Genomic DNA, 72,089 nt, shown 5'->3' on the forward strand with positions numbered 1-72,089 from the left:
ACCATGCTGTTTGGACATTCGTAGTCTTCTTTGCGCTGTTGAGTAGATGTAGATTATATTTTGTCAGTTGTTCCTGGATTACTACCCGAGTCCCTTTCAAACGACGACGACGAGAAATGACTGCGTAGCGAGTTCTATAGGAGACAAATTTTACAACGATCGGGCGTGGTCGCTTTTGTCCCGGTTTCCCATTTTTCTCCGCTGGCGTCTTGTTGGGGTTACCCAACCGATGCGAGCGGTCAATGTCCTGGGTGAAGATCTCCAATCCCAGTTGGTCGCGAGCGATCTTACATATTACGTCATCTGTGACTTCATTGTCCTGCTCCTGCACACCAAAGAATTGTAAACAGTTTCTACGCGAATACTGCTCTAAATCCTCATTTGATAGACGCAGATTATTAATTGCTGCTTGTTGATCCTCTACAATTGTAGAGAGGCGAGTAATCTCTTTGGCTTGTTTTCTATGTTCTACTTCAGTATCCATTAATCTCTTCTCCTGATCATTCATGCGATCAAGAAGTTTTCCAAATTCTTCTTTCACTGCCTCATGTATGATCACATTGATGGATTTAAGTAGCTCTTTGTTTTCATTTTGGAAGCGTGAGAACATGTCGTTGATGAGCTTTTTGGTGACGTCATCTACTTGGTCATTTTGTGCCGCCATGTTGGAAAGCAAATTCCAATTGACTATCAGAAAATATATGTATGTTCTCAATGATTGTAAAAAAGAGAAAATGTTGGATTCATTAACACTTCGCTCAGTATGTGAATCTATAAGTTTGGAATAGAGTTCCAACAAAGTCCGATTTGTAGACGAGTATACTCAAAGTTAAAACTGCTATTTTAACGCAGTATTAGTTTAATAAGTCATTCAGGATCATTGATAGACTATATTCATAGTATTTCAAATAAATTCAAGACATATCCGAAATAAGACAAAAGTTAGTTCGTATGTAGTATAAGCATAACCGAGACGTATGTGTAGACACTCGCATTCAGAAAACAGAGCGGAGTATATATATTATACCGGTATATTCGGAACAATGATGCTTACAGTATATGAGTCCAGTTCCCGTTGACATCAACTAACCATACGTGGGACTAGGTGGATATGACAGCAACATTCACAGGTTCTCTAGCTGTCACTCATGCAAAAGTTAGTCCTTATTTCGTCTATTTCCCGAAGATCACAATCATCCAGTTTAGTCCATATTTGTAAAAAGCTCATATCAGGTACAAAATTTCATAATCGCTGAGCCAAAGCAGAACTTTTAGCCGACTTTAGTTAGAGAGTTCGCATAGTTCGCATAGTTGGTATAGTTGGTGAAAATGACGAATATTGTACAGGAGAAAGAGCGGAACGAGACGACTCTAAGACAGCAAGTTGAAGAATTAAAGAAAGGAAGAGAGGGAGACAGAGCGCGATTTGAAAAAGAAAAACGGTCAATAGAATTAAGCTGGAAGAAGGAGCATGACTATAAGGAAGGGCTTTTGGAGCAACTTAAGCGTGAGACCTGGAAGCTGAGAACCAAAATTCAACTAGAAAGTGAGATACGATCAGCAGAGCAGAAGAAGAACGCAGAGACACATCAGTGGAGTTTCATTCCCTGGGTGGCTTCTGGAAAACAAGCTCAGAGTGGTAAGACTTTATTTTCCAATCTCAATTTCCTTTAAAAGTTTTAAAAAACAAACATTATACTATATACTTCCAATCCAATTTGGTGCTACTTTTTGAAATATGTATAATGTATAATGTGAAGCTTATCAAATCCAATATGGTCTTTATAGCTTCCTATCCCAATTTTGTTATCTTTTTAAAGTTTGAAATTACTTAGAATACCGATACAGTGAACGATAGAGAACATTCCAAATTTGTATCTTAAATTATTTTTTGAATCCTTCTCATTCAAACTGACTTCATTCCTTCATGACAGGCACATCACCATCTGAGGATAATTCAACCGGAGGACTGGGGAGTGATACAATACAAGCAGGGTGAGATAAAATATATTTACTCTTTACATGGCATATTGAAAATAAACGCATTATTTCTCTTATAGTGATTGGTTAATTATGTGGATGAAGAGAGGAGAAAAAAAAGGAAAATTTTGGAGTTTGAGGGGGCTTTCATCGAAAGGGTGCGGTGCGGTGCGGCGCGGTGTGGTGTGCTCAACGCACCCATTCGATAAAAGAGGGGGGCCTTTTCTCGAAAGGGTGCGTTGAGAGCGGAGTTCCGTTTTAACACACCCTTTCGATGAAAGCGGGGGGGGGGGGGCTTTTCTCGAAAGGGTGCGTCGACTAGTCTTTCGCATCAGTCGTTTAAAATGAGGATCTCGGACAGAAGGTAATAGTTGCCAATTTAAGTATATCGAAAATGTATTAAATAAAATGGAATGGTCTTGATTACAGAGTGATCTCTTTCGTTATTACTATGTTGATGGGGGAGACAGAGAGAAGGAGGGAAAGGGAAGATAAAAGGAAAGAAAGAAGAATAAGAAGAGAAGAGGGAAACGGGGGAGGAAGGACTCTTGCCCCCCCCCCCCCCCGCCAAAAAATAAATCAGAGAGAGAGAGAAGGGAAAGGGAAAGGGAAAGAGAAGATAAAAGGAAAGAAAGAAGAAGAAGAAGGAAAGAGGGAAACGGGGGAAGGGCGAAAGGGAAAGAGAGAGAGAGAGAGAAGGGAAAGGGAAATGGAAAGAGAATATAAAAGGAAAGAAAGAAGAGGAAGAAGAATAAAAATAAAAGAGGGAAACGGGGGCGAAGGGCTTTTGCCTCCTCCCCCCCCCCCCCGCCAACAAATAAATAGGAGAGAGAGAGAGAGAGAGAGAGAAGGGAAAGGGAAAGAAAATATAAAAGGAAGAAAGAAGAAGAAGAAGGAAAGATGGATACGGAGGAAGGGCGAAAGGTTCTTACCTCCCCCCCCCCCCCCACCCCCTCCCGCCAAAAAAATAAATAAGAGAGAGAGAGAGAGAAGGGAAAGGGAAAGAGAAGATAAAGGGACAAAGAAGAGGAAAAAGAAGAAAAGAGGGACACGGGGGCGAAGGGCTCTTGCCCTCCCGCCCCCCCCCCCCCCCACCAAAAAAAAATAGATAAGAGAGAGAGAGAGAGAGAGAGAGAAAAGGGAAAGGGAAAGGGAAAGAGAATATAAAAGGAAAGAAAGAAGAATAAGAAGAAAAGAGGGAAATGGGGGCGAAGGGCTCTTGCCTCCTCCCCCCCCCCCCCCCCCCCCGCCAACAAATAAATAGGGGAGAGAGAGAGAGAGAGAGAGAGAAGGGAAAGGAAAAGAAAATATAATGGAAAGAAAGAAGAAGAAGGAAAGATGGATACGGGGGAAGGGCGAAAGGTTCTTACCTCCCCCCCCCCCCCTTCCCGCCAAAAAAAATAATAAGAGAGAGAGAGAGAGAGAGAAGGGAGAGGGAAAGAAAATCTAAAAGGAAAGAAAGAAGAGGAAACAGAATAAGAAAAGAGGGAAAGGGGGCGAAGGGCTCTTGCCAACAAAATAAATAAGAGAGAGAGAGAGAAGGGAAAGGGAAAGAGAAGATAAAAGGAAAGAAAGAAGAGGAAGAAGAAAAGAGGGAAACGGGGGCGAAGGGCTCTTGCCCTCCCCCCCCCCCCACCAAAAAATAAATAAGACAGAGAGAGAGAAGGAAAGGGAAAGAGAAGATAAAAGGAAAGAAAGAAGAGGAAGAAGAAGAAGAAAAGAGGGTAACGGGGGCGAAGGGCTCTTGCCTCCTGTTTTTCCTATTCTCCCTCTTTTTCGTTTTTCTCTTTCTTTCTTTTCTTTCTTCTCTTTTCTTTCCTTTCTTTTCTTTTTTTTTTTTTTTTTCTTTTCTTTTTCTTTTTTTCTTTTCTTTCCCTTTTACTCTCTTTTTTCCCCTCCCCCTTTTCTCTTTTTTCCCGACGGCAGCGCAATTTTACCGACAATATCCTGACAGGTGGGGGGGGGTGCCGCACCTTTGGAGACGCCCCTGCCTACGCCACTGTTGGCGACCACAAGGCTATCAATACAAATTAAGACATAATTAATGAAGATTCTTTTTTAATGTTGCAGAGAGATAAGTATTTTCTCTTTGAACTTGTTTAATGGACAATAAATAATATTAAAAACATGAATACTATAGCGGTATAATGATGAGAGATGATTTAAGTCATACTTTTTTTCAATGTGATTGGAGTGGACTTGAGGGGGGGGGGGGGGGGGTCCTCCCTTCTAAGATCTCGGCCGTTTCACAGCCGATCGCCGCGAAAATGCATATTTTATGGTAATTTATGCAAACAAGGTCAGAGAATTCACATTTTTACCCATAAATCATATATAATTCATATTCGAGCGTTTTTTTTTCACTTCATATATTCGTTAGAATAATAATACGACAACAAAGTTGGAAAAGCCAGTTTATCCCTATATGTTATCTCTTGTTTTGATAATTTGTATTTATGTATTATATTATTTTGTTATTTCATTTCATTTCTAACCACAATTCAACTATTTTTACCCAAAATCAAACACATTAACTTGAAACAAGACCAAATAACCAATGTTTTCTCTTTTTTTTAAAGAATAAATGGTATTTCCATATGTTTGGTACATAAATCACAAAAATGAGCGATTTTAGGGCTGACATGCAAAAACAAAAGGTCACGTAACTCCGCAATTATACGTCCGATTTTCAACAAAAAAATGTTTCAAAAGATGCGTAAGACTCGAAAGAAAAAAGTCATGAAAGAAAAACTTTATATCTGCCGCGGTTCCGGAGTAGTCGCGGAATTACTAAAGAGCACTAATCTTTTTTGGGGCCCTCAAAAATTTGAAAAATTGTACAAATCGTATTTGGCGGGGGGGGGGGGGAGGGCAAGAGCCCTTCGCCCCCGTTTCCCTCTTTTCTTCTTCCTCTTCTTTCTTTCCTTTTATCTTCTCTTTCCCTTTCCCTTCTCTCTCTCTCTTATTTATTTTGTTGGCAAGAGCCCTTCGCCCCCTTTCCCTCTTTTCTTATTCTGTTTCCTCTTCTTTCTTTCCTTTTAGATTTTCTTTCCCTCTCCCTTCTCTCTCTCTCTCTCTCTTATTAATTTTTTTGGCGGGAAGGGGGGGGGAGGTAAGAACCTTTCGCCCTTCCCCCGTATCCATCTTTCCTTCTTCTTCTTCTTTCTTTCCATTATTTTTTCTTTTCCTTTCCCTTCTCTCTCTCTCTCTCTCTCTCCTATTTTGTTGGCGGGGAGGGGGGGGGAGGAGGCAAGAGCCCTTCGCCCCCATTTCCCTCTTTTCTTCTTATTCCTCTTCTTTCCTTTTATATTCTCTTTCCCTTTCCCTTTCCCTTTTCTCTCTCTCTCTCTCTCTCTCTCTCTCTCTCTTATCTATTTTTTTTTTGGTGGGGGGGGAGGGCAAGAGCCCTTCGCCCCCGTGTCCCTCTTTTCTTCTTTTTCCTCTTCTTTCTGTCCTTTTATCTTCTCTTTCCCTCTCCCTTCTCTCTGTCTCTCTTATTTATTTTTTTGGCGGGAGGGGGTGGGGGGGGGGAGGTAAGAACCTTTCGCCCTTCCTCCGTATCCATCTTTCCTTCTTCTTCTTCTTTCTTTCCTTTTATATTTTCTTTCCCTTTCCCTTCTCTCTCTCTCTCTCTCTCTCTCTCCTGTTTATTTGTTGGCGGGGGGGGGGGGGAGGAGGCAAAAGCCCTTCGCCCCCGTTTCCCTCTTTTATTTTTATTCTTCTTCCTCTTCTTTCTTTCCTTTTATATTCTCTTTCCATTTCCCTTTCCCTTCTTTCTCTCTCTCTCTCTCCCTTTCGCCCTTCCCCCGTTTCCCTCTTTCCTTCTTCTTCTTCTTTCTCACCTTTTATCTTCTCTTTCCCTTTCCCTTCTCTCTCTCTCTGATTTTTTTTTTGGCGGGGGGGGGGAGGGCAAGAGTCCTTCCTCCCCCGTTTCCCTCTTCTCTTCTTATTCTTCTTTCTTTCCTTTTATCTTCCCTTTCCCTCCTTCTCTCTGTCTCCCCCATCAACATAGTAATAACGAAAGAGACCACTCTGTAATCAAGACCATTCCATTTTATTTAATACATTTTCGATATACTTAAATTGGCAACTATTACCTTCTGTCCGAGATCCTCATTTTAAACAACTGATGCGAAAGACTAGTCGACGCACCCTTTCGAGAAAAGCCCCCCCCCCCCCCCCGCTTTCATCGAAAGGGTGTGTTAAAACGGAACTCCGCTCTCAACGCACACTTTCGAGAAAAGGCCCCCCTCTTTTATTGAATGGGTGCGTTGAGCACACCACACCGCGCCGCACCGCACCGCACCCTTTCGATGAAAGCCGTTTGAGGGTTTGTTTAATTGACTATTGCGTTAAGGTTGTGCATTTACTTGCAAAATATTGACATGCTGTTTTAATATGCCAAGGGTGTCAGTAATGGGGGGGGGGGGGTGATATTTCTAAGTATGTTTGAACTAGTGGGTATTTTTGTGAGTTGGATTACCAGTTTGATATGTGTGTTTACATATTGTAATTTGGAAGCCATGTTGGCTTTATATGATGTATATGAAGTTGTTGTAGATGTTTTAGGGCTGGGCAGCCATGTACGTGTGTGTAACTTGGAGGGGAACGTATATATGACGAGAATTTCTATTTTTTTTTTTTTTTTTTTTTTTTTTTTTTTTTGCGATCTTATGGGACAGATCGTTTCAGTAGGGGAGTTTGTAATGATATGGATATTCTCGTGTTTACGTTTTCCTCAAAGGTTCATTGACGTACATGTACAAGGCAAATTCCTGGTAGATTTCGCTAGAACTATTTTTACAAACATACATGGTGAATTCCTTGTATGCTATTTTTAACACCTGTTCCGAGACGTTGCGCTCTTAATTTTGGCTCTACTTTTTCGGCTTGGCCGATTGGATTAGGTGTCGCTGGGCGTGTCGCCACAGTTGACTTAAATTTAATTAGGCAAATTTGGGAAATAGATTTGTATTACAATTGGAAGGGTTTTTCCTTGTTGCCGGGTCTGTTCACACTATCGAAATAGTATGAGAGAGGAAGTGAGGATTACAGGTATGTCATAGCCAGAAGCATGTGGGCTCGCTAGTGTGGACGGACATAGCAACATTTATCCCTTGTTATATTCATTGAATTAATTTCCAGGGTTGTTGGGTCTCCGGGTGATTTGCATCTCTTGTTTGAAAGATTAGAATGTAAGAGACACAGGTGGGTGCGTGAAAGAAGTATGTGAGGAATAGAGATGCGGATCATCCGGAGCGCCTTATATCCGGGGGGGGGGTAAATTCGCCAAGAAATAGTAGTAGCTGTCTGTCGCGAAGCGACAATGACCGCCTTCATTTTCACTTTACAGCTGTTCTCCATACAGCTCGCTGGCCTGCAGCAGTTGTCCAAGTCTTGGTTTCAATTTGCCTCCGCTTAAGGTTCCTCTTGATCGTGTCCTTGTAGCGAAGCCGTGGACGACCAATCCCTCTTTCGCCAGCGGGTAGTTGCGAGAATAGTACTTGCTTTGGTAACCTCTCAGAGGGCATCCTGATGACATGGCCTGTCCATCGTAGGTTCTTCCTGATGAGCAGGTCCTCCATAGAAGGAAGGTTTGCTCGCTCTAGTACCTCTTTGTTGGTCACCTTGTCCTTCCAACTGATTCTCATGATTGCTCGAAGGTGTCTCATCATGAACGCGTGAAGTTTCTTTACTTGACTTGTGTAGAGAGTCCAGCTTTCCGCACCGTATAAGAGAGTGGATAGGACGATAGCCCTGTAGATTTTGCACTTCACTCTTGTTGAGACATGATGGTTGTTCCATAACCTGGTTCGCAGTCTTCCAAAGGCACTGCTGGCCTTTGACATTCTTTTCACCAGCTCAGAGTCGATGCGTCCGTCTTTGGATATAGTGCTGCCGAGGTAAGTGAAGTCATCTACCTGGTTTAGGGCTGTCCCATCCACTAGGATCTCCTCCTCCTCTCGGTGGTCTGTACCTGGTTGGAATAGTACTTCAGTCTTTTTGATGTTTATTTGTAGACCAAACTTCTTTGATGCTGATGAAAATACATCTATAACATGTTGCATCTGCTCTGGTGTATGAGAAACAAGAGCACTGTCATCTGCAAAGAGGAGTTCCCTCACGAGAATCTGTGTAGACTTCGTCTTAGCTTTGAAGTGTGCGACATTGAATAGGTCGGCGTCTTGACGTGATTGTATGTAAACGCCTTCCTCAAAGTCCGCAAAGGCCTCCTCCAGCATCGCCGAGAGAAAGATGGAGAACAGCGTAGGGGCCAACACACATCCTTGTTTGACACCGTTACTTACAGGGAAGCTATGGGATGTTTCGCCTGCTTCCTTGACTTTAGCCATCATACCCGTATGTAAGGACTCTACCATTCCGGTGAACTTCTCGGGACATCCATACTTTCGTAGTAGTTCCCAAAGACCTGTCCTACCAACAGTGTCAAAGGCTTTCGTGAAATCGACAAAAACCACATAGAGGGATCGGTTGTGCTCAATGCACTTCTCCTGTAGTTGTCTGAGGCAGAAGATCATATCTACTGTGCTGCGGTTGTTCCTAAATCCGCATTGCGTCTCCGGCAATATATCTGGTGCTATGTGGGTATTCAATCTGTTCAGAAGGATCCTGGCAAAAACTTTCCCTGCTATTGACAATAGCGATATTCCTCTGTAGTTTCCACATTGAGTTCTATCTCCTTTTTTGAAGATGGCGACAATATTAGCATCCTTCCATTCCTGAGGTACGGAGCCTTCTGCCCATGCTTGTTGTATCAGCATTAGTAAACTGTTGGTTAGTGTGGCTCCTCCGTGCTTCCATATCTCGCTTGGTATCCCATCCACTCCGGGTGCCTTGCCATCACCCAAGGAGGCAATTGCCAGGTTTAGCTCTTTTCGTGTTGGAATATCATCGAGTGCAGTAACTACAGGTCGCTGGTTGATCCTATCACGCGCTGCAGGCTCGATATCTCCTGGCTGGTTGAGTAGTGTCTCAAAATGCTGCGACCATCGTTCAAGCACCCTTTTGTTGTCTGAAAAGGTTGTGTTACCGTCCAGGGACTTGAGATGAACTGTACTCCTAGTCTGGGGGCCCCAGACTTCTTTCAGTCCAGTGTAGAAGGACTTCATGTCATTATTGTCTGCGGAGCGCTGCAGGTCCTCTGCCTTTTTCTCCCACCAGGTGGTTTTCATTTTCCGTGTGTACCTCTGCAACACGAGAAATATTCCAACACGAGAAATATTTCTGACCAAGAAATATAGGACCTTTTAATACGGAAACTAATTATGGGTGGATTGATATTACGCAAAGCATCTGTGTGACACGCCTCAATTTTTGGGAGGACGAGGCGTGTCAGTTCGGGGGGATAAAAAACCGAGTTGCGTCTCTGGAGCGGGACCTCTTTTCCGTTACGATACCGACATGAGTTGCGAATTTGCTTCAATTGGGTTGCCCAGCCCCAAAAGATGAACTTCATGATTTATTAATTCTACGTTTATTTTAATAAATCTTCAACTCCAATCAAGAATTTGTTTTAATGACTTTGATTTATCTTCGTTTTCTACACTTCAAGAACCTAAGTGATACTTTAACATTTTCTGAGTCGGTACTAGGCGGGGCGGCTTTGGCCACCGGGCCGTCTCGCCGTGGATCGCTTCAATTGGTAGTACGCAATTAGGCAAAAATCACCATAACCATAAATGACCCCAATTACAAATCACCACAATTACATCCAAAAATTGTTTCGACAAAAACTAGAAATCCGACGGAGCGTACGCCGATACAACTCTGTCCCCCGGGGAGTGAGGTGCACCCCATCAATGATAAGATGGGGTGCGTGTGGGAGCAAACGATGCTCCCACAATCACACAAAGTCCCGGTGGAAGGAACCATCCGACATAAGTCGGTTGAATTCCTCCACACAGGAGTTGAATTCCCTTAGAGACAGAGTCGAACCGGCCCATCTCCGAATCCGTGGGAGCACGGGGAGGAGAAAGATCGCCGTGGGGAACAACCCCCGACGACCCAACTCATCCACGAACTCCCACAGACGCCGAGCCACGGTCACGGGCTCCGCATGACTCAAGTCGTTGTTACCCAAATCGATGACCAACACAGAGTGCGTGGAGCTGGCCTCCTCCAATATACGAAAATACCTTCTCGGGTTAGCCCGCATCCTGGAGAAGCTCAGCCCCCCCCCCCCCCCCCCCCCCTCTCCGTAACACTGCACAGAACGCTGCTCAGCAGCTACGATAAGTGACAACTCCCCAGCCCGCCGGCCCAGAGTCCGGCGGACAAAGCTATGACCGAATAAGAACATGACTCATAAAATCAGGACGGGTGCCCAGCCCTAAAACAGTAAAAGTTTGATAATTAAAATTATTAACTCTCCAATTTGATGTAAACGACTAATTACCGTGATAATTAACCGTCAATATTACGGTCCCTTCAATAAAAATACGAAATATCCGACTGTACATAGAATATCTCAAAATTTGTAGATAATCAGCGCAAAACTGATTTTGGTTAGAATGTCTACCCTTAGTTTGTCTTTGCGACCTTCTTGGGATGGCACCATCCTGATTCCCTGGAACATTAACATTATCATCTCCGGCTCGCCCTGCTACATCCTCCCCTACTGGATCTATACCTACTTTATCAAAATTAGGAACCAACATATACTCTCCCATGTATTTATCTTGCTGTTTACGAGGACATACTTTATCATGTACATGTACATCAGTGAAATTGGGATCAAACCTAAAATTATCCTCATTTAACTCTACCGCCTCTGTGTCAGAGGGCACTTCTCTTAACAATTTACGATTTATCACCTTTACTTCACCTCCATTAATGGGTCGAACATGATAGACATCTTGGTGGTCATTATGCCAGATGACTAAATATAACTTATCCAAATAGACATCCTCTAACTTATGCCTCTTATCAAATGCACATCTCTTCAAAAATACAGTTGAACCAATACTTAGATTTGAAATATTATCTGAAATTTTTGCATCTACTCGAGCCTTATTGCGGGATGCTAATTTCTGGGTCCTCTCTTTGACTACTTCCTGAGCCCTACTAACTAAATCTACTTGATTTTGCACAAAGTTCTGTTCCCACTCAACATCATCCAAACCCAAAAGGTGATCTAAGGGAATGCGCTCTTTTCTACCAAACATGAGAGCAAACGGGCTGACCCCAGTAGTTGTATGAGGGGTAGTGTTGTACATATATACCAAATGAGGCAATAATTCAGGCCATCTACGTCTATCACGTTGATCAAGAGACTTAATTAAACCAAAAAGGGTCCTATTAAAACGCTCGGCTTGACCATTACCCTGAGGGTGATATGGAGTGGTATGCGTCTTGGATATACCATAAAGCTTACATATTTCTTTGATCACATTACCCTCAAAATTACGTCCCTGATCACTATGGAGTCTATTTGGAATACCGTACTTAGTAAACCAGTGCTCTTGTAGAGCCTTAGCTACAGTAGAAGCATGCTGATCCTTGCATGGAATTGCTTGAGCTAACTTAGTATAAACATCTGTAATATCTAAAACATCTTCGAAACCACCTTTACCTTTATCTAACTTAACAAAATCTATTGCCACTATTTCAAGTGGGCTGAAAGCCAACAAATGCCTCATAGGCGTTCTGGACCGAGGTTGCATCTCTTTAGCCTTAGCACATTTCACACACTTCTTGACATAAGAACCAACTTCAGTATTCATATTTGGCCAAAAGGCCCTAGATCTTATTAATTCATAGGTCTTATTTCTACCTTGATGTCCCCATTCATCATGACATCCTACCAACACATTCTTACGTAAACATTGAGGAAGTAAAACTTGGAATATCTCCCCAAATACAGGGTCTAGCACTCTTCTTACTAACAAACCATCTTTCAATGAAAGGCGAGACCAATGAGTCAACCATGATTTAACATTATCAGGTTCTGAAGGATGTTTGAAGTATTCATCACCGGGTGCCCAGTTTTGGGACCACCGCTCCCATACAAACTTCAGTTCGGGGTCTTCTTTCAGTGGCGGATCCAGGGGGGGTTGGGGGGGTTGCAACCCCCCCCCCCCTTGGGCGGCCCCCCCCCCCCAAAAAAAAAAAAAAAAAAAAAGAAAAAGAAAAAAAGAAAGAAAAAAAGAAAGAAAAAAGAACGCACGCTGGAGAGAAACCCTTTCAAGTGCAAATATTGTGAGAAGATATTCAACTCATCAGGTAACTTAACCAAACACATGATAACTCTGGATATAACTGTGTATTTAACTGTTACTTGATTTAAAAAGACGTTATCATGCACTGCTTTTTATGGTCTCCATTGTGTTAATAGATGCCAGGAAAACATCACTTACGGGGTTCAAATAAACACCCCAAAAAAAATCGGCTCGCCGCTTCGCGGCTCGTGGACGATGCTCCGCATCGTCATTATTTTGGTCAACCCCCCCTTTAGCAAAAAGCTAGATCCGCCCCTGTCTTTCTGCATTTGGATTAACTGATCTTTTGTGTAAGATGGAAATATGCCAGAAGAGCTAGGCTCTGCAAACGACTGTTGGTCAGGATTGTCACTATGCACACGTACAGGGGAACTACAAGTATTTAATTGTACTTTAACAGATGAGGATTGAACACAATTAGCAATAACATCTTCGATATCCTCTTCCGATACATCTGTAAATATGGGATATCGACTTAATGCATCTGCACAACGATTCTGAATACCAGACTTAAATTTAACATCAAAATTGAATGGGGCTAATTGCGCAACCCATCTCATCTCAGTGGCTCCTAACTTAGCAGTCCGAAGATGAGCCAAAGGGTTATTATCAGTAAATATTGTAAAGGAAGTCCCTAATAAATGATCCCTAAACTTATCAAGAACTGCCCACTTAAGAGCCAACAATTCTAACTTAAAAGAACTATAGTCGGGGTATTGACTTTCTGCACCCCTTAATTGACGACTGGCATAAGCCACTGGGTGGGGCTTCCCATCCTCCCCTACTTGCATTAAGCAAGCGCCTAATCCCTTCAAGGATTTTAAAATCAGGATAGGAAAGTACTGGTGCTTCAATAAGCATTTGTTTTAGCAATTGAAATGCTTCATTTGCTTCTTCATTCCAAATTAAACTCCCCTTAACTAAAGGGGGAATTAACTTAAACAAAGGAGCTGCTATCTTCGCAAAATTATTTATTTATTTATTTATTTATTTATCCTGCTAATCCTTACTGCACCCCTCCTAGTTTGAACAGTATCCAATTCTCTAAGTAACTTTCTAGCAGACTCCCTCATATCTACAAAGGTTTTGGCTGAACCAGCTAACTGAAGGCGCCTAAGTTCTAATCGAATTGGCATACTACGGGCTCCTGCAACAAATTGAGCAATGATGGCTTCCTCTCGCAAACCTTCAAGGGATGATTTTTGTGTGGAGTTTGCTATTGCTATGGCTTTATCATATAAATGATTAAGGTCCCTACTATATTCCATTAACGATTCACCCTCCTTCTGATTGCGATCGTAAAAGGCCTGTTGCAGAGACTGTACAGTCTGTGTCTTACCAAAGTGGTTCTGCAAAATAGTAACTATTTGATTTGTATCTAGTGTTTCAGAATAACATCGTAACTCTTTACGTGCCGGCCCCTCCAAATGAGCCTTGATCACACTGACCTTTTGGGTCTCTGAAATTTGTGACTGTTCACAATATAGGTCAACCTCTTCTAACCAATCTTCTAATAACATACCACCCTGCCCTGAAAATCTATCCAACCTAGCGGTTGTCCTACCAGTAGGTGTGATCCGGATACCCTGTAGGGCTTCGGTAAAACCCGTTACCAAATGAGTGGTGCTAGAATGTCAATAGCAGTGGTAAAAAGACAAAACTTATGTTCTATAAATCCCAAATCATGTTTTGAAATTTCGTGACCACCTGTGATAATGTAAACGCAGAAGTGAATAAAAGATCGAAACTTGTTAATAAAGAAATGAAAATCTTAGCTACATTCCAGTCTACAGTGATTTGAGTTGAAAGTGAAGTCTTTGAATGAATTTAAATAAAATGTAATAATTCGAGCATGTTAAGCATGGTAATGAGATCGCTGTCTATTTGTGTCATTCAACTGCTATAGGTTGACTTTTACAATGAACACATACTGTAATGAAACAAATAGAAGATGATACTCTTGATTAGAGTTAACATAATCCTCTATAGTCTCATTACGGGAAGAACTTATTTTGACTTTTTTCCCTTTACCTAAGCAAAGATGTGTACTAATTTTAAAGTTGATTCGTCATACCTACGTTCTCTGACCGCCCCATGTTTGTCGTTTTTCCATTCTAGAGACGAGCCTCCAGATAATGAGTTTGCAGGCATATTACAGCAGATAGCTGACGACCTTTACGACGAAGCCAAGATCGACAGCCTTGGTGGTCAGCTGGGAATCTTACATGGTGATATACAGAGAGCGCTCATGACCAATATGAGGTTCGGCCGTGTTACCAGTGATGGAACTCGTCATATGCTGAAACAATGGAGAAGAGGTGTGTCGAGGGAAGATGAACGGATTGAGCTAACGAAGGCACTGCAAGCTGCCAAGTTGGTCAACCTTGCAGACCTTTATCTCAGCGAAGGTAACGTATATTTTCATTAAGAACAATTGTAGCTTCGTATTCGAGGACCCCATTCAACACTTCAGCAACATGCTGTTCTATTCGGTATACAATACGGCCCATGTGTTTAGAGTCAGATTGACGGTATTTTCTCAATCAAATTCGTTTTCCACATTTTTACACTGTTAATATAAACACTAAGGTGACGCAATGCAGAGAGAAGGTGAGTTTTGGTTTAAAAAAAAATGAATTCTCACGGAATCAAACGAAACTTGCACTGAATGTTCAAGACTACAAAACAATGTAATTTGCCAAACAATTTTTGTCGAAAATGTGTACTGGCTGAGTATTGAGCATAGAGAGATTAGGAAATCAAGGTTGGTAGCCCCGACACCATTTGTGTAGTGCCATATACATCTTACTGTGTACAGTGCCTGTTACTTTACCAAGACTGTGCCAAATTTATTATGATTTTGATGACTCCAGAACTTTGCAGTACATGCTACATGTTTCATTGTTTCTGATCTATTCCACCCCTTTTCTTTTACAATGCAATAGGATGACCAGAGCTCAACTTTATTTTTAAAAAGAGCTTTCAGTTATCATTTTCCTCGCGAATAAAAAGCCAAACAGATGCTTACTACCATATTCAAGTTCTCAGCTACTACCTGGAGAACATAAAAATAAAAGAAATTTGAAATTCATTGCGATAAGTTTTACACAATCATAATAATTCAATTTGATGTGTTTTGAGAAATAAACCAATCATCTGTTTTCTGTCTTACTGCCGGTTAGGTGTAGTAAAAGAACAGATCGATGCTGAATATGATAAAGAAGGTGTCAATGATGAGCAGCTCTCTACTAGAGATGGGGCCTCTCTAGAAGAGGACCAGACCAAAGTACAGACCGACACCCAGGTACTTCAGGAAGCTACACCAAGCAATGACCACACTTCTCGAGATGGACAAACGGGAGATATGGCTTCCAAAACCCAGGGTGACTGGACGGATAGAAGTAGGAGTCAACATCCTGACAAATCACCGGGGAGCAGTACAAAGAAATTGGATGCATCTGAAGTGACTTCTGAAGACGTGTCTGTCACATATTAAGTGCAAACAAACTAACAAAGTAGTTGAATTCCATAAACCATAGTCTGGTGTTTATTCCCCGCACTGGGTATCAAGTCACGCGTATCGCATATCCATCGCGCACATGCGATCTGACCTCCTGAGGTCACAGGTGTCACATTTGCATAATCTGATACATATTCATTATCATGACATCCCTCCTTTGCCAGAATGAAACTTTATCCTGGTCTATTTTTATACTATAGTTTCACTGAAAATTCTTGTAATATTTCTTTTGTTCTTGTGTTTCAGCCATATGTGAATTACTGAAATAAACATGCTTTGGTGCATTTGCTTTTGTTTCTTCCTTTTTTTTTTTTTTTTTTTTTTTTTTAAGAACAACTTCTAACAAACAACAAATTTATCTGGTCGATAAACTTTTCCCAAATGTTTTATCTTCCAAACAACTTTGTTGAACAACATAAAACATAACATGCAATATAATATCTTTCATGCAATATCTTTCATGCATCCAGTCTGTGGTCCAAATAAAAGTTCAACTGTTCACTGGATACTATTTGAGTTCTAGTTTTGAGTTCGTGTAAATCATCTGTTATCTCCAAGCGTTCATACGACTAGCTGAAGCTGAAGTTTCTGGAAATACTCTCTTCGATGATTGAATCCATTTTTGAAAACTGATCGATGCTCCAACTCAAACTTGTGTTTTTCGCAACACCTATCACATACAATAAGGGCAGCGTTCGGCGTACACCCTTTTACATTGATTAATGTATGTGTAATATTGAAACATATATATCAGAACTTATTATTTTAGCACATAACACAACTTCCTCGTACGCTTGGTTTCCATGGTGATTTCTCCAACATGTCGATTTCACAAATATGGGCAGCGCAAGGCGTACACCCTTTAAATCATAACTTGGCTTCAACCAATGATTTCCAAACATTTCTCCTTGGCACATGTAGTTTCATATATCACTGTCGCTATTTTACAAAGAGCTCCTCCCCACCATATTGATCTGGAATCACACAAAATCATCATATCGCTTAGGGAATCTTCTCTGGCGTTGTGGTCTACCAGCTGCCATAGGAACGTTGGTGTTTGTTGTCTCTGCTTGGGTATCACCATCTTGATGTCTCTGGTCACCGCCTGATGTGTTGCTCGCTGCCTCTGAGTCTGGATCTCTGGTCACCGCCTCAGGAGTACTGGTCTCCGCCTCAGGATTATCGTCCGACCCTTCAGGAATACCGGTCACCGCCTCAGGATTGCCGTCTGTCCTCTCTGGATTGGCAGCTTCGTTATGAGTGTCTCGGGACATGTATCTTTTTACACTTGATACATTCCTATTATACAGGACTCCGTCAGGAGATTTCACAGTTACCATACTTCCTGTTCTTGCTGTCACTGTGTATGGCTGGCTAAAGTATGGCGTGTCTAGTTTCCTCCTTTCATCACGTCTTACTATCACCTTATCTCCTGGCACTATGTCAGAATGTACGGCTCCCCTCTTCAGATCTGCATAGTGTTTTGCACCACTTTTCATTTGGAGGTCCCTGTCTCTGAGTTCCTGATCCTCACTAATGTCCTGGATTTGTGGTAGTTTAGTTCGGATCTTTCTCCCGAACAACACTTCTGCCGGGCTTTTTCCCGTTGTCGAATGAGTACTAGCCCGGTAGACTGCGACGTAAGTCAGCAAGGCCTCTTTCCAATCCTTGCCTTCTGCCTGTGCAATTCTAAGCCTTTTCACTATACTCTGGTTCTGTCTTTCGACCTCGCCGTTGGCTTGGGGCCATTTAGGAGTCACCCGATGGTGGTGAATTCCTGTAATGTTCATGTACTCTGCGAAAACTTCTGAGATGAACTGGGGTCCATTGTCCGAGTATAACGTCACAGGTAACCCATGTCTGCCAAAGATTTCAGCCCGGGCTTTGACTGTCTTCTCTGCAGTGGTTGATTTCATGATTGCATACTCGTAGTATCTGCTATAATAATCAACTACCACAAGTATAGATTCTCCTGTCGGAAGTGGTCCTAGGAAATCAACAGCTACATCCACCCAAGGTCCTGTTGGCAACATAGTACTTCGAATTGGTTCTGGTGGATTACCCCTGCTTGTGATTTGGCAACCATGACACGTCTTGACGAATTTCTCTGCATCTTTCTCACATCCTGGCCACCATACCTTGGTTCTCAAATTCTGTTTGGTGCCAACAATGCCCAGGTGTCCTTCGTGAGCTAATGACACCATCTTTGGCCTCTGTGCCTGTGGAATCACCAATCTGCTACCTCTCAGCACACACTGACCAATTATACAGAGTTCATCCTTGATGGGAATGTATGCTTTATATGGACAATCATCCCATTGTCCACTGTGAATACACTCTCTGATAACTTCGAGTTCAGGATCATGTTCAGATTCTCTTTCGACTTCCTTCGTTGTCACCGCACCTGGCGTTGACTGGACTGCCACAAAACGCACAAAGCTCTCTGCTTCTGTTTCCAACACAGAAGTTTCTCTCGGTTGATCATCCTTCAGCAATCTTGATAATGGATCTGCTATGTTGGACTTTCCTGCGATGTGGACTACCCTGTACTTGTACTGTTGAAGCCTCAGAACCCACCGCTCTATTCTCGCACATGGCTTAGATCTCGGTGAATAAATGACTTCAAGCGGTTTGTGATCAGTCACTAGATCAAACTCTATTCCATACAGGTACGCATGGAATCTTTCACAAGCCCACACAAGTCCAAGGGCTTCTTTCTCCGTCTGAGAGTATCTCCTTTCAACGTTACTTAACGAGCGGCTGGCATATGCTACTATCCTCGGGCCATCAGCATGCACCTGCACCAGCACTGCTCCTAAGCCAACTGGACTGGCATCCGCTATGACCTTTGTCGGTGCATTTAGATCATAGTAGCCTAGGGTCTCTGCACTCATTAAGCTTTCCTTCAGCGCCTTAAACGCTTGTTGTTGTTCATGACCAAATTGAAATGGCGTGTCCTTTCTGGTCAGCTTTCTCAGTGGATCTGCCAATGTAGCAAAGTTCGGAATGAACTTTGCGCAGTAGTTGACTAGCCCCAAGAAGCTTCTCATCTCAGTTGCAGTCTGGGGTTCACGGGCCTCTGCAATTGCTTTCACCTTGGCCAATCCTGGGTTGAGTCCCTCGCTAGTCAGTCTGTGCCCCATGAAGTCCAACTCAGAGACACCAAACTTACACTTTTCTGCATTTGCAGTAAGTCCTGCGTCCCGCAGTCTGCTAAGCACCTGCTTCAACCTCTTGTCATGCTCTTTCTGGGTCGATGCATGCACAATGATGTCATCTGATATGTTCGCAGCTCCTTCTATCCCAGCTATCACTCTGTGTATCTCATATTGATAAATCTCTGGAGCAGCATTGATTCCGAACAACAGTCTCTTATAGCGGAACAACCCACAATGAGTGACAAAGGTTGTCACCTCTCTAGACTCCGGATGTAACTCCAGTTGGTGGTACCCCCACTTCAGGTCTATTTTCGAAAAGACCTTGCTAATCGACAGCTCCTGTAGGACTTCCTCAATAGTGGGAATGGGGTGACGTTCTCTTATGATTGCTTCGTTCACTCTACGCATATCGATACACAGTCTGATTTCATCATTTCTCTTTGGAACTATGACAACTGGGCTTACCCATGGCGTGGAGCGTTCAACTGGCTCAATGATGTCGAGATCGATCAATTCCGCAATCTTCATCTCGACCTTTTTTCTCAGTCCAAATGGAGTCCTTCGCACAGGCTGGGCCACTGGCTTCACCGTTTCATCCACTGCTAACCGCACCTGTCGGCCCTTCAACTTCCCAACTCCTTTGAAGACTGCTTCAAACTCATGCTTTAAACCTGCATAGCTCTGTACCGCATTTACATGTACAATTCCCACCTGGAGCACTCCCAGCTCTCTAGACGTATGTTTGCTCAGTAAAGGTTCTCCCTTTTCTTTGATGACAACAAACTCTGCAGTCGACTTCATCTTGCCAACTTCTACGGTGGCTGTGAAACATCCAACAGTTGTTAATGGTATCTGTGATGTGTACGGATAAAGCCTCTTGGTACTCTTAGTAGATTTGCAGATGATTTTGTCCTTCTTCAGTTTCTCCCACAATATCTGATCTATTACATTGCAATCACTTCCCGAATCTACTATCACTGGGACTGTGACACCTCCAATGATTATTGGGACTTTCTCATGATCACCATTCACAGCAAATTGATAGTACCTCTGATCACGGCCACGGCTGTTGTCATCATCACTATCATTTCCGGGTTCACCTTCCACTTGGCGAACTCTATTCTTATACTTCTTTCCATCTCTGGACTTCCCATCTCTAAATTTTCCTCTCGCCTCACTTGTGCTCTTGGCCTTACTTTTGCACATCGTCGCAAAGTGGTTTTGGCCTCCACATTTCCGACAGATCTTTCCTTTGGCTGGACATGATGCATCCTTCCCAAAATGTCCTTTGTTCCCACATCGGTAGCATTCCAAATTCTTTTTTCTGTCATTCTCATACGATACTTGGTTCACTTGAACTTGTCCACCAGCTCTAGGCCTTTCTCTCTCTCTCAATGACATGGAGTTAAATTGACCTTCAACAGCTTCTAGAGCAGCAGCCATGGACAATGCATCATTTAACTTGAGCTCACCTCCTTTCTCCAGCATTCTCCTGCGAAGTTTATCAGCTCTGCAGTACTGAACTACTTGGTCAAGAATTTGGTTTTCTACATCCCCAGCTACGAAATTGCATCCAATAGCAACCTGTCGTAATTTGGTAACAAATTGGGCAACCGTTTCACCATCTTCCTGCTTTGTTTTCCTGAACAAATGTCTTTGAAACGTAGCATTAGGTTTGACAACATAATGAGCATTTAGGGCATCTGTGGCTTTTTGATACTCATTCCTCTCTCCTTTATTGGGAAGTGTTTTGAAAGTCTCCCTTACCACAGGCCCCGCAGTGTACAGCAACAGTGCTCTTCGTTGCGCCTCCTGGGCCGGCGTACATCCGTCCAGAAACAGGCCGCGACTATCGGCGTAGGCTTCGAACTCTTCAAGCCAAGCTTTCCACTTGCCGCTGACAATACTTGCACCACCCGTCGGATCGAAGTGTGGAACTCCTCGAAGCGCTAACAATTCCGCTCCAGCGAATGCCATGTTGAAACTTTTCCAGCTCGTAGCCACAGATTCAACATCCAAGAAACATTAATCCTCGTCGCCAATGTCACATATTAAGTGCAAACAAACTAACAAAGTAGTTGAATTCCATAAACCATAGTCTGGTGTTTATTCCCCGCACTGGGTATCAAGTCACGCGTATCGCATATCCATCGCGCACATGCGATCTGACCTCCTGAGGTCACAGGTGTCACATTTGCATAATCTGATACATATTCATTATCATGACAGTGTCCTCTGAAGAAGTTCACGCTGGTGATGATATGACCAATGTAAGTAGCATTCAACCTGCTGACCAATCGTCCAGCCACGAAATGCAAGTCCTACCTGAAGATTTGTCTGAGATAGCCCCTCTGGTTTCTTCTGATGGAAAACCCGACGAGGAATCCACTATCTTGGAAGAAGAAGATCTGATTTCTCAACTCGTTCTTATTGATACATCCCCGGAGAAAATAATGCTCTTTTTCCTTCTAAAGATAATAATGGATGTTCCCCAGAGAGTACTCAGTTTATAAATCACCAGAGAATCTTCATCAAGCCAAGTGTACTAACAAAAATCTAAGCTTGCGACGTTCTAGGTTCACTCCTGGATGCTTCATCGGGCCGACCGGTCTCTAATGCTATATGATTCTCGACCGTAAACATGGTGTTCTGGGGGTGTTTCACAAAGATCCTAAGTCAAACTTAACTCTAAGTTGGACTTAAAAATTATGGAGAGCCATTTGTACCCCTAAAATAAAATAAATTAAAAAGCAAAAATTCAAGAATTGTAGACTTTGTATAAATTCCACATCAAGAACATGAAATCTCCTTGATAAAAGAAAATATGAATGATTTCAATCAACATTTTAATGGCTTTTAAAATAAATTTTACGAAATATTTCCATAGATGCTAATGGCTTTCCATAATTGGTCAGGAAATGTCAGGATAGAACTGCCTTTCTCTGATAACCATTCAAAGACCCGTCGGTATAGTCAGCCTGATGAAGCGTCCCGCAGTGGACGTAATGCTACGGTCACAAAGGTTCGTACGAACGATAATTTCGTACGAATCTCCCTGTTTTTCCATTGTCTTCCCGAATTTCTATTGTCTGAAAATCGTTCGTAAGGCGTTCGTAGCAGTTTGTAATGGCATTTGTGACCTAGGCTTAAGGCGTTGTAAGCGGGGAAAAATCCAGTTGATTTGTTTATAAAATTTAATGTTACGTGTATTTCTAAGTATACTTTGTTCATATTATATTGTAAAACAGCATCTGAGGAACATACACTTCGACAAGCTCTTCTTCAAGTTACTTCCTCTTTTCTCGTGCTGTTTCCATTATATTTGTCGTTTCATTGCGTAGTTTTTGTGATATAATTATTCTTGTATTATGTTTTGCATGAGAAATAATATCATTTGAATTACTGAATTACTAATCAATTACATGAATGGTTAAGAACAGTAATAGACATAACCTTCATTATCATTATCCTAACCATATTGTGTATATTGATATGTTAAAACTTGTGTCCAAACACTGCATACATAATTTCAACTATGCGTTTTTTAATAATATGACAAGAATTGCATGCAGAGCGTGATTTTTTTCAAAGAGTAGATTTTGATTTCTTTTTTGGTAAGTTACATGATATAGAACTTCAATTAATGTTAGCAATTATTACAATAGCCACTTATTACAGCCGGAGCAAATTTTATATACTTTAAAAATGTAATCTCTCCAAAATATATTAGTTATGGTCAATCGTTTAATGTTCGAATTTCACATTTCATTTTATTGCTTAAAAAAAAAATTCGAAGCAGAAGAATCGAACTATTTCAATTAAACAAGTTGCAACGCTCGTTTTTATTTGTGTACCTTCCGCCAGTTTGAGTAGATAGAAGTAAATGAATATATGAAACAATAACGAAAAACATGAATGAATAATGAATATTAAAGTAATGAACAAACAGATGTACAAAATATAAACTTTGAATGTATAATACCCACCAACAAACTGTACATAAGTGTCTTAAATTGAATTGTCATTGCTTATTTAAAATACTTTAATTCATTAAAAAAAACATTCGCGGCCCGAGAGCTGAATTTTAGTTAAAAAAACAAAAACAAAGTATACATCAGTGAAAAAGTAAAATTACACGTAATACATATGCGTAATAACATTATGGTATTAAAATTTCAATTCGTTTTGTACATAGAACGTTATTGTGCTTCTTCGACACCTGCTTCGGCTACAATTACTCCGTGTGGCAATTCAGTACATTAATCAAACTCCCGATCCAAACCCCGGACAAGAACCTACCTAACACCAACACCAAGCACAAACATAGCCCCCAACCCAAATGCAACCCCAACCCCACATCCCTGATAAAATAAAGCCTGGAGCAACCGCCGCCGGAGCATTTGTCGTGTCGCCATCGTTTTACATTGTGGCAGATTACTTGGTACATACATGTTTAAATAAATATGAATATTACCATATTTGCATTAAAATTATACGTTAAACTTATACAATATATGAATATGAATATAATTATTTGTTTGATATTCGAATGAATTAAATATTGTGGTGTAAATTGCATAGCCAGATGGCTAGTGTTCTTTCTTTAATAACAAAAACAGAGACAATAAGCGACACCAATAAAAAATATACTCAGCTTTTATATAGCGCGAATTACAATTAAGTCTCTAAGCGCTTCCAAACTTGGAAATCATTACTCCAGTTTTAGATGTGCTGCCATTACAGCGCTTTAGCATTTCAAGGTACCTATTTACATCACCTAGGTTGAGTGTGGCAAATGTAGATCAATGTCTTGCCAAAGGACATTAGTGCCGCGGCGGGACTCGAACCCCGACTTGTGATCAACAGTCCGGCGACGTAACCACTCGACCACGACCCCAAATCTGGGAATTATATAATCAAATAGATGCTACAATGAATTAAACAAAATATACTTTGTAGATTAAATGCAGATTTTGTTTTGTCTTTGGACCAATTTAGTATTAAAAGGTAAGGTAGTGTATACAAATGATTTTAGCATAAAAACATGGTTAAAAGGTTGCATGGTAATGATCGATATATCAATAAAGAAGCAAACAATATTTTGCACAATTAAATCTGATTCAGTTGCTCCAATGATTGTTATTATTCACATATTACATTTCAAATTATACATTTAAGGCTTTGGCAATTTGCAAGATTGTGAAAGCATCAGTATGAAATATAAGGGAGAAAGAGAGAGAGCGAGAGAGAGAGAGAGAGAGAGAGGAGGGGGTGGGGTGAGGGAAAGGGAGAGAGGGGTGTCAACGAGTTTACATTCCACATTTTCACGATATTAAATTAGTAATCATAATTTTAAAACGAGGCAAGGTGGGGTAAGTTGGTTGCAGAACATTTGACGAGTCGTCATCAATGAAAACAAAGCCTACAGATGGCGCTCTTCCTTTTTAACAGTTTTCCCAGCAAGAGTCGCGTAGTGTCGCATCACATAAATATGTTGGCCTACCCTCAAACATGTTCTCTTACTCTCGAGAAATAGGTTGATGCAGAGCCATCTATACACAGCTAGAGTTTGGTCAACTCGGTTTCACTGGGTCACAACAAAGCAGTATTCGCCTTATATATGATATATTGTGTCCAACTCGAACCGGGTTGGCCAACACTCTGTGTATATATGGCTCTGGGTTGATGACTAAGTTTACCCCCTCTGATGAGATGTTCCTCTCTCCAAGAATAAACAAGGTTTCGAGATGCATTTACTCCAAGTCTTTGATAATATAACATTAAGAGAGAAAAAAAAAATGAATAATCCATATTGCAAATGTGCGATATCACGTATTTTGAAATAATGTTCATTATTGGGCTCAAGGATTACACAAAATCATGCTGACTTCTGAATATTATTTGTGTGTATAATGTGCGTACGCTTGCGTACTGAAAGGCCTGAAAATCATTTTGCAAACGAGCATAGTGAGTGAACATGTAAACTTGAGAAGAAAAAAAATAGGGGGGGGGTCGCGCGAACCCACCGAACCCCTAATTTGTACGGGGTGCAAAATGTTTGTTCCACCTTTAAGTATGCAGGTAAAAGATGAATGAAATAATTTGTAACGATCGAGGCACTGTCTAAACAACGATTTACCCATATACATGTAATTTGAATATATTACGAGAATGGTTATGTATTTTGTATGCGTAGTAATTTTTGTGAACATTGCGGAAGATTTCCACTAGCAGTGCTCATTTTGGAAAATAATCAGTTTGAAGTTTCAGAAATGGTTTCGTGCCTAAGCTTTGGGCAAGCTCTAATAAAAGTCAAATTAAATACAAACACACAAACATTTTGCTCTCTTTTTAGCCGTTCTTGATTACTTGTTAAACATAAAATTAAAGTTTTATTAATACTTGACAAATTTGAACTCCTACCTTGCGTCACAAAAATAAATGTTCCCCGAAACAAAAAGCCCCTCAACTAATTGGGGAAATTTGATAACCATTTCTTCGATAAAGATTCCCTAATTGATGATACCGGTATAGTTTGCCTCGTGTATGCTAGTATTTGTTTTAATGGGGCACATCCATGTGTTAGTTTGCTAGGACAAACTCTTTTCAGCCGCTGTGCTTAACAGTGTCTGCACAATGAGACCAAGGAGCTGTGTGGTTGAAGCTCCTTATTGAGGCTAGGTTGACATCATACTACATAGGGTCTGTAATATTTGACATTGTCAGAGACTGACAGAATTAGCCTAAATAGGCTTTGCTAAAGGCTTGAGTTCATGAATTTTAGTCAAGTTTGAAATCAAAACTCTGTGCGTGCCTGCAGGCTGCAGACTACGGATGGTAAATGACTGGGAGATGTCAGTGTCTTGCTTTCGTAGAACTCTAATATCACAAATGTTAAACGAATAATCGTTTTTAACTTTGAACCGAGGTTCTTGCCTTTTTGTAAATATTATGTTACATGTATATAATTCTTTATATCTTTTTATTTAGTGTAAAATATCAAAGCTGTGTATTTAATCACAGGACATATTTTAGCCAAGATGTAGAATAGCTTGTAGCTTAAGTATGTATTCAATAGTTATTCATACTTATTTATTACATTCTCATTCATTGCTGTGATACTTTTGTGTGTTAGTGGTACCGGACACGATCAGCATCAAATGCTATTTTCTGGTCCCATTTATCCTTTCAATGTTATACGTTCACAATTGATTGTTATATTAATGTGCTTTTTGTTTGGATAATAAAGCTTCAAACTCAAACTCAAACTCAGATAGAAATGTAGATAGAAAGATAAATAAATAATACGATAGATAAAGGGATGAACTAAAAGAGAGGGATAGATAGATAAATAGTTGGATACACAGATATATAGATAGATGGATGGAAAGATAGATAGATAGATAGACATATAGATAGATAGATAGATTTGATGTATAGATATATAAATAGATAAATGGATGGATACATAAAAAGTTAAGTTAAGAAGAAATAATGAAATATTCGTTGGAAAAACAAAACATTAATATTCTGCTTAAATCTTTTGTCCAGTAAAGAGAAATTTATTAAAAACCAGCGTTCTTCGAAACCTGAAAAAGGGGTACAAGAGTTGCTAAGAGCAAATGTAAAACAACAATGATAAGCGTGCTAGAAAAGATGACGAAGCAATGTAAAGACTGGGTATTGCAAATGAAAAGGGAGTGAGAAGTACTAGAACGACAAAACAAAGAAAACGCCTAGAAAGGCGTGGAAAAAAGAGAAAAGAAGAACGGAAAATGGAACGCGAGAGAGAAGAGACTAGAATAGAGAGGAAGAAAGAGAGAGAGAGAGAGAGAGAGAGAGAAAGTGATAATTAGTAAATACACTATTATGTATAATGTTTATAATGCTGTTATGCATTTGTAATAGTTTGAGATGTAAAAATGAAAAGTTGCGATTTGTTATTATATATTAATTTCATGTTAAAGTAATGTAACTCCAATATCTTGAAGTATTATGACAAAATATTTATATATTATCATTCTGTTATTATTCTGTGTGCAATGGATGAACATTAAAATAACTTTTAAAATAAAAATAAAATTTCCAGAATCTGGCCGGTTCCTTATCCTTATATTCCCTACAATTCAACATTTTCTTTCTCTATTGCGACTAATACGGAAGTGAGTCCTGGGCCATGACAAAGAATGACAGAAAGATAGTTGATGCCTTTAAACCGTGGTGCTACAGGAGGCTGGTGCAGGTGTCATGGAAAGATAAAAAGACATATATGTGAGTCCTGGACAAGATTGAAACAGACTTGACCATCAGAAGGGGAATCATGGAAAGAAATCTAAACTATTTTGGGCACATTTTTAGGAGACCTGAAGTTGTTGAGAAGCAAATACTGCAAGGAGCAGTCAAAGGAAAATGGGGTAGAGGTCATCCACCAATATCTTGGACTGAAGATATCAAGAAAGTGTCTGGACAAGGAATGAAAGGTGCAACACAAATGGCAGGTGAAAGAGTTGCATGGGGTTGCATGGCGTACTCTCGTGAAGACCACAGCAGCGCTTTACAGCGCCACCTGAAGTTGATGATGATGATGATGATGATGATGACAATTGATTCAAGCCGCCGAAGATGGCGCTATCAACGAACAATTACGCTCACCAGCTCAGCCTTCGCCTGGCGTCGTAATAGTCCTGCGTACGCGCCTGCGTAGACTGATACGTGTGACGTCCATTCATGGCAGTACATTAAAGGGAAGTCGATCGTAGCAATCCACATTGTCGTTGTGCAAATCTAAAAGTCCCTAATTTCAGGTTCATGACATCTTCGGATGGCAGCAAGTGGAGATCGCATTGCTTTGGTTTGGTGATCAAAATCGAATAGGCCAGATTCTGTAACACAAATCGTAAATAACGTGTGCATGGTACAGTCACACACAGGCGCGCCGGAAGCAGTTTGGGATGGGTGGGGGGGGGGGGGGGGGGGGGCAAACAATCCAGGGGGCTCACCAGGGGCAGTGACGTAATGAGCAAAATCGTTTGGAAGAGGGGGGGGGGGCAGAAGAAAAATCTCTTACACGTTACATGCCTGCCTCGCGTAACGTTTTTCAAAGTATTCAGAGTATTAACGATCAGGTAGAGCGTAAATTGGCGTGGGGTCCAGGGCCTGAGCCCCGGCAAGGGGTCAAGGGGCTGAGCCCCCGGAAGCTCAGAGTTTTTAGGCATTAAATTACGGTCAGATAAGCATATTTAGATACTTTATTTGTGTAACTGGCGGGTCACTATTTGGCGGAGAGTACAGGGAGCAGAGCCCCCGAAAGCTTATTTTTTCAATAAGGTATTTAATTACGGTTAGATGAGCATCCAGGGGTCCTCTTTAAGGCCATTGATGTGGTCCAGGGGGCAGAGCCCCTAGAAGCTCAGAGGTTTAAATATTTAAATACGGTCAGTTGAGCATCCAGGGGCCTCCTTTGGGCTCTTGGTGGGGTACAGGGGGCAGAGCCCCCTGAAGATCTTGTATTTTAGGTATTTAATTACGGTCAGATGAGCATCCAGGGGACCGCCTTAGGGCCCTTGGAGGGGTCCGGGAGCGGAGCCCCCCCCCCCCGTAAGCTCTGGGGTTTTAGGCATTTAATTACGGTCAAATGAGCCTATATTTTGATACCTCAATTGTTACATTGTCAGGTCACTTATTTTTTTCTCTCTCTCTCTTTCTTTCTTTCTTTTTCTCTGTGACATACTTTTTCAAAATTGAGGGGGCTCAAGCCCCCGAGCCCAGCCGTTTCGCAGACCATGACATAAAGGCTTCTAAATAAGCATATTTTTTCGCCCGACTGTAAATTTGTCAATTTCTAATTTTCCAACAAACGCATAAAAAGGTATGACTTTATACAAAAAAAACTGAGAAAAATTACCGGAAAATCATGTCATTCAGCAACATTTAATCACTGGTATCGAATAAGAAATAACCCCCCCCCCCCTCCCAATCAGTACGCCAGCGTTCAGGGGCTCATGTCTTCTCACCCCTATAACAAACAACAGACACGCTTTCCCATTCTCTCATATATGTCCACGATATACGCGTATCGCTATTATAAAAACCTCCATTTTAGGTGGCATGCATAATGTGCAATGTTTAGGAAATTTAATTCCCGTTAACTTTCCTTTTCTTTGAATGGAATTTTGTGTGTGATTTAATTCAGGTTTTTATTATTGTTATGTTCTTTTGGGTTAAAAAAATACAAACTATCTTTACTCCTTTACTGCTTTTGTTTTTGGATGGGGTGGGGGCGTTTTTTTTTTGTTTTTGTTTTTTTTTGGGGGGGGGGCTAAAAATGCATAACTATCCTGGCTGTGCTATTGATTCTCAACATTTCAAACACCACTGTACAAAACCTAACTAATTTCACTAAAAATCGGTTCTTCAGTGACAATTCATGACACCTAAATAGCAGAAAAATACAATTTTTTCAACTTTCAGATGTTACATAGAATAATTTTAAAATGCAAATTGTGTGTCTACTACAAACTTGCCACTTGCCGATCAACCGCATCGGCATGATTGTGTGCATCTGTGTGTTATGAGTGTATTTACTATTCATGTATTTAAATGCTGCCTATTTACACGTAGTGCAGTGTTAACGGTCAATACGCATTAGCGTTGACTTTCTATGTGGGTACAGTGGTTGTAATTGTATACAATGCAATCTGTATGTAGCCTACTCATAGAATTGGCAAATCCACACCGGTAGGGGCTGCACTTTGATCGGTGTACCTTCTGCACGCGCGAGTTGGTTCAATCGTTTTTCTACCCCCGCTCTGGGTTTTCCCAATTTCATGTAACGTGACAATGGGTTGTCTTTGTTTGCCATTACTTGTAATGTTTTCCGCCTCCACATAAACAGGCTAATGATGATTCACTGCAAAATGTGACATTTAGCCTATATTAGCCTATCATAATTATGCTGCCAATGAAAGGTATAGCCACTCGCTAATATAAGAAGTAAACCTAATAGTATGTTGGGTTTTCTTTTTAAAGCAAAACCTTAGGAACATGCATGTCTTTAGAGTGAAATGAAAAACATTAATGACCTTTAACCCAACTCTATTTGAAAGGTAGAGATTGTAATATATATTTTGTTTTAAATATAAATATTTAGTAAATTCGATTAAATTCCTCAATATGGCAAGAAACATATAGTCTCAGGTATAGAGACCAAACCGTACATAAGACACCATACAGTAATATATAAAACATCATAGTCCCCTCTCCTCGATGTTGATGGTTAATTTAGTCGACTATGATGCATAAGAATGATTGAAACCTCAAGAATACCCATATCTATATCATATGGTTTAATATGATGATGATAGGCTCAAACATTGTAATGATGGATAGAAACTAGCGTGGAATATTGTGCTTCCACCATTAACATGGAGAGAACTATTGTAACATTTGCGCGTGGGCATGAAGGCAGTGGGCAGATTAGTGTATGTGATTCAAATAATAATTTTCATACCACAAGCCAAAGGTCGGTTGATCATCCATTAAAATCCCTCATCCGTTTGTACATCCGTGTGTACATCCTGTTGTACATGATACTTGCCTTATAAAGAACTTCCTACACCCAGTAATAACTAGACCTACTATGTAACTATGTCTAGCCATACGACAAATCTGTATACTATTGAGCGTGTAACGTGTTTGTGCGCGTATTCAGGGCGAAATCTGTACAAAGATGGCTACTTCCAGCTCGGAGATTAGGAAAGGGAAGCTTGATGAGTTACGACATGAAATCTTGTCGTACAAACCAGGCAAGGCTGTACCTTGTGATGATGAACGAGTGGTGTTTCCTGATAAGCTTGTTATTGGTACGATAGGTTTACCCGAGCATGCGTACAGCATAGTCCCTGTCCTGCGAAGTGCTCTTTATGGAGACGTAGAGCATCGCAAGCTTGCTGATGAACATCAAACATCTACTGATCAGGAATATCTCACCGATTCTATATACGTCATCACAAGAGAAGCTCTCTTCCCAGGTTTGTATATTGAAAAAAGAGCTTTGTTGTTTTGTTTGTGTTTGTTGTAAATCCGAAATGATACTACGCCTCCACTATGAACATGTATCGTTGGAATAAAAGCTATTTCATTAACTCTAAGGTAGGTTTTTGGTAAAATAATGAATTGCATTGACAAATTACCCCTCGTCTTTAATAGACTAGCATTGTAAAGAATGTCAAAAAAATCTAAATATGTTGGGTAATTTCTTATTTTGTTTTTGATTGTCTCTAAAAAACAATAATTCCCATGTGTCAAAAATGGGACAATGTAAACCAACTGCCCAATTTGTATTTGTATGTTTTGTAGAAGAAATAAATTCAAGTTAATTCAATTATGGCGGTTTGAAAAAAAACTACGCGATGATCCTATTTGATGTTGTTATGGGTGTTTTTTTAAGGGTTTTGGAATTGTACCATTATTACCCGCACTGCAGTTCTTACAAAATTCCCACATGACATTATACTTACATAGGACAACATAGATTCATGGATTCATCATTATTTTGGCAACCCCTTCTTTCGAACCCATGTAAGATTCTCTTTATGAAACGCATTAAGTTCACCGTTTATATTTTCACAAAATATATTTTTGTGTGGTTTCATTAAATGTTATTGCAAAAACAATTCATTCATTTGTGTTATTCTGGCATAATGCATGCAATTTATAGAACTACACAAGCTTTTCTATTTTGCTCTTTCTCTACTTCTGCATGTAAGCTAAATATCATGTTAATAATATCCAAAAGGTTCATCATGCACAATGTATCAAATACGTTCTCTCTTACCATCTTACCAGTTTTAAACGAAGAAATTGTACGAGACCTTGCCGGGAAGGTCGGACGTATCGTGCTGTTACTAACGTGAGTATTAATCTTCTCGCTCTACATATTCACATGGGTAATACATATTTGACTGATATAGACTACCATTTTTGTAATCGCATAGTAATGCTGGTACGCTTATGGCTAGATGATGTCTTTGGAATATTTATATGGGTAAAAGAATTTTTTTTGTTGGAGATTGAGCCCATTCGCTTGTATAGTAATGCGGATACGTTTGGGCGGGGGGGGGGGGGCAATGTCATGGTTTGCCCCTAGCGGAATAATACTTAGATATTCACCACTGTTTATCACTTTTGTGTATGCAAACATGATTTTATAATGTCTCTCCTTACTTCTGTTACCCGAATTTGACAGCAAGGTGCCCGAATATGTTCGATATCTTTACATCTTTAATATCGACAGTGGCGTAGACAGGTTCGTACACCTGGGGGGGATGACTGGGCTGCCAACGCTAGTGAGGGAGCGAAGCGACCGAGCGGGGGGAGGGGGTGTCCCCCTCCCACGGTAGGGAGCTTTTGCAATTTTGAACTTGAAATCGTGCAATCTGATGCATACTTAATGAGGTAAAATAACACACACAAGCGTGCACGCACACACACACATACTCACACACACACACACACATACACTTTTTTTTTTTTTTAACAATTTTGTTTTATTTCTCCAGATGTGTAACACAAACCATGACATACAATTGAATAAAATAAACGTGTTCAATATTGATGCTTTTACATAAACATAATTAAACACAAACTTATTTGCAGTATAATATAACTTAACAACAAAGTAAACGTATAAGTACCTAAACATAATATGTCAATTGTAAATGTTATTTACTTATATATTACAAAAAAAAACAAATCTGGAGATAATTTTACTGAAACAATCCTGCCCCCTCCCTGCCCCCTACATCACACAGACATACTCACCCTCTATCACACAAACATACTCACCCACTCACACACATACTCACCCACCCACCCACCCACCCCCCCCCCCCCACACACACACACACACAGTACTCACTCAGTGGATGTCTGCCAACATTCTCAACTTAAGAAAAATATACTAAATAAGTTATCCAGGCCGCAAAATCGAGTTACGCTTTTAACAAGCTCACGGTGGAGAAGAAAGCAAATCTTAATTAATCTTAAGCTGCTCCCACTTTAAAAAATGTGATCCTAGCTTTCCCATTTTAATTGCTATTTTCTTTTCCTCATCCCTATACTTAAAAATGCTTTTTTTCATCTTTTCTAAAGTTAGTACTCGCCCCCCCCCCCCGATCTTGACATAAATGTAACATACTTCACCATAAAAATGATAGTATTACACATTTTTATTCTATATGAACTACCTACCAACCCAACAAATATATCTCGCCATTCTAAATCTTTAATTTCATCTAACTCAAAAAGTTGTATTAAAGCCTGCCATAACCTTTGAACGCTCCCACAAGATAAAAATAAATGTTTGTATGTTTCTATTTCCTGCTTACAAAACGAACATAAATTATCACCAACAAAACCAAATCTATGAAGATGCTCATTAGTGTATATGGCTCCATGCAATAATTTAAATTGAAATTCACGTTGTTTTCTAATGAGTATAGTAATTCTTGGTCTCACAAATATTTCTTTTAATTCTTTATCTATAAAATCATAGTCATTTTGCCCATCCCTTACCTGCAAATCATACGTTCGCTGCAGTGCTTTGATGAAATAATCATAGATTGTTCTTGAACCCACATCCACAAACTGTATTTTTTTACTAGAAATATGGAAATAAGTATTAAAGCTTATCAAATCAACCTCGAGGAATTCTATTAACCCTGAATCATCCTTCCATAACCTGGGTATCGCATCATAAATATCAATAATCATAAGCAAATTATTACCTTTCATACCGAGGTTCATAAAATATTTAACAGGCTTAACATGACCTTTCTCAACCAAATGATTCAGTTGAACAATCCCTCTTTCAAACAAGTATCTATCAAATATACTTTTTCCATTTATACATATATTCTGATTATTAAAAATAATTGGATTAATATAACCCTCCAAATATCTTAAATTACTTGTCTCTTGCCATGCTTGCAACATTTCCATATAGTATGGTGGAATATCTAAAACGAGTTTAATCTTGTTTAAATCATAATCACATAAAAAAATAAATCTACCACCCACAAACTGTAAGCAATGATCAAAAAACAATTTCCATCCCAAACTTTTCTCTCCATATAAAAGACGTTTTATCCACATTATGCGCTGTATTTTAACGGACATTTCAAAATTAATCATTCTTAATCCTCCAAAGTCATAATCCTGATACATTATTGCCCGTTTAATTCTATCTTTCCCCCTCCATATGAATTCAAATGAAATTTTTGCAACTTCTTTATATACCCAATGAGGGACAATAACGAGAGATGAAATATAATTTAATTTTGAAAGCGCATAAGTTTTTAGCAAATGTATTTTACCCATAATAGTTAAATCTCTTTGTTTCCACCATACAAGCAATTTTTTTATTTTACTTAGAATTTCTTTATAATTTAAATCATCTTTTAAACTTCGATCTAATGAATAACTAACCCCTAAAATATGTATTTCCTTAACCAAATTTCCAAATAAAGGCCCATCAGGTTTGTTCTCATCCTCACCCATCCACATAAAATGTGTCTTTGTTTTATTCACTTTAAGACCACTAATTTTTTCAAATGATTCAAAAATATATTGCAACCTTCTAACCGAATCAATATCCTTCAAAAATATTGTCATATCATCTGCATATAACACTTGCCTAATTTCAGATTTTCCAAATGTAATCCCTTTAATACCGTTGTCCCTCCTTACTGCATGCGCCAAAATTTCGATGGCAACCAAAAACAAATATGGCGATAATGGATCCCCTTGCCTTACTCCCCTTTCTATTTCAAAATACCCCGTGGAGTGACCACCGTTCATAACACAACTACTTATCCCTTTATACAATAATTTTACCCAAGAGCAAAATGAATCTCCAAAACCGAACAATTTCAATATTTGAAATAAATATCTATGAGATACAGAGTCGAAAGCTTTCTCAAAATCCACTGCACACAAAAACCCTTTCCCTTGTTCCCCATAATGGATAGAATAAAATAACATGTCATCTATCAATCGTACAGCTTCCCCAATATTTCTATCTTTTATATATCCAACTTGATCATGATGAATTATTTCATTTAAAACCTCTTTCATTCTTTTTGCTAGAACTTTAGATACAATTTTATAATCTACATTCAAAAGCGTGATGGGTCGATAATTTTTTATATGGAGAGTATCTTTCGCTTCCTTCTCAATTAAGGTAATTACCCCTTGTTTTTGAGATGCCGTTAATTCCCCCCTTTCGTATGTTTCATTCAATACTTCTACTAACAAATCACCCAAAGCTGGCCAAAAAGTATAATAAAATTCAACTGTTAACCCATCATTTCCCGGGGTTTTATTCAATTTCATTTCTATGACTTTTAAAACTTTCAAGCATTCATCTTTAGTTAATTTACCTTCACAGATTTCCTTATTGTCTTCATTTAACTTTGAAATATCATTGAAAAAGAAAGGGTCGTTTTGATTTATATCAGCCCTTAAAGAATATAAATCTTTATAAAATAGTTTAATTTCCTTTAAAATTTCCTCCTTATCTCTAGTAGTTTCCCCATTTTCTTTGTACACCTCCCTAATTACACTTTTCCTTTTATTCGATTTTAACAGCTGTTCAAAATATTGCGTATTGTTTTCTCCATCTTCAAACCAAGGTGCTCTTGATCTTATTTTAATGCCCTGTCGAGAAAAATCATACAATTTATTTAGTTTATCCCTTTTCTCCTCAATACAATCAACAATATATTTAGTGGGTCCCACTACCAGTTCGCCTTCTAAATCCTTGATTTGTTTCTCTAACAGTTCTATTTCAACCCTCCTTGCTTTTGCCTTTTTCCGCGAGTATGTTATAATAAATTCTCTCATTTTCATCTTTAAAAAATCCCAAAATACTAATTTATTCAAAATCTGTAATGACCATTCAGCTTTTAATTCCTGTATTTCCTTATTCATCTCTTCAACAAAATCTTTATCCATACATAAACTACTGTTAAATTTCCAATATGATTTCCCGAAAACAAACTTATCAACAAGATCATTAAATTCTAGCCTAACGCCAGAATGATCTGGCGTAATAGATGTCAAAATCTCACACGTACCCACCAATTTTTCAACACTACAAGGTATAAACCAATAATCTAAACGGCTTTGCACTACCGGCCAATTTTGTCGAAAAGTAAATTGCTTTACATTCGGATTTTTTTTCCTCCATATATCTTCTAAATCGTATTTATTTAAAAATTCCTTAATCAAATCAATAACCCGAGATTTCACCGGTGTTTTTGACCCCACATAATCTAATTTTCCATCCAATATACTATTGAAATCACCTCCTAATAAAACTAAATAGTCCCGATCACACTGATCAAAAATACTTTCATCTAACTTCTTCAAAAATTCAATTTGTAAAGTTTCTTTATCTCTCGTTGGAAAATAAACATTAACCAATAGCATTTTAACCCTTTGTATTTCACCTTTAAAAATAATGTATCTCCCCTCTTCATCTACTTTAATTTTTTTTTCTTCAAAATCTAAATGATTAGAAAATAAAATAAGAACCCCTCTACTATGGTTTGACCCATGACTAAAAAACATTGGCCCTCCCCAATCTTGTTTCCACCGCTCTTCTATCTCTACTGTACTATATGTTTCTTGTAAGAAAATTATACTATTCTTTTTAGTTTTGCACCATTCAAAAATATTCACTCTTTTTAACCTATCTCTTATTCCTCTAACATTTAATGTCATGAAAGATAATTTCACTGCCATGTTATTTTATGTGTAATTGTATCCAAAACCTTACATCGATAAACTCCAAAGAAACTTCCACACAATCTATTTCCACCGTGAGCAAATGTATGGAAAAAACTATCTGCAGCCAAACATATATGCATACTTATCGTCGAATAATATAAAAAATGCAAGCAGAATCCACCCCGTACCACACAACCCAACGCATTCATACACACAAGCATATTCACTACACACACAACACCCCCACACAAAACAACCAAAATCTGCTCTTCGGTGTACGTAAACATCCGAGAGCAAGAGCCTCCCCCTTTCCCTGTCAATTTAACTAGACCAATGACAGAATAAACCAATGAACATTTCTTCTTGCACAAGTCGATGAGAAATACGTTGTATTGTTATATAACCGTAATCTAATTAAACAAAACAAAAAAAAAATACAAAGAGCTTTTATCCCTTAACAAATGCCTTGAATTGTATTACGGAACCCGCTCGTCATAACTAAGTTAAATGATTTTCCTAAAATGCATTACAGTGAATTGACCGGCCCGCGTACCTAATTACAATACGCACCTTCTAATTAAAAATAAAAACACGATCCCAATAAACCAAATTCCCCCAAACGACACCAGTTCGGCAACCTAATAAACTGTTCGTGCAAACCGAACCCATCATGCTATCATTTACCAAGTTCTATAATTTGCATAATAAGCCTCACCCATGAATGAATAGGCTCACACACCTGATCGTTTTGTATGCACTCCGTAAAAAAAAACTCCTAAAGGGCGTTCCCGACAACTCGAAAGAACACCAAACGTCAGCCCGACATAATGATAGGCAAGCATGCATACCGGATCCCAACACGTTCCTCCCTCTCAAAACATCACACCACCACCTGGCTTTAAAACAAAATAGTTTTGGCTGGGTGAACAGATCGGACCATTATCCAGATACTCGAATTGTTTTCACTTTACAGAAAAAGTTTTAAATATGTATCAGTCATTTACTAAGATATGTGAATTTACATAGAATGCGTTATCGAAATAAAGCTCATTGTAATATTTAAAAAAAGCCGTCGTTACCCAGATACTATGGCATTGTATAAAGGCGTTGCAATATACATCGTGAAAGAAAGCGGACGTTCAAAAGAGTTTATGGAAAGTACCTTGCAATAAAGCTCATTGTAATACCAAGAGCCGTGTTACCCAGATATTATGTTTTGCATAAATAGGCGTTACCACAAAGTACTTGAATATCGTGAAAGAGAACAAATCCCCAACAGACCAGCAAGGTTTATGGAAAGTACCTTGCAATAAAGCTCATTATAATACCAAGAGCCGTGTTACCCAAATATTACGTTTTGCATATATAGGCGTTACAACAAAGTACTTAAATATTGTGAAAGAGAACAGATCCCCAACAGACCAGCAAGGTTTATGGAAAGTACCTTGCAATAAAGCTCATTGTAATACCAAGAGCCGTGTTACCCAGATATTATGTTTTGCATAAATAGGCGTTACAACAAAGTACTTAAAAATCGTGAAAGAGAACAGATCCCCAACAGACCATCAATACATTTACCCCTCTATCTGAATTTACATAGATTTGCGTTATAAAATAATGAAATAGTCAATATACTGTTTAAGCATGTTTTGAGGGAAATGTTTCTTCTCACTTCACGCATGCATGCTTAGGGTTGTAATACAAATCCTGCTACAATTCTTTTTGTTTTCTTTTTTTTTAAATACCAAGTTATATAATTTGCATATCATGCGTCACAAAATGATAAACAAATGATGAAACACTACTGCCAATTCGAAATAGCACCAGGGAATGTATCCGGACCGGTCCCCAAGCATTTTAGCCCCCTTAATAAACAACACCACCTGGCACCATTGAAATATTTTGGAAACCTCACTCCTACACATACTTAACCCCTTTATTCCACAAGTGGCAAAGCTTAGAAAAGGGAACTGAAACCAACAGCCCTTGGCGCGACAATCTTATTAAAATATTATTATTGCTTTGGTTAGAACAATAAATGAACAACCTCTAGCAAAAAAAAAAAAAAAAAAAAAAAAAAAAAAAATTGCCTGCAAAATCCCCCTTTTTTCTCAATGTTGTCACTTCATCTCCGATATTCAACATTTAAGGCATTATGGAGACGAAGTTGCACACAAATCAAACCTCGCCTTCCACATACCCAACAACGATGAGAAACCCGAGGCTTCGCTTTATATTTCATATACACTGAAGAAAGAAAAAAAAAAAAAAAATGTGTGTGATATTAACTCTTGGTAAACGTACGATAATCTTCTCAAGTTTTGTATCATTTTTTTAAAACTAAAGAAACGAACAGAATATGTATATATGTATATACATCCTTTTCTTCCTCTTTTTGAACAATAATTAAAAAAAAAAAAAAAAAAAAAAAAAAAAAAAAAAACACCATTGTCATATACGTGACAGGCTAGTTTAGCCCAAAAATTTCACATTGGCTAATGTGTAGTAAACATAAACAATACTTTATAACTTATAACTGGTACTTTCCTTAATTATTTCCTCGCTTATTCCTTCTCTTTCCCTCCCTTCTCCTCTCCTTTCCCCCTCTTCCTTCTTTTCCCCTTTCTCCCTCTTATCATTTCTCTTCTATTTTTCCTTTCCAAACTTCCACATTAAACCTGTCGTTTTCAATAGTATCCCCAAGTTGAAAGCACGTGAAATCTCCTCCATGCAGCCTTCATTAATGGGGAGGTAGATGGGGATGAACATAAATTCATCTCTTCCATACCAATAGATCGCTGACAGAGCAATAATAAACAAGCCCTGCCAAACAAACCATCAGCCTGAAGAATCTTTTATTTTAAAAAAGAAACTCAAAGTTGTCACTTCATCTCCGATATTCAACATGTAAGGCATTATGGAGACGAAGTTGAACAAAAATCAAACCTCGCCTTCCACATACCCAACAACGATGAGAAACCCGGGGCTTCACTTTATATTTAATATACACTACGATTATATACCATAAATTATCAGGAAAAACAAAAAATGTGTGTGATATTAACTCTTGATAAAAGTACGATAATCTTCTCAATTTTTGTATCATTTCTTTAAAACTAAACAAACAAAATATGTAGGCCTATATATTTATATACATTAAACAAAGATCCCTCTCATAATATACCTGACAGGCTAGTTTGACCCATACATTTCACATTGGCTAATGTATAGTTCACAATACTTTATAGCTTGTACTTTTCTTTTCCTCGTTCCCCATTTTATCTAATTATTTTTCCTTTCTTTTCCCCTCCCTCCTTTCCCTTCTCCTTTCCTCCTCTTCTCTCCTATCTCTTTCCCCTCTCTTTCATCTTCTTCTATTTTTTCTTTCCAAACTTCCACATTAAACCTGTCGTTTTCAATAGTATCCCCAAGTTGAAAGCACGTGAAATCTCCTCCATGCAGCCTTCATTAATGGGGAGGTAGATGGGGATAAAAATAAATTCATCTCTTCCATACCAATAGATCGCTGACAGAGCAATAATAAACAAGCCCTGCCAAACAAACCATCAGCCTGAAGAATCTTTTATTTTAAAAAAAGAACTCAATGTTGTCACTTCATCTCCGATATTCAACATGTAAGGCATTATGGAGACGAAGTTGAACAAAATCAAACCTCGCCTTCCACATACCCAACAACGATGAGAAACCCGGGGCTTCACTTTATATTTCATATACACTACGATTATATGTCATAAATTATCAGGAAAAAAAAAAGAAAAAAAATTTGTGTGATATTAACTCTTGATAAAAGTACGATAATCTTCTCAATTTTTGTATCATTTCTTTAAAACTGAACAAACAAAATATGTAGGCCTATATATTTATATACATTAAACAAAGATCCCTCTCATATACCTGACAGGCTAGTTTGACCCATACATTTCACATTGGCCAATGTATAGTTCACAATACTTTATAGCTTGTACTTTTCTTTTCTCAATTTCCTATGGAAAAGAGAAATCTTAATAACATATTAATTGGTGTAACATTCTTGATTACATAACTCATCAGCTATTACCACACTCTTTTTTTTGTTTACGAGAATGATATGAAAGGCATAAAGTAAATCTTGGAATATTATTCATCTTTGTCATAGGAACCTATTTTACAGTAACAAAATGGTCTTTGACCTATTAAATGGCTGCACATTATGTTATTCTGTGTCCATGCCTGACAATCACTTTGAAGTTTATAAGTCAATCCTGGTTGCAGTTACTGTCTGAGTTAGGGTGAATCTCGCTGCTCATTCGTACAATTCTACACCATCATAATATGCTCTTGTAGGTAGCGCTTGCCTTTAGTATCTTATTAAACTCTTCTTTTGGCTGAAAAAAAGTATTCACATTAACTTGCACATAATTTAATCTACAACTGATTTCCAGTGAAAACAATACATGTAGCTCGCTTTTTGCTTCTCACACTGTAAAAAATACTTATCTGAAAACAGATCGTGGTAGGTCTCCTTGTAATCACAAACAAAATCATGAATTAGGGGTATAGGCCAAGAGCATTAGTTTTAACATGGAAATTTTTGGTAACAAGCTGATTTTTTCAGGATAGCTCCAGGAATATGTCCAGAATAACATACTAAAAGTCCTCGTATATCCTCCTTGAGCGTTTTCCGCAATCCAAGATGGCGTCCAAAATGGCCGCCATTTCCTGATTTTCTCATAAATTCAAAACTAGGTAACCCCAATACACACTTTAAGTGTCTAAATATATGTTTTGATACATAAGTAACCCAATAAAATACTTATTTAGAGGTTTTGAAACACACAAGTACCAATAAAACCACTTGAGGTCATCCCAAAATCCAAAATGGCGCCCAAAATGCCCGCCATTTTGTACGTTCATCACAATTCAAATTAGTAATGTAAAGCAAATATTTATGCCTGTTTTTAAAGAAACAACAAAGTTAAAAAAATAAAGATAGAGATGTAATTATTCGAAATTTCCAGTTAAATTTAATAAATGATAGCCAAAATGACCGCCAGTTTGCTTATTTCTTCATATTTTCATTCATGAAAACAATGAATGGACTTTAAGGTCAAAACCGTTGTCGGAACATCCTGTGATGATTCTTTAGAAATTTAGATTCATGAAGTTATGTATTGACATCTTTCACAGGCTCTTTAAATATGCAAGGTGATGTCGATACTATTCTGCATCCAGATGATTGTGAAATATGAGTTTTCTATATACATATTTGAGGTTCAGAAATGCAATATTTAGGCCTAATATATCCATTGTCCATGAGCATTTCAAATATTGATTGATCAACAATTTCTTTACCTCAAGCGTGCACAAACTTAGTATTAGTTGCATTAGTCATCATCCTCATCGTCAGATGCTGAATCTCCAGTGTTAATGTCCGCTGAAGTTAGGGCAGCAGCCTCAATATCATCATCATTGGGATCTATTGGTGCCGTATTGTTGCAATTGAGGCCACTGCATTTACTGCACATTGAGGTACAGAAGAGTCCAAGTTTCTTGCAGCTACATGTCATGCTTCTGCAACCATCTGGTTTGCACCCACATGCTACCATGTTCAGCAAAGTGTCGGGTGCCACAGCAATGTCTGTCTCTACAGGTGTAAGAGTTCCATCCTGAAATCGCCAGCCCCATTCTGTTGGAGGTAAAGAGTTACCCATCCATTCCTGGACTGTAAGATAGGTGCGGTATGAATGCTGATTTGCTGCAGCACTAGTTGGAGGTAGACTTTCTAGCTGAAAGGATGAACTCAGAGAACTGCGGCCGATTGCCCGCTTGTATGCAATGTGACGGTAGTCATCGAGAGATTCAAACCTGCTGGCCCCATAAAGCTTAAGAATGAAGGCTTCCCCAGCTCTTTTTACCTCGTCATGGGTGCTTCCACCGTCTGTGAAGGTATCAAGCAAGTCATAGTCCCGTTTCTTGTGGACCATATTGAATGCTTTACGCTTGCCCTGACGGTAGATTGCAGAAACCGTATCACATCCTGTCACAGCATGAAGAAACATCAGGTGAATTCTAGTGTCCCCTATGACATGCTGAATTTCATGAATGTTGAAGACCGTCACTGGATTACTGCGGCATAGCATGTGCATATCCGTGGAAGTGGTTGCCCTAGCAACTAGCATGACCAGTAGGTCTGTATCCGTACCTACGACAACAACTGGCACCTGTTCTGACTCTGCTACTGCTAGTGCCGTGGAGACAATCAGGGTGTCGGCATCTGCTTCTGCCTGCTTGACACGTATACCAGCCATGAGCATTTTGTCACGTAGAGTTTGTATAAGTCTCATCTTATTGTTGCTGTTGGCTAGGAAAGCAGCTTGGGTTGTGGTTGTTGGCATATTATCATCAAATATGATGTCACTTGAGGTACATTTCTGGGATCTTCGTCTCTGCTCAGCTACCTTTGTCGAAGTTGCACTTCCATATCCATCAAACACCACCGTCGAATGAGCTCCATAATGCTTAAGGATGTATGAAATGTACGACTTAACAACATCAGCATAGGTTGACGGTTGTGGCCAAACAACTGATTGCAGTAGGTGACCACCATCTAATACAAAGAGACCATTTTCTGGCAGGTTGGATTGCTTAGTGAACGACTTCAGCAGAAGACCCAGCGAACTCTTTGTTGGCTTCCGCATCACCCCACCTTTGAAAAGGGAAGGAGGCTGGGGAGCAAGCTCATAAGTGAAGAACGATTCCATCTCGGTGCTGTCTTTCAGGACACATGTGATTCTGTTAAACAGTAGTGTTGGGTTGACCTCTGTGCTTTGTCCCCTGATTTTCACCGTCTTACTCTTGGCACCAATGGTCTTCACCTTGTCATTACGATGTAGCTTGATATCTGTGAACTTCATACCATTCATTTCGGATGCCGCTGCTAGGCCGATATCTACTGCTTTATCACAATTGACAGATGAGTCAGCGACAATGCCAGTTGACAAGGAGACCAGGCAATCAGTTTCATATCCAGTAAATGGTGGATGTGCCTGCAGCCATCTAACAAAGATGCATCTATCTTTGTTGTCTCTTGACCTGGTACTTTGCCGTATGTCTTTATGTTGCTCTGACGTACCAGTGTGCACTCCGGTGAACTGTTCCAGTTCATCACATATAGGAATACAGCGAGGAAGTGCATGAACCCACTTTGCCAATGTACTGTCTGTGATTCCACGTCCATGAGTCATTCCTCCAGATGTTTTCAGCTGCCGCATCAGGAACTGCTCAATGGTCTGATCAGAGAAGTTCCCACCCCAGAATGAATCCACACGGCGGATGGTGAAGTATCCCTTTTCTGCGAATTGTGTATATTCATTTCCTGGCATGGTTTGCTCTAGGGCTTCCATCTGTTGTAAATACAACCTGGCAGATTTGGCATAGTGAAGATGTCCTGCAGCATGGAAATGTGGTATCATTTCCCTCACACAGCTGAGATGGAGCATCCAGTCCCCGGTCCTTTCAGCTCGAATGAAACATTGCAGAAGAGACACTTGACGGATATACTGCACCCAAAGCTTCCCTGTCCTACTTTGTCCTGCTGTCTGGTCAAGGAGTTGTGAAATTATCTGACTTAACTGCTTGACACACTCCTCCTCAGCTACATCAGTTGCCTTCTTGTCCTGGTTTAGAAGTGCACCATAAAGATTCGCTAACTGGTCCTTATCTATGCTGTCTAAGATGCCAGGTTTACCCATCAACACGCCAATGAGGGAAGCTGCAGTAAGAATGTGTGCACGGAGAGAACGGGAAAATGCATGACCAGTTTGCATATGTATGACAGACCCTTTGGCGTACACTGTCTCCCATAGCTCTGCAAGCCCACTTCCGTCCATGATGTGGCCTATGCTGCCAAGATATGACATGAGGAGGTGAAATCCACCAAGACGGACGATTACTTTGTCTAGGTCTTGAGAAGAAGCTACAATCTCTGCTGCCTTAATGTACAATGGCTGGTCAAATGTTACTGCACATATTCTCAAGTTATGCTTTTCACATTGTGACTGTGCAAAGCATAGTGCAGTGTAGATGGTACTCGGATTGGAGGGGTCCAAATTGATGAAGGGCAGAGTTTCAATTCTCGTCCTCTCGTACTGGTCACTCTGCATGGCCACTTTCATGAAACCACTCCATGAAGGACACAAGTCTAGTTCTAGAACATAGCCAGCGACCCAGAGGGAGTCTAGGGCAGCTGCGGATCGGAGAGACGGGAGCTCCTGGTCAGGTTTCTCAAGGGGACCTATCACAACAGACCGTAAGCCAGGAACAGCAGGTTTGCTGTATGTCTTTATCGGAATATGTCCAAATGCTCCAAATTTGTCAGCCAATTGCAATTTCACTGAACGTTTGATGGGTGAAGTATCCACAACTCCAGGCGGAGTAACACAAGCGATTCCTCCCATGTTGTGGAAAGTGTTGTGACCGGTCACTGTCGCTACATTGAAGTCGGCATTGTCAAACACGAATTGGGTAAAACCGCCCAGGTGATAGGATGGTTCATCATTTGACATAAGGGCTTGTTCCAACCGCTGTACTTCTTTATAATCATCAGCAAAGCTCATGCTGCTCAAGATGTCTATTAGTTCACGTGAGCCATACTTCCGGTGTATATACACAGCTATTCCCAACAATAGTGGTGAAACAAATGACCTGGGCCTACTGGCAGAGATGATGGCATGTGCTATTGAAGTGCATTTCCTGTTTGAAACCGTGTGACCTTTGCCTTTGCTGTCCACTACATTATGTATGAAACGCTTTAGCGACCTTGGTACTAATGTGTCTCCATTTTCAGTTCCATCTAATGTTGAGTACTCTTCACGGTTGTACACTGTCAGTCTGATATCGTTGAGGATGATGGAAGCAGCCATATCTATTATGCGATCGCTTTGGCTCTCAGCATCTGACACTCTATCACTGTTCCACTTTTCATGAAGTATTTTGTTTGCCGAGTCACGGAAACTCACGATACTGGACTTTCCTTTGATGCTCGTTATAACTAGATCATCACCATAATGATCCTTGAGCTTGTTCTTGAGATGCTTCAGTGTGAAACCCTCGCTCCCTTCCAGAAATGTGGCCATGTAATCTGAAAGCTCTTGAACTGAGTATTGGCATTCATCACTATCATCGAGAAACTTACAGAGATGCTGAAATGCTTCCCGTCGAATATTTTCAGTTGAAATTCCCTCATACTTGTTCTTAAAAAAGGATTGGGCACATGCTCGATGATACTTGGCTTCAGCTGCAACCAGGTCATATGCTTGTTGCACACGATCAGAGACATCGTTACCCCACTTGTCATCTCGCTCTCTTGAACGATCCAATACTGTTACCTGGAACTCTAAGGTCTCAACACTGCTTATTGAACCTTTTCTGCGGGAAGGGTTTTTAGTGTCCTGAGTGATGGACTCCAAACAGAACATACAATCATTTTTTATGTTAAATGTCTTTGAAGCACTTGAGCGAAGTTGAGTCACATCTTCTACTTCTTCAAGACATGAAGATTTTCTCTTTGCAGACACTATGGAACACTTCCTTGTGTAATTCTTACGACAAACAGCATGGATTCGTAGTGGTGTTGTCTTCTCAAATGACTCATGGAATCCATCACTGCGTTCTAAACTTGACTTCACAAGTGTCCTCCGTCCCTTTTCCCCAACTGCAACTGTATCAGGTGATGTTTCTTTACAGATAATGCAATGCACATCCATCATCTGTAATGACAAAAAAATATGCAATTGTTTTTTGTTTTGTTTAGGAAAACGTAATTATCACACATCTGCTTGGGGATACAGGGTTAGCAAGGTAGGCTGGGGCGTGCATGAGACATGGTGAGATAATAATGTGATTGTCAGAGTGTCCGGTATGGATTAGACAAGTATTACCTTTATTAACAGGATCATCCATCATATACTGATGTGTCAATTTACTAATATGACCGCTTATCTAGATCTTAACATTATAGAGCTAGATCTAGTTAGACCTAACTTAGGCCTAGATCTAGTTAGATCTAAATTAGGCCTAGATCTAGTTAGATCTAACTTAGGCCTAGACCTAGTTAGATCTAACTTAGATGTAGAACTAATATCTATCTATACTCTATATTGTAAGTTCCAGTGCCACTGCACTGGGGTTAGTCAGTGCAATATCATGTATGTAATCTGAATAAATGAATTTGATCATCACAATGTTTTAGGAATACAGGGTTAGCAAGGTAGGCTGGGGCGTGCATGAGACATGGCGAGATAAGAATGTGATTGTCAGTGTCCGGTACGGACTAGACAAGTATTACCTTTATTAACAGGATCATCCATCATATACTGATGTGTCAATTTACTAATATGACCGCTCCTCTAGATCTTAACATTATAGAGCTAGATCTAGTTAGACCTAACTTAGGCCTAGATCTAGTTAGATCTAAGTTAGGCCTAGATCTAGTTAGATCTAACTTAGATGTAGAACTTATATCTATCTATACTCTATATTGTAAGTTCCAGTGCCATGCAGTGCACTCAGGTTATTCAGTGCAATATCATTTATGTAATCTGAATGAAATGAATAAATGAATTTGATCATCACAATGTGTTAGGTTAAACAATAGGATACTCTATGTCAATTCATTGCCATGTGCTTTACATTTTACTGCCATGTGCTATACATTTGTAGCACATGTAACTCTGTATCATTCTAAACAGATATGGATACCAAAATTATACTTCAACTTTCTAAGTAATAATTAAAAGTTTGAAATGAAACTCACCTCATAGTAGATATGAACTGCATCTTGTTGGTAAAAAAGTTGGTTAGCACTAGAGTTTCATCTAATGTGCTTGATGTGAAGACAATTATAGACCCTGTGGTACAAAATGTCTCCCTCTCTGTTTAGCAATACAACTGAGGGTAAAAATGTTTCCCTCATATAATGCAATAATATAAGTGATCTAGGACAAACTCCTATATTTCCCCTGCAATTTTCTTTGGTGTTTGTGTTTGCGTGTGTGTGTGTGTGTGTGTGTGTGTGTGCGTGTGGGTGTGTGTACTTTATGCATAGGAAGTATTTTTGTAATGAAAAGTTTGTTTGTACTGATATGTATTTCAAAGGTGCTATTCTATTCAAGACATTTGATTATATTCATAACGTATAGAAATATACATACAATGAGATAAAATTGGAAATGGTGGCCATTTTGGATTTGGCCGGGAAGGGCTTAAATGGTTTGACTGCTACTTATGTGCTTCAAAATGTATTAATAAGTATTTTTTTAAGTTCCTTATGCTGAAAAACATATGTTTAGACATTTAAATTTCGTTTTAGGGTTATCTAGTTGCAAATTTACAGGAAAAATGAGGAAATGGCAACAGTTTTGGGCGCCATTTTGTATTTCGGGAAGGGCCCAAGTGGTTTTAAAGCTAATTTTTTTCTTTTAAATTTATCAATAAGTACTTTATTGAGTTCCTTATGCTAAAAAACATATATTTAGACATTTAAATTTTGTATTTGGGTTATCTAGTTATGAAGCTATAAGAAATTCAGGAAATGGCGGCCATTTTGGACGCCATCTTGGATTGCGGAAAACGCTCAAGGAGGATACACGAGGACTTTTAGTATGTTATTCTAGACATATTCCTGGAGCTATCCTGAAAAAATCAGCTTGTTACCAAAAATTTCCAGGTTTAAGCCTATTTTGACCTAATGCTCTTGGCCTAGTAGCTGGAAGTTCAGGTTCTCCATAAGTCGTATGACATCTTGACTTGAGGCATGTCGTAGTAGAAACGAGAGCTTTACACTTGTTACATAAAACTTTTTCCTTCCTGGCGTAATGAAGTGCTCGATTTAGAGCTGTAGGATTCAAACGAAGATTGTCGAAACGTGATTGCCATTGAAAACAATACATGTAGCTCGCTTTTTGCTTCACACACTGTAGCACATCTATGAAGTAAAGGATACTTATCTGAAAACAGATCGTGGTAGGTCTCCTTGTAATCACAAACAAAATCATGAATTAGGGGTAGCTGGAAATTCAGGTTCTCCATAAGTCGTATGACATCTTGACTTGAGGCATGTCGTAGTAGAAACGAGAGCGTTACACTTGTTACATAAAACTTTTTCCTTCCTGGCGTAATGAAGTGCTCGATTAGAGCTGTAGAGTTCAAACGAAGATTGTCGAAACGTGATTTCCATTGAAAACAATACATGTAGCTCGCTTTTTGCTTCACACACTGTAGCACATCTATGAAGTAAAGGATACTTATCTGAAAACAGATCGTGGTAGGTCTCCTTGTAATCACAAACAAAATCATGAATTAGGGGTAGCTGGAAATTCAGGTTCTCCATAAGTCGTATGACATCTTTACTTGAGGCATGTCGTAGTAGAAACGAGAGCTTTACACTTGTTACATAAAACTTTTTCCTTCCTGGCGTAATGAAGTGCTCGATTAGAGCTGTAGAGTTCAAACGAAGATTGTCGAAACGTGATTTCCATTGAAAACAATACATGTTGTAGCTCTCTTTTTGCTTCACACACTGTAGCACATACTTGTTACATAAAACTTTTTCCTTCCTGGCGTAATGAAGTGCTCGATTTAGAGCTGTAGGATTCAAACGAAGATTGTCGAAACGTGACTCAATATCCCTTCTCCTCCGCTTCCATTCGGGAGCACTTGCCTCTCCATAGGCCGTATGACATCTTGACTAGAGGCATGTGGGAGCCAAATCGAGAGCATTGTCAGATGACACTTGTTGCATACAACTTTTTCCTTCCTGACATATTGATATGCTCCTATTTTGTAATGATTTAGAACTGTAGAACTCATACGAAGATTGTCGAAACTTGACTCAATATCCCCTCTCCTCAGCTTCCATACACGCATACTCACACGCACACACACACATACACACACACACACATACTACGCCTTGAATGGACAGACATACATCGACAAGATCTACACACCGTGGCATACGAATACAGAATGGACTGACACATAGTATTGCATATTGAACCACACTACGTATTTATTTTTCTCTGTGAATGTTGCTGTTACACCTCTTCAGAAAAAAACCCAATGTCAACTGTGTACACGCAGGTATGGTCTTTGTTGTCTTGATAGGGGTATGTGGTTATGAATGAAAACAGCCTCTGTGGCCATTTGTGAATATAACACATAAACAACAAACAAATAACGATTAAACTTTGAACAATATGTCTGTTCATTTATAAAGCATAATGAATACGTACATACTATGCTTTTTTTACCTCAAAGAAACAGGCATAGTATCCATAGATGGATATTGGCTGGCGGCTCATTAACATACAGATACAAAAAACATAAACAGTATCACTATGATCCATGGAGTAACAATACTGCTTTGTAAGTTTGTGAAGAAATCGGAACCATAACGGCATTGCATCGTTTCAAATTAGGGCATTATCTACTTCTATTTGATCTCAGTCTTATAATAGTAATAGTAATAATAATAATAATAATAATAATGATAATAATAATAATAATAATAATAATAATAATAATAATAATAATAATAATAGTAATACAAATAAAAAATAATACTAATACAAATAATAATGCTAATACTAATAGGTTCCTTTTATCTCGCATTTCAAGACAGGGTAAATTCACACTGCGCTTTACATAAAACAAACTTCTTTAAACATTTCAAAATTATGTCTTCATGCATCAATCAACATACTTTAAATGAATACAAAACAAAGTGCATCTTAAATAAAACAAAAATAAATAAATAATTAACAATACAGAAAAGATGTAGCTGCTGCAAGCTGAACAACAGACTAATGTATACCAGTCAGTCCTGATAATAGTCATATAGTGGGAGCATGAAGTTGAACAATTCATGATTATACATAATTATATATGTTTGTCTGTCACGAATTATTATGTATACTGTTGTGTCACATTCATTTTCTATTCTGTTTTAGAATTGGCTTTCACCGTGTGAATGCGGCTAACAATAAACACAATTACAATAATGATGAGGATAATTATTATCATCATCATAATTATTATTATTATTAATTAGGTGGTCTGTCGATGACAGATCACCTATTGATTTCGTTAGAATTTTCTTTCTTTATTTCTTTCTTTATTTCTTTATTCTTTATTTTTATTTCTTCCGTACACTTTTTTGTGTACACGTTTACTCGAAATCGACATGGTCAATTTCCTTTGTATTTCTGTCAGTCATCAAGCCCTATGATTTCAAGTCAAATCAACTTTTTCAAGGTCACTAGGTCATTGTGACGTCATCCAGGCGCCATTTTGTAAAAATCAGGTCATTATCGTATCTCAATAATGAGTCATAAAAAATGAACCATATTTGGTATACATCAACTTCAGGTCAAAGGTCAACTAAAAATGTTAACAAATTTCGCGCGCGCACCTCGACGCGCACGTACGCGCGCATCAAAATTTTATAATGCTCCGATTCGTTTAAAATTAATTTTGCATACGTTTCAGGCCATTTTAAGTATTTTTAAAATTTGCGCGCGCGTATCCGCGCGTCCTGGCATTTTGCAACATAGAATCGCCAAATTTTTTCTGTTATCATATTTATTACATTTTTCCAAGCATTTTGATACCTTGTTTACCCTTTTCCGACCAGTAATAACGCAATTAGCGGCTGTCAAAGTTGAACGCACGCGCCGACCTGCGCTATCTGTATCCACCATACATAGGCAAAAACATGCCTATACAAAATTCATTTTAACTCTTCAGAATAGATAGATACCCCCCAATTTCTTTCATATTTAAATAGATTATGAGTTGGAGATATGATTTCATGTCTCATTTGACCCTCAATTAACTCATGACGTCATCATAATGGCCTCCGAACTCTAAATTTCAATTTGCATATTATGACGTCAGCAGATTTTTAGATAATTGATTGTATCTCTGTAAATATTGATTAATTTTCTTTCAAATTTTGATATGTTCTACCTGAGAATATTCTCTACAAATCTAGTCGCCACGATATTTCATTTTGACAATGGTATCATGGCGTATTTTTGCGATTAAAGGAGGCATGTCAATTTTTCACATTTTGCGTGTATTCTCTATAGGACATGACTTTTTCTCAAAACTGGATTCTACATTCTCGTCTTTTGCGAGCAATATCTCCGTCGTTTTATCTTTGTTTACGCTGAGCTTTGAGTATGTTGTAGCTGAGACAATAAGCTATCACAAGTTTGCCCTTTATTTTTCGATCAGATGCCGGGATCATGCTCATATTTCACTTACAAAGTGGGATTTGAGAATTCGATTTTCCGTTTACGTGTAATCTCTATGGGAAGTGTTTTGGTATATCGATAACGCACTTGACTTCCGACCTCGAGGTCCCTGGTTCGAGTCCGGGCGTCTCCAACAATTTGTTCTCTTCACTTTATTTTCTTTTTGACCTTTCACTGTACCATCTCCTTTGAATATTAAAACACGTACAGTCGCAAAAAATGTAATAAACAACCATATTTACTTTATTATTACCCTATTATCACTTGATCCATTACTTTTTGCGTGCAATCCTTATGGGAGATGACTTTTTCTCAAATCTGGATTCTACATTCTTGTCTTTTGCGAGCAATATCGCCGTTATTTCGGCTTGATATTTGTTGATTTTTGAGTATGTTGTAGCTGTGACTATATACTATCTAAATGTTCTCTCATTTTTGTCAGTCTGATGTCATCATGGTCTGTTGATGATAATCATCAACATCATCATGATCATCATCATCATCATCATCGTCATCACCATTACTATCAAGATCATCATCATCAAGATCATCATCATCATGATCATCATCATGATCATCATTGTTTACATGTCTATATAACTTCTCCCTTTCTCAATATAGTAAATATTATAATCTATCATAAGACTTGAAGACAGACCACCTTAATCGTCCTCGTGACGATTTAAATTCTAGTATTATAATTGTTATCATTATTATTATTACTATTATTATCATCATTATGACTTATTAAGTAAGCAAATATCATTCCCCAAAACCTGGGGGGGGGGGGATGATTGTACATGCCATCCCCCCCCCCCACCTTGTGAGGTGGGGGGATGCATCCCCCTCATCCCCCCCCCCTCCGTTGTCTACGCCCCTGAATATCGACATTATGAAGGATTCACGGTCATAAATTACGGCGCTTGAGGGCGCGTGACATCGTTCTGATACCGCAGACCGAAATAAACACATTTTCGGGGCAATGTGGCAAGGAAAATCGGTAACAATTTCTTTTCTTTGACGTGGCCTTCGGTAGATACGGGTTGAGAATCAAATTGTGTGCATAATAACGATTGTGCATTTGAACATTTTCTCATCTTTATCAGCCCGTCTCTTTTCGACTATTACCAACGATGGATCGAGGCAATAAAGAAGTTGACAGGTGAGTTTGCCCATCATCCTTTACGCTAGGTGGGACGATAAACTGAAGACGTATAAAGGTGTTTCTTAAACAATTGTGAATTAATAAACAACCGCACTGTTGATACACACAATACAATCCACCGTATTGATTAAAATAATGGACAAATGAAGAGATGGATAAATGAATAACATTACAAGCCAGATTACCTTCGCGCATGAAACTTTTGAATATGCAGGTTGGTAAGTTTTGTTTACATATTTGAGGATTGATGTTAATTGCAAAGAAATTAAATTGGTAGGTACGAGTATCTAATGACACCTGTTATAGAATGTTTTTTAAACAGTTATGACTAGGATGATAAAAAAATCGAGGAAACAACCATAATTCATGCAATATGACCCTAAAATCAAGTACTTATCTTAGTTTTCTATATTATCCATTATGCATTCAATTTCGATCATGATGATATCGTGAACTCTAACACGCCCTTCGTCAGTTCAATTTGTAAATTAAATACCTTTTCTTTCCTTGTGCATGCATGCTGATACTTTCCTCTCTTTGTGTAGGTCTGTATTATTATATAATAGGTCCATGTGATTACAAATTTTCATTTTCATAGTTGTAAATGTATAATTATCTCCTGACTACGGCTATGTTTACTCCCTTTTCAGGTTCTACTGCAGTCTTTTTACTTCCCCCCCCCCCCCCCCCTCTCTCTCTCTCCATATATCCTTCTCTCACTTGCCAGTTCTATCTACAACCCTAGAAACGTTTAATGGCAATATTTGAAAGCACAGATGTGAATGAAAAATGAACAGATTCGATCCTTACTCTGGTGTAAAAAATATACCCCCCCCCCCCCTCTAAAAAAAGAGGGATTAGGTGACTAATGTGTGGTACATAGAGGTCATGAGACGATTAAATGACTACTTTCGATTAAACTGTTTTTTTTTGTGTGTGTGGATAGGTCACGTCCCTATATGTGCCATAGTACCTACATGGCAAAGGAAAGACATCGAGGAGGCAAAAGATAAACTAAAAAATCTCGGGATCACTGACATCTATGACCTACCTTCCGTTGGTGGCAATCTCTCAGATGAGAAACGGTTGCTGAGGCTTGATCTCCTCCATGAATGCCTGAAGAAAGGTGACGAAGGGATATCTGCTGACTTAATACAGCTGTATTCTTTACCCAGTTTTGAGCGGTTACGGAACCAATGGACAAAGGATGTCACAGAAACACAGAAGAGGCACGGAGAAGACATAAGAGAAGAAGAAGTAGCAAAGAAGTTACTCCGAGGTAGAATTACAGACTTAGAGCAGGAACTCAACGATTCCCGTGCAAGTCGCGCAAGCATAGTCAGTGAAAAGGGAAGACTACAAGATACCATGAAGGTTGAACAAGAAAGACGTGAACATAGTGAAAGGGCAATGATGGAAAACGAGAAAAGAGCAACACAGATAATGGAGACGTATAAGCAGAGGGAGATGGAATTTGAAAAGAAACTACAATCAAAGGATCTGCGTATCGAAACAATGGCTGAAAATTTACAGGGGACAGAAGAGAAGGCAAGACGTCAGGTTGACCGACTTAAGCGTGAGACCTGGAAGCTGAGAACCAAAATTCAACTAGAAAGTGAGATACGATCAGCAGAGCAGAAGAAGAAAGCAGAGACACATCAATGGAGTTTCATTCGCTGGGTGGGTTCTGGAAAACAAGCTCAGAGTGGTAAGACTTTATTTTCCAATCTCAATTTCATTTAAAAGTTTTTTTTTTAAAATGTATACAATATATTAATCCAATCCAATTTGTTGATTTTTTTTAAAATATGTATAATGTGAAGCTTATCAAATCCAATATGGTCTTTATAGCTCTCTACCCCATTTTTGCTATCTTTTTAAAGTTTGAAATTACTTAGAATACCGATACAGTGAACGATAGAGAACATTCCAAATTTGTAACTTAAATTCAATTTCTTCCTCCTCATTCACACTGACTTCATTCCTTCATGACAGGCACATCATCAACTGAGGCTAATTCAACCGGAGGACTGGGAAGGAGTGATACAATGCAAGCAGGGTGAGATGAAATATCTTTATTCTTTACATGGCAAGTTGACAATAAGCGCATTATTTCTCTTATAGTGACAACACTACTACGGAATATACTTTGGTGTTTAAAATGAGTGGTGTTTAGATTGTCAATAACAGTGCTAAAAGACAGTACGGCAGCACTTATGTTCTATGAATCCAAAATCATGTTTAGAAATGTCGTGACCACCTGTGATTATGTTAAAGCAGAAGTGAATAAAAGATTGAAACTCGATATTAAACAAAGAAATGACAATCTTAGCTACATTCCAGTCTACAATGATTTGAGTTGAAAGTGAAATAGTTTAATGAATTTAAATAAAATTTGTTAATTCGAGCATGTCGAGCATGGTCTCTTAATGGGATCGCTGTATATTTGTGTCATTCAACTGCTATAGGTTGACTTTAACAATGAAAACGTTCTGTAATGAAACAAGTAGAAGATGATACTCTTGATTGGAGTTATAATTTAACATAATCCTCTATAGTCTCATTACGGGAAGAACTCATTTTGACTTTTTTTTCTTCACCTAAGTAAATATTATTTTGTATTAATTTACCTACGTTCTTTGACCGCCCCCATATTTGTCTTTGTTACCATTCTCGGGACCATTCTAGAGAGGAGCCCCCAGATGATGAGTTTGCAGGCATATTACAGCAGATAGCTGACGACCTTTACGATGAAGCCAAGATCGACAGCCTTGGTGGTCAGCTGGGAATCCTACATGGTGATATACAGAGAGCGCTCATGACCAATGTGAAGTTCAACCGTGTTACCAGTGATGGAACTCGTCATATGCTGAAACAATGGAGAGAAGGTGTGTCCAGGGAAGATGAACGGATTGAGCTCAGGAAGGCACTGCAAGCTGCCAAGTTGGTCAACCTTGCAGACCTGTATCTCAGCGAAGGTAACGTATATTTTTATTAAGAACAATTGTAGTTTCGTAATCGAGGACCCCATTCAACACTTCAGCAACATGCTGTTCTATTCGGTATACAATACGGCCCATGTGTTTGAAGTCAGATTGACGGTATTTTCTGAAGCAGATTCGATTTCCACATTATTTTTACACTGTTGATATAAATACTAAGGTGACGTAATGCAGAGAGGAGATACTTAAAAAGAGCTTAGGTACAACTTTCATTTAGCATTTTCCTCACGAATAAAAAACCAAACAGATACTTCAAGTTCAAGTTCAAGTTCTCATCTACTACTTGGTGAACATAAAAATAAAAGAAATTTGAAATTCACTGTGATAAGTTCTACACAATCATAACAAATCAATTCGATGTGTTTTGAGAAATAAACCAATTACCTGTTTTCTTTCTTACTGTCGGTTAGGTGTAGTAGAAGAACAGATCGATGCTGAATATGATAAAGAAGGCGTCAATGATCAACAGCTCTCTACTAGAGATAAGGCCTCTCTAGAAGAGGACCAGACCAAAGGACAGACCGACACCCAGGTACTTCAGGACGCTACATCAAGCAATGACCACACTCCTCGAGATGGGCATACGGGAAACATGGCTTCCAAAACCCAGGAGGACTTGACAGATAGAAGTAGGAGTCAACATCCCGACAAATCACCGGAGAGCAGTAGACAGAATTTGGATGCATCTGAAGTGACTTCTGAAGACGTGTTCTCTGCAGAAGTTCACGCTGGTGATTATATGACCGATGTAAGTAGCATTCAACCTGCTGACCAATCGTCCATACATGAAATGCAAGACTTACCTGAAGATATGTCTGAGATAGCCCCTCTGGTATCTTTTGGTGGAAAACCCGACGAGGAATCCACCATCTTGGAAGAAGAAGATCTGATTTCTCAACTCGTTCTTATTGATCCATTCCCGGAGAAAATAATGCTCCTTTTCCTCCTAAAGATAATAATGGATGTTCCCCAGAGAGTACTCAGTTTATAAATCACCAGAGAATCTTCATCAAGCCAAGTGTACTAACACAAATCTCCTTTGTTCATATTATATTATAAAACAACATCCAAGGAACTAACACTTCAACAGGCTCTACTTCAAGTTACTTCTTCTTTTCTCGTGCTTTTTCCATTATATTTGTCGTTTCATTGCATAGTTTTTGTGATATAATTATTCTTGTATTATGTTTTGCATGAGAAATAAAATCATTTGAATTATTATTATTATAGATATAACCTTCATTATCACTACCCGAACCATATTGTGTATATTGCAATGTTAAAACTTGTATCCAAACACTGCATACATAGTTTCAACTATGCTTTTTTTAATAATATGACAAGAATTGCCTGCAGAGCGTGATTTTTCTCAAAGAGTAGATTTTGATTTCTCTTTTGGTAAGTTACATGATATAGAACTTCTATTAGTGTTAGCAATTATAACAATAGACACTTATTACAGCCGGAGCAAAGTTTATGTATTTTTAAACTTTAATCTCTCCAAAAAATATTAGTTATGGTCAATCAATTTATGATGTTCGAATTTCACATTTCATTTTATTGCTTAAAAAATAATTCGAAGCAGAAGAATCGAACTATTTCAATTAAACAAGTTGCAAAACTCATTTTTATTTTTGTACCTACCGCAAGTTTGAGTAGATAGAAGTTAATTAATATATGAAACAATAACGAAAAACATGAATGAATAATGAATATTAAAGTGATGAACAAACAGATGTACAAAATATAAACTTTGAATGTATAATACCCAACAAACTGTACATAAGTGTCATGAATTGAATTGTCATTGCTTCACATTCAAAAAGGTTATTTCATTTATTTATTTATTTATTTCTTTCATTAAAATGCTTTAATTCATTAAAAAAAACAATCACAGCCCGAGAGCTGAATTGCATTTTTTTTTATTTATTTTTTTTACAAAGTATACATCAGTGACAAAGTAAAATTACACGTAATACATATGCGTATAAACATTATGGTAGTGACATTGCAATTCATTTTGTACATATAATATATAAATGCCTCTACGACACCTGCTCCGGCTACAATTACTCCGCGGCAAATCAGTACATTATTCAAACTCCCAATCCCAACCCCGGTCAGGAAACCTTCACCGCAACCAACGCCAAGACCAAGCACAAACCCAGCCCCAAAACAAACAACAAATTCAACCCCAACCCCACATCCCTGATGAAATAAAGCCTGGAGCAACCACCGCCGGAGCATTTGTCGTGTCGCCATCATTATGGCATATTACTTGGTAAATATTCAGAAATCTGAAATCTGAATATTATAACTATATCGGTAATATTGGTAATGTTGAACTTATACAATATATGAATAAAAATAAATAAATTTGTTTGAATTTCAAATGAAATACATGTTGCGATTGTAAATTGCATAGCCATATGACTAGTGTATTTTCTTTAATAACAGAAACAGAGACAATAAGAGAAACCAATACAAATACTACTCAGCTTTTATATAGCGCGAATCACGATTAAGTCTCTAAGCGCTTCCAAACTTAGAGGTTATTACCCCTGTTTTAGCTGTGCTGCCATCACAGATCTTTAGTATTTCAAGGTACCCATTTACATCACCTGGGTTGAGTGTGACAAATATAGATCAATGTCTTGCCAAAGGACATTAGTGCCGCGGCGGGACTCGAACCCCCAACTTGTGATCAACAGTTCGGCGACCTAACCACTCGACCACGACCCTAAATCTGGGAATTATATAATCAAATAGATGATACAATGAATTAAACAAATTATACTGTGTAGGTTAAATGCAGATTTTGTTTTGTCTTTGGACCAATTTAGTATACGATTTCTCGGTCACTTTCGTAAGTTGGCCACACAAATTCATTTTATGTTCATTCAATTTCGCCGATTCTGTTACCGCAGCTGTTATTTTCGTTCAAATTCGTTTTTTTAGCATTTAATTTCCCAAAACGATCATTCAAAAACATTTCATTTTCATTCGAATTAAAACGTGTTTCTTTTTCGTAAAATGTTCATTCAATTTAAAGCGAGACGATTCGCGATTACGTAATAGCGTCTTCCGTGAATTCAAATTCGTTTCTTTGCATACAGTTTCACACGTTTTGCAGACAAATTAAACATATAAATCTTACCCAGTATGATCATATATAGAACCCCGCAAGCTTAGTTCCATGCTAAATCCATCTCAAATTGTATGATTTGGTAAGCAACAAACATATTATTTGTCCTCACTATGGGTGTACATGTATATGTATACCCACTAAATCATCACTATTTAGGAGCTGAACGATCATGTGTTAAGTAGATAAAACCTAGCCACATCAGTACAGAATTAGCATGTAACTAAGCAAGAGTGTCTTTTTATGAATATGCAATGATATAAGTGCATGCAAAGTGTATGTTTACAAACTACGGTTGTATTTATTGGAGTGGCGTACCGTAATGGTGGGGGAGGGGGTATCAATACTCCATACATTGATTTATTTTAAATGTTTTGTTTTGTTTTTGATAATTTATTCGATGTTCGTAATCTCTTTGAAGCCATTTATATTTGTGTAAATTATATTTAGTCTGTATTGAACATGTTAAGAACAATCAATGAGTATCAGTTCAATCACAATCATAATCACATCAAAATCTGAATCACCATCACACTGAATCACAATCACGATCGTGATCACAATCACAACTACCATCTCAGTCACAATCGTAATCACCATCTCAATTACAATCACGATCACGCTACACAATCAGTAATGAGTTTGATACATTGTTTTCTCAATGTGCGCACATCTCAATAACTCATGTCATGTGGACATAAACTAAAGAATACACGTATACAATCTGATATCTTGTTTTGGTTATATATATTTTAATGATCATAATTACATCATGCATGACATTATCATGTTCGTCTACGTAATATCACTTCCAAAAGACGACCGAGTACGATAAAGTCAGTGATGAGAACATCAGTAAGATGATGTCCAATCCTATATCTACAGTTGTTTAATCCTCTACATGTTGACGGGCAAGGCATCTAGGCATGTTATATAACTCATGTGTTTAATTTAAATGAGAAACATGTGCATATACCATGTATACCATAGGTGTGTAAAGATAGGCGAATATGAATGAAAACTTTGTTATTTAGAATGACCCAAAGTGAAATTGAATGGTACGGACGTCCGATTTGCCATTGTTGACGAAAATGAATGCAAACTGCGCATTTGTAAGCGGTTGTTAAATTGAATGAAACAAGAGCTAAATCCATTGAACGAATAAGTAAATCAAATGAAAAAAGTGTTATTTTGAATGAAATTTACACGCCGGCAGCTTTATGTAACGAATTTGAATGAACTTTGTATCAAAACGAATGAAAAGCTTACGAAAGTGACCGAGAAATCCTATATTAAAAGGTAGGGTGGTCCATACAAATGATTTTCGCAAAAAAACATGGATCGCATAAAAACATGGTTAAATGCTTGTCATGGTAAAGGATCGATATATCAATAAAGAAGCAAATAAGATTTTGCACAATTAAATCCGATTCAGTTGCTCCTATGATTGGTATCATTCACATATCACATTTCAAATTATACATTTAAGGCTTTGGCAATTTGCAAGATTGTGAAAGCATCAGTATGAAATATAAGGGAGAAAGAGAGACAGAGAGAGAAAAAAAAGAGAAGAAAGAGAGAGAGAGAGAAGGGAGGAGAGGAGAGAAAGAGAGAGAGAGAGAAGAGAGGAGAGAAAAAGAGAGAGAGAGAGAGAGAGAAGAGAGGAGAGAGAGAGAGAAGAGAGGAGAGAGAGAGAGAGAGAGAGGGGGAGAAACAGAGGAAGTAAAGGGTAGGAAAGGAAATAGTGAGACTGAGAAAAGATGCTTGTTCAAATGAGGAGAGATGGGGGGGGGGGCATTGAGTGACAACAAAATTATTGTCTTGTTTGGAGCCAAAAGGGCATTTACCACTAAGTAATTTTTTCTTCTGGCTCTAAACGGGCAGTTCATATTTTAAAAGAGAGCTTTACATACGGTATATATGTACATAGAGAGAGAGAGAGAGAGAGAGAGGGGGAGGGGGGAAGAGTGTGACTGGTAGAAACAGATCGATGGAGAGAAAGAAAGATGTAGAGGGAAGGGGAGATGGACGGAAAAAGAGAGAGAGAGCGAGAGAGAGAGAGAGAGAGAGAGAGAGAGACATATATAGAGAGGGGGGGGGAGGGAGAGAGAGGGTTGTCGACGAGTTTAAATTCCGCATTTTCACGTTTTTATACTACTAATCATAATTTAAAAACAGGGCAAAGTGGGGGTAAGTTTGTTGCAGAACAATGGTTTTCCCCATTGTAGGTGGCCTGCAGGTGGCGCTCTTCATATTGACTGTTTTTCCAGAAAGAGTCACGTAGTGTCGCATCAGATAAATGAATGTTGGCCTACCCTCAAACATGTTCTCTCAATCTCGAGAAATAGGTTGATGACTCAGATGACCACTTCTCTGTTTAAAAAGATGTTTTTTAATAGATGAGATGTTGCTCTCAACAGCAATTAAAGAACAATCCATATTACAAATGTGCGATATCACGTATTTTGAAATACATTATTGAGCTCAAGGATTACACCAAATCATGCTGACTTCTGAATATTATGTGTGTGTATTGTGTGCGTACGTTTGCGTACTGAAAGGCCTGGAAATCATTTGCGAGCAAGCATAGCGAATGAACATGTAAACTTGAGATGAAAAACAATAGGGGGGGGGGTCGCGCGAACCCCCGAACCCCCGTAGTTTGTACGGGGTGCAAAATGTTTGTTCCACCTTTACGTATGCAGGTAAAAGATGAATGAAATAAATTGTAACGAGGCACTGTCTTAACAAAGATTTACGCATATACATGTAATTTCATTATATTACGAAAATGGTTTAGGTATTTTGTTTCCGTTTTGAATTTTGTGAAACATTGTGGAAGATATCCACTGGCAGAAATCATATTGTGCCTAAGCTTTGGGCAAGCTCTAATAAAAGTCAAATTAAATACAAACACACACACATTTCGCTCTCTTTTTAGCCGTTCTTGATTACTTGTTAAACATAGAATTAAAGTTCGATTAATACTCGACAAATTTGAACTCCTACCTTGCGTCACAAAAATAAATGTTCCCCGAAACAAAAAGCCCCTCAACTAATTTGGGAAAATTTGATAACCATTTCTTCGATGAAGATTCCCTATTTGATTATACCGGTACAATTTGCACCGTGTATGCTACTATTTGTTTTAAATGGGCCGCATCCATGTGTTAGTTTGCTAGTACAAACTCTTTTCAGCCGCTGTGCGTAACAGTGTCTGCACAATAAGACCAAGGAGCTGTAAGGTTGAAGCTCCTTATTGAGACTAGGTTGACATCATACTACATAGGGTCTGTAATATATGACACTGTCAGAGACTGACAGAATTAGCCTAATTAGGCTCTGCTAAAGACTTGAGTTTAGGAATTTTAGTAAAGTTTGAAATCAAACTCTGTACGTGCCTGCAGGCTGCAGACTACGGATGGTGAATGACTGGGAGATGTCAGTGTCTTGCTTTCGTAGAACTCTAATATCACAAATATTAATAGAATAATTGTTTTTAACTTTGAACCGAGGTTCTTGCCTTCTTGTAAATATTATGTTACATGTATATAATTCTTTATCTTTTTATTTAGTGTAAAATACCAAAGCTTTGTATTTAATCATAGGACATATTTTAGCCTAGATGTAGAATAGCTTGTAGCTTATTGTATTCAATAGTTATTCATACTTATCAATACATTTTCATTCATTGCTGTGATACTATTGTGTGTAAGTGGTACCAGACACGATCAGCATTACATGCTATTTTCTGGTCCTATTTATCCTTTCAATGTTAAACGTTCACAATTGATTATTATATAAATGTGCTTTTTGTTTGGATTATAAAGCGTCAAACTCAAACTCAAACTCAGATAGAAATGTAGATAGAAAGATAAATAAATAATACGATAGATAAAGGGATGAACTGAAAGAGAGAGATAGATAGATGAATAGCTGGATACACAGATATTAAGATAGATGGATGGAAAGATAGAAAGAGGGATATACCGATAGATAGATAGATAGATAGATTTGATGTATAGATATATAAATAGATAAATGGATGAATACATAAATAGTTAAGTTAAGAAGAAATAATGAAATATTCGTTGGAAAAAAAAATAATATTCTGCTTAAATCTTTTGTCTAGTAAAGAGAAATTTATTAAAAACCAGCGTTCTTCGAAACCTGAAAAAAGGGGTGCAAGAGTTGCTAAGAGCACACGGAAACAACAAGGATAAACGTGTTTTAAAAGATGACGAAGCAATGTAAAGACTGGGTATTGCAAATGAAAAGGGAGGGAGAAGTACTAGAACGACAAAACAAAGAAAACGCCTAGAAAGGCGTGGAAGAAAGAGAAAAGAAGAACGGAAAATGGAACGCGAGAGAGAAGAGACTAGAATAGAGAGGAAGAAAGAGAGAGAGAGAGATATATAGAAAGTGATAATTAGTAAATACACTATGTATAATGCTTATAATGCTGTTATGCATTTGTAATAGTTTGAGATGTAAAAATGGAAAGTTGCGATTTGTTATTATATATTAATTTCATGTTAAAGTAATGTAACTCCAATATCTTGAAATATTATGCTTAAATATTTGTATAATATCATTCTGTTATTATTCTGTGTGCTTTGGATGAACATTAAAATAACTTTTAAAATAAAAATAAAATTTCCAGAATCTGGCCGGTTCCTTATCCTTATATTCTCTACAATTGAACATTTTCTTTCTCCATTGCGACTTACGGAAGTGAGTTCTGGGCCATGACAAAGAATGACAGAAAGAGAGTTGATGCCTTTGAACCGTGGTGCTACAGGAGGCTGTTGCAGGTGTCATGGAAAAATAAAAAGACAAATATGTGGGTCCTGGACAAGATTGAAACAGACTTGACCATCAGAAGGGGAATCATGGAAAGAAAACTAAACTATTTGGGGCACATTGTTAGGAGATCTGAAGTTGTTGAGAAGCAAATATTGGAAGGAGCAGTCGAAGGAAAACGGGGTAGAGGTCGTCCACCAATATCTTGGACTGATGATATCAAGAAAGTGTCTGGACAAGGAATGAAAGGTGCAACACAAATGGCAGGTAAAAGAGTTGCATGGGGTTGCATGGCGTGCTCTCGTGAAGATCACAGCAGCGCTTTACTTCGCCACCTGAAGTTGATGATTTTTTTTTGTTTTCAATGAGATTTTATTTTCTCCATTGCTTTTCACAAACAATAACAAATATTATAATAACAAACAATAACAAAATCAATACATAAAATAATATGCATGTTAATATTAAGGATATATTGACTGCTTTGAGAGGCATAGTGGTTTCTATAGGGTCAAGGGAAACTCACAACCTGCTATGACCCCAAGGCGCTTGCGCCGCGGGGTCATAGCAGGTTGTGAGTTTCCCGAGACCCTATAGAAACAACTATGCCTCGAATATTAAAAGCAGTCAATATATATTTTATATACCGAAAAAAAGGAAAATGTTGACTCACCCATTTAGGTTTCCATCTCTTTGAAGTCATGAATATTAACACCAACAATAACTTGTGTACAGTATGAAATCGAGACTAGTACACAAAATGGCGATCGGTCGTCTGCGCTGCGTGGATTGGTAGATTCGTCGCCTGAATGCAGCGACCAAAATCGAATTGCACTCAAACACCGTTAACGGTATTGCGCATCGGTCATCGCACAAAAGAAACTTATACGGTAACACGTAAACCAAAATGGGGATCGCAGCAAAATGACGTCATGTTTCACAGCCATGGAAAAAGTGCTATGAAAAATGGATATAAACCGGTAGAGCCGGGAAAAATGACTATGAATTTCAATTAGCGGGCATGGTTAAGAACATGACTGCATTTTCAACCAATCAGAAGACAGGATTAGTAAAGAATCTTAAAATGAGGTATATAATATTATATATAGAATATGATTTTACATTCACAGCTAAATAATACAAAAAAACTTTTACTATTTACATCAAATAAAGCATGAAACATGCATGCATAAAGAAGGCATGAACATAAAAAGGCATTAAAAAAAATATTTAAAAAAAACAAACACAACAAAACAAAACTATTATATACCTATGTAATTCGAGTATAGACGGTATAAACATTACATACAATATACTACCCAATAACTAAACTAAACTTTTGAGAACTTAAAAGTTGCATCGGTTTGCGACTTTGAAATATTGTAACAGAAAAGATCAATGGCAAAGAGTGTTTAAAATATTCCTATAATGTTTTAAACAAAAGATGGCGCTAGACCACATTTGACAAGTTTTTTTTCCTTTTTCTTTCCCTCTCTCCAATGATATTTCATTTTCTCCATTGTTTTTCACAAACAATAGCAAAATCAATACATCAAGTAATCTGCATGTTAATATTATTATACAAAATATGATTTTACATTCACATCTAAATAATACAATTGAACTTTTGCAATTTACATCAAATAAAGCATGAAACATGCATGCATGAAGAAGGCATGAACATAAAAAGACATTTAAGAGGGGGAAAAAAGGGGAAAAAACTTACATACACACATACACACACGTGCATAGACACCCACACAAACACCCACTTAAAACATGCCTACATTTTGTGGGAATCTCGACCATTATATCAGCTATGTCCATTTCATTCTAAATTATCCCACTTTCTAAAATGATATGTGAGTGTACCTCGGGCCCCAGCTAATTTCTTCTCCTCCTTTCTATTTTCTAATAATCTTTTCCTAATCTCCAAATAAGTTGGTGGTTTTTGTCTATTTTTACTATCTATAAATATCATATATTTTATCAAAATTATGATGATGATGATAATTGATTCAAGCCGCCGAAGATGGCGCAATCAACGAACAATTACGCTCACCAGCTCAGCCTTCGCCTGGCGTCGTAATAGTCCTGTGTACGCGCCTGCGTGGACTGATACGTGTGACGTCCATTCATGGCAGTACATTAAAGGGAAGTCGATCGTAGCAATCCACATTGTCGTTGTGCAAATCTAAAAGTCCCTAATTTCAGGTTCATGACATCTTCGAGTGGCAGCAAGTGGAGATCGCATTGCTTTGGTTTGGTAGAGATGATCAAAATCGAATAGGCCAGATTCTGTAACACAAATCGTAAATAACGTGTGCATGGTACAGTCACACACAGGCGCACCGGAAGCAGTTTGGGATGGGGGGGGGGGGGGCAAACAATCCAAGGGGCTCACCAGGGGTAGTGACGTAATGAGCAAAAACGCTTGGAAGGGGGGGGGGAGAAGAAAAATCTCTTACACGTTACATGCCTGCCTCGCGTAACGTTTTTCAAAGTATTCAGAGTATTAACGATCAGGTAGAGCGTAAATTGGCGTGGGGTTCAGGGCCTGAGCCCCGACAAGGGGTCAAGGGGCTGAGCCCCCGGAAGCTCAGGGTTTTTAGGCATTAAATTACGGTCAGATAAGCATATTTAGATACTTTATTTGTGTAACTGGCGGGTCACTATTTGGCGGAGAGTCCAGGGAGCAGAGCCCCCGAAAGCTTAGGGCGTTTAGGTATTTAATTACGGTTACATGAGCATCCAGGGGTCCTCTATAAGGCCATTGATGTGGTCCAGCGGGCAGAGCCCCCAGAAGCTCAGAGGTTTAAATATTTAACTACGGTAAGTTGAGCATCCAGGGGCTTCCTTTGGGCTCTTGGTGGGGTCCAGGGGACAGAGCCCCCTGAAGATCTTGTAATTTAGGTATTTAATTACGGTCAGATGAGCATCCAGGGGACCGCCTTAGGGCCCTTGGAGGGGTCCGGGAGAGGAGCCCCCCCCCCCCCCTGTAAGCTTTGGGGTTTTAGGCATTTAATTACGGTCAAATGAGCCTATATTTTGATACCTCAATTGTGACATTATCAGGTCACTTATTTTTTCTTTCTCTCTTTCTTTCTTTCTTTTTCTCTGTGACATACTTTTTCAAAAATTGAGGGGGCTCAAGCCCCCAAGCCCAGCCGTTTCGCAGACCACGACATAAAGGCTTCTAAATAAGCACATTTTTTCGCCCGACTGTAAATTTGTCAATTTCTAATTTTCCAACAAACGCATAAAAAGGTATGACTTTATACAAAAAAAACTGAGAAAAATTACCGGAAAATCATGTCATTCAGCAACATTTAATCACTGGTATCGAATAAGAAATACCCCCCCCCCCCTCCCAATCAGTACGCCAGCGTTCAGGGGCTCATGTCTTCTCACCCCTATAACAAAAAACAGACACGCTTTCCCATTCTCTCATATATGTCCACGATATACGCGTATCGCTATTATAAAAACCTCAATTTTAGGTGGCATGCGTAATGTGCAATGTTTAGGAAATTTAATTCCTGTTATTCTTTCCTTTTCTTTGAATGGAATTTTGTGTGTGATTTAATTCAGGTTTTTATTATTGTTATGTTCTTTTGGGTTAAAAAATACAAACTATCTTTACTCCTTTACTGCTTTTGTTTTTGGATGGGGTGGGGCGTTTTTTTTTTTTTTTTTTTTTTGGGGGGGGGGCAAAAATGCATAACTATCCTGGCTGTGTTTTAAAAGCTGTGCTATTGATTTTCAACATTTCAAACACCACTGTACAAAACTCAACCAATTTCACTAAAAATCGGTACTTTAGTGACAATTCATGACACCTAAATAGCAGTAAAATACAATTTGTTCAGACGTTAGATAGAATAATTTTAAAATGCAAATTGTGTGACTACTACAAACTTGCCACTTGCCGATCAACCGCATTGGCATGATTGTGTGCATCTGTGTGTTATGGGTGTATTTACTATTCATGTATTTAAATGCTGCCTATTTACACGTAGTGCAGTGTTAACGGTCAATACGCATTACACTTTCTATGTGGGTACAGTGGTTTTAATTGTATACAATGCAATCTGTATGTAGCCTACTCATAGAATTGGCAAATCCACACCGGTAGGGGCGGCACTTTGAACGGTGTACCTTCTGCACGCGCGAGTTGGTTCAATTGTTTTTCTACCCCCGCTTTTGCTCTGGGTTTCCCCAATTTCATGTAACGTGACAATGGTTTGTCTTTGTTTGCCATTGCTTATAATGGTTTCCGCCTCCACATGAAAAGGCAAATGATGATTCACTTCAAAATTTGACATTTATCCTAATTATAAGCGTTGGTCACTATATACTTCAGCAAGTTCCTGGAACAAAAAACGACAAATTGTATTAACCATTAGTACTACAGGGGAGCTCTATGCACGTGTTGTTGCTGTTGTTACTCTCCATAGGACCAATGCATTTCTTTCAACAACAACAAATCGCATGTTCTTCATACACAACAAGATTTAACAAGAAATATATACATGTATAAAATCGAAAAGCTTAACATCAGACAAATTTTGCAACATAGATACCGTATTCGGGAGGCTAATTGTCTGAAAGCGATAAATTTAAACAGCCATTTTGAGTTGACATCACGATATGCTGCCAATGAAAGGTCGCTAATATAAGAAGTGAACCTAATATTATGTTGGGTTTTCTTTTTAAAGCAAAACCTTAGGGTCATGCATGTCTTTAGAGTGAAATGAAAAACATTAATGACCTTTAACCCAACTCTATTTGAAAGGTAGAGATTGTAATATATATTTTGTTTTAAATATCAATATTTAGTAAATTCGATTCAATTCCTCAATATGGCAAGCAAAATATAGTCTCAGGTATAGAGACCAAACCGTACATAAGACACCATACACTAATATATGAAACATCATAGTCCCCTCTCCTCGATGCATGATGCTATGATGCATAAGAATGAATGAAACCTCAACAATAGCCATATCTATATCATATTGTTTAATATGATGATGGTAGGCTCAAACATTGTAATGATGGATAGAAACTAGCGTGGAATATTGTGCTTCCACCATTAACATGGAGAGAACTATTGTTACATTTGCGCGTGGGCATAAAGGCAGTGGGCAGATTACTGTACGCGATTCAAATAAAACAAATTATGTTTTCATACCACAAGTCGAAGGTCGGTTGGTCATTCACTAAAATCCCTCATCCGTTTATCCTGTTGTACATGATACGTGCCTTATAAAAAACTTCCTACACCCAGTAAAAACTAGACCTACTATGTAACATATGCTTATATAGAACAAATACGACACATCTGTATACTATTGAGCGTGTAACGTGTTTGTGCGCGTATTCAGAGCGAAATCTGTACAAAGATGGCTACTTCCAGCTCGGTGATTAGGAAAGGGAAGCTAGATGAATTACGACATGAAATCTTGTCGTACAAACCAGGCAAGGCTGTACCTTGTGATGATGACCGAGTGGTGTTTCCTGATAAGCTTGTTATTGGTATGATAGGTCTACCCGGGTATGCGATCGGCATAGTCACTGTCCTGAGACGCGCTCTTTATGGGGACGTAGAGCCACGCAAGCTTGCTGATAAACGTCAAACATCAACTGAGGGTCAGGAGGAATATCTCACCGATTGTATATACGTCATCCGAAAATTTAGCTTAGGTTTGTATATTGAAAAAAGGGATATGTTGTTTTGTTTGTGTTTGTTGTAAGTCCGAAATGATACTACGCCTCCACTATGGACATGTATCGTTGGAATAAAAGCTATTTCATTAAAACCCTAAGGTAGGTTTTCGGTAAAATAATGAATTGCATTGGCAAATTACCCTTTGTCCTTATTAAACTACCATTGCAAAGAATGTTTAAACTCTCTAAATATGTCGGGTAAAACAAATAAATTATTTGTATTTCTTATTTTGTTCTTCATTGTCTCTAAATAACACAACATGTATACCCAGCTGCGTGTTTGTGAATTTGTAGTAAACAATGATTGACTTGTTTGTTTTGTAGAAGAAAATAAATTCAATTCAATTATGGCGGTTTTTACAAAACTCCGCGATGATCCTATTTTAGCGTGAAATTAACTTCATGTTGGTAGGATACTACACTGCATTACAATCATACGTTATTCAACAAATTCATAGCTGTATTCAGTCGCTTGAATTGTATGATTAAATTTGCTAAATATCAGACGTCTTTAACATTTAAATTGTTTATATATTGAGGGTATGAACCATGACATACGCCTGAGTGACCCTTGAACTATTGACATCATTTCACCTCTATCGTCTGAAATGGATAAATATGTGAACACTTGTGTTCTTCCAAAAAAGTCACCTTTTAACAGTAAAAAGTAACTCTTAGAATTATTATTACATGTCACACATCAAAAACATGGAGCGCAATATATCATATTTCTATTTTATTATACAAAATCGAATAAAAACAAACGATTATGTGTTAGCCGTTGATTAATTCAACATGTCATCTGTCTGAAACAATTATTGGTAATGATGTGTATGTTTCACTGTGACCATATACCTGACCTGCCTGATGTATTTAATTAGGAGGCTAGCTAGCAGGGTATTATGTACGAGCATACAACTGTGTATTTAAATTGCAGTAACAGGTTTTTGGACATGGTCAATCTTCAAATACGACATTACGATTATCAAAAGAACTGCGAATAATTACATACTTTTGTTATTTCTCAAAAGCCCATGGAGAAACATAAAAGGCTCCATAACAAGCATTTCTCAAATACGATTTCAATTTCAAGAAGCTCAAACAGTGATAATACATAGATGCATTATTTCATTAATAGAGAGTGATGTCTTTGGATTTTTTTAAACATCCTCATTTTGTTGATGTTGTTAAACTTGTTATGGGTGTTTCTGTTCATGGTTTTGGAATAGTACCATTATTGCCTACTGCAATTCCTTCTAAATTCCACATGACATTATACTTATAGGCCTATTGTACTTATATTCATGGATTCTTACTTCTTAGTATGATTCCACGACTTTCAAACTCATGTAAGATTCTCTTTATGAAACGCATTAAGTTCACTGTTTATATTTTCACAAACAATTATTCATGTGTAGTTTCTTTAAATGTTATAACACAAACAATTCATTCATTTGTGTTATTTTGGCACATCATTTTAGAACACTACAGAAGTTTGACTATTTTGTTCTTTCTCTACTTCTGCATGTAGGCTAAATATCATGTTCATATTATCCAAAAGGTTCATCATGCACAATGTATCAAATACGTTCTCTTTTACCATCTTACCAGTTTCAGACGAAGAAATTGTACGATGGCTTGCTGGTAAGGTCGGATGTATGGTGCTGTTACTAGAGTGAGTATTAATTTTCTCGCTCTCCATATTCACATGGGCAATACATATTTGAATAAAATCGACTACCATTTTTGTAATTGCATAGTAATGCTGGTACGCTTAGGGCTCCAGGAGATGGTGCCTTTGGAATATTTATATGGGTAAAAGAAACTGTGTTTTTTGGAGATTGAAATCAATATATATACGGCCCATTCGCTTGTATAATAATGCGAATACGTTTGGGCAGGGGGAGGGGGGGGGGGCAATATGTTTTCCCCGAGCGGAATAATTCTTAGATACGCCACTGTTTATCACTTTCGTCCATTCAAACATGATTTTATAATGTTTCTCCTTATTTCTGTTACCCGAATTTGACAGCAATTTGCCCGAATATGTTTGATATCTTTACATCTTTAATATCGACATTATGAAGGATTCACGGTCATAAATTACTGCGCTTGTGGGCGCGTGACGTCGTTCTGATACCGCGGACCAATATAAAAACATTTTCGGGGCAATGTGGCAAGGAAAATCGGCAACAATTTATTTTCTTTGAGGTGGCCTTCGGTAGGGGCGAGTTGAGAATC

At 38.5% G+C, this 72,089-nt stretch overlaps 3 protein-coding genes and 1 long non-coding RNA gene across 4 annotated transcripts; 2 read left to right on the top strand and 2 right to left on the bottom strand.

The window, feature by feature from the left end:
• Positions 1-16,718: 16,718 nt before the first annotated feature.
• Positions 16,719-20,873, bottom strand: LOC115921435 (uncharacterized protein K02A2.6-like). The gene has a single exon (XM_030978920.1). The coding sequence runs from the start codon at positions 20,871-20,873 to the stop codon at positions 16,719-16,721; it is 4,155 nt and encodes a 1,384-aa protein (XP_030834780.1).
• Positions 20,874-30,542: 9,669 nt separating this feature from the next.
• Positions 30,543-31,816, top strand: LOC115921514. Its single transcript, XM_030979012.1, has 2 exons — positions 30,543-30,925; positions 31,743-31,816. The coding sequence occupies exons 1-2, from the start codon at positions 30,625-30,627 to the stop codon at positions 31,808-31,810; spliced, it is 369 nt and encodes a 122-aa protein (XP_030834872.1). The 5' UTR covers positions 30,543-30,624; the 3' UTR covers positions 31,811-31,816.
• A 5,233-nt stretch (positions 31,817-37,049) lies between these two features.
• On the bottom strand, positions 37,050-38,203 carry LOC115921205. Its single transcript, XR_004062809.1, has 2 exons — positions 38,131-38,203; positions 37,050-37,848 (listed from the first exon to the last, which is right to left on the bottom strand). It is a non-coding gene; the product is annotated as an uncharacterized LOC115921205 (long non-coding RNA).
• Positions 38,204-53,376: 15,173 nt separating this feature from the next.
• On the top strand, positions 53,377-57,252 carry LOC115921436. The gene is made up of 5 exons (XM_030978921.1): positions 53,377-53,386; positions 54,115-54,876; positions 55,164-55,227; positions 55,857-56,146; positions 56,581-57,252. The coding sequence occupies exons 1-5, from the start codon at positions 53,377-53,379 to the stop codon at positions 57,159-57,161; spliced, it is 1,707 nt and encodes a 568-aa protein (XP_030834781.1). The 3' UTR covers positions 57,162-57,252.
• Positions 57,253-72,089: the final 14,837 nt, after the last annotated feature.

Source organism: Strongylocentrotus purpuratus, unplaced genomic scaffold, assembly GCF_000002235.5.
Source record: "Strongylocentrotus purpuratus isolate Spur 01 unplaced genomic scaffold, Spur_5.0 spur5_scaffold_1, whole genome shotgun sequence".
Lineage (NCBI taxonomy): Eukaryota > Metazoa > Echinodermata > Echinoidea > Camarodonta > Strongylocentrotidae > Strongylocentrotus > Strongylocentrotus purpuratus.

Bases quoted from the DNA above. Each gene is read 5' to 3' on its own strand.
- LOC115921435 (XM_030978920.1), bottom strand. From the start codon at position 20,873: ATGGCATTCGCTGGAGCGGAATTGTTAGCGCTTCGAGGAGTTCCACAC.
- LOC115921514 (XM_030979012.1), top strand. From the start codon at position 30,625: ATGGCTACTTCCAGCTCGGAGATTAGGAAAGGGAAGCTTGATGAGTTA. The intron at 30,926-31,742 runs GTTTGTATATTG...CCATCTTACCAG, and splicing joins AAGAGAAGCTCTCTTCCCAG to TTTTAAACGAAGAAATTGTA.
- LOC115921436 (XM_030978921.1), top strand. The intron at 55,228-55,856 runs GTGAGATGAAAT...GGACCATTCTAG, and splicing joins AGTGATACAATGCAAGCAGG to AGAGGAGCCCCCAGATGATG. The intron at 56,147-56,580 runs GTAACGTATATT...ACTGTCGGTTAG, and splicing joins AGACCTGTATCTCAGCGAAG to GTGTAGTAGAAGAACAGATC.